At 38.9% G+C, this 72,089-nt stretch overlaps 2 protein-coding genes across 2 annotated transcripts; one reads left to right on the top strand and one right to left on the bottom strand.

Annotated features, from left to right (window-relative positions):
• The first annotated feature begins 18,301 nt into the window (after positions 1 to 18,301).
• LOC104226781 (peptidyl-prolyl cis-trans isomerase FKBP13, chloroplastic) lies at positions 18,302 to 22,947 on the top strand. The gene is made up of 5 exons (XM_009778842.2): positions 18,302 to 18,747; positions 20,725 to 20,817; positions 21,071 to 21,131; positions 21,211 to 21,279; positions 22,627 to 22,947. Exons 1-5 carry the CDS (start codon positions 18,373 to 18,375, stop codon positions 22,689 to 22,691), a joined length of 663 nt encoding a protein of 220 aa, XP_009777144.1. The 5' UTR covers positions 18,302 to 18,372; the 3' UTR covers positions 22,692 to 22,947.
• A 7,411-nt stretch (positions 22,948 to 30,358) lies between these two features.
• Positions 30,359 to 32,605, bottom strand: LOC104226780 (zinc finger protein CONSTANS-LIKE 3-like). The gene is made up of 2 exons (XM_009778841.2): positions 31,822 to 32,605; positions 30,359 to 30,934 (listed from the first exon to the last, which is right to left on the bottom strand). The coding sequence occupies exons 1-2, from the start codon at positions 32,509 to 32,511 to the stop codon at positions 30,614 to 30,616; spliced, it is 1,011 nt and encodes a 336-aa protein (XP_009777143.1). The 5' UTR covers positions 32,512 to 32,605; the 3' UTR covers positions 30,359 to 30,613.
• Positions 32,606 to 72,089: the final 39,484 nt, after the last annotated feature.

Genomic DNA, 72,089 nt, shown 5'->3' with positions numbered 1-72,089 from the left:
GGCTCTGTTTCTTCCGTCTCAACTCTGCTTGGGGATTTTGAGGTAATCAAACGTCACGATCAGTCAGGATTGGACTGACGCATCACTGAGGTCGGGTATGTTCTCCACCTCTTGCCAGACAGAGCCCTGTGAAACCGGTCCTGCCACCTTTTCTTTCTAGCATGTTTTGGGGCTTAGGGTTAAACCGAAAAGGAATCCAAAGAAAGGTAAACAAAGAGCGAGGAAATGAATTTTAAAAAAAAAAAGAAGCGTCCCTTTCGGGGAAAAGAAAGACTTATCTGAGGTGCATGCTGGCTTTAAATTGACATAACCTACTTTTTGGACTGGATGCCCGACTCTCACGAACCTACATTTTCTCACGAACCAAACGGATCTATGTTTCCAAACCAGGGAACCTTGCCAGAACATTCTGTGGTGAAATCCTCTTTTCGGCCGACAGCGCCCTTTGCGAGTTTTCGCTAGCCGACCTCTCTCATTTCTCTTCTTACCGTCGCCTTATAGTGCTCGTCATGAGTTTTCACTAACAAGACTCTCTCATTTTGATTTCTCTGCTCGCCATCGCCTTATGGTGCCTGTAGGTTTTCACCAATAAGACTCTCTCATTTTATTTCTCTCATCCTGACTGCGTCGGATCCGAGCAACTGCGTCCTTTGATTTTGAAGAAACTTTTGCCGATTGATCGGAAGGACTTGCAACAGGTTTGGGGTCAAAAGAACTTGGATCGAATTACAACTTTGGAACCGTCCAGGCGAGATTATCGCCGAATTATTATAATGTCTGCCCCAGTTTAACTTTTGGGGAAAAACTGGATTTTTGTTTTGGTGTGACTGAACCCCATAGAGAGGCTGCCTACGTATCCTTTCGGAATCAAGTCAAACGTAGTTCAGGAAACTTTCATTTTTTTTACTAGCACTTCCGGGTTCCAAAGAGGGTAATGAAAGAAAGGTAAACGGCTCAAAAGGATAGCCAAGGATTTGAGTGTTTAGGTAGCGGGAATGAAAGCCTTCGTCCTCTCAATTGTGCAAAAACATCGTCAGAGCAAGTTTAGACATAGTATCTTTTTACTGCATCCACATTCACGGCTGTGTCGAGATCTTTTCCTTCAATATCACCTAGATATAATGCTCCCCTGGGCAATATCTTCATGATGATGTATGGACCTTTCCAATTAGGAGAAAATTTTCCTTTCGCTTCCTGGTGATGTGGAAGAATGCGCCTTAACACCAGTTGACCTACTTCAAAATTCCTGGGTCGCACTTTCTTGTTGTAAGCACGGGCCATTCTTTGTTGGTACAACTGCCCGTGACAGACCGCAGCCATTCGCTTTTCATCGATCAGCGTTAACTGTTCCAAACGGGTTTTAACCCACTCACTGTCTTCAATTTCAGCTTCAACAATGATCCGGAGATAAGGGATTTCTACCTCTACCGGTATCACAGCCTCGGTCCTGTAAACCAACAAGTATGGGGTTGCCCCTACTGATATGCGTATTTTAGTGCGATATCCCAGCAGGGCGAAAGGTAATTGCTCATGCCATTGTCTGGAACTCTGGGTTGTCTTCCTCAAAATCTTCTTGATGTTTTTGTTTGCCGCTTCAACAGCGCCGTTGGCCTTTGGCCGATAAGGAGTGGAATTCCTATGCGTTATTTTGAACTGTTCGCACACATCCTCCATCAAATGACTATTCAGGTTTGCCGCATTATCTGTGATTATAGTTGCAGGAATACCGAAACGACAGATAAGATTTGAATGTACGAAATCCACCATGGCTTTCTTAGTGACCGATTTGAGAGTGACAGCCTCGGCCCATTTTGTGAAGTAGTCGATAGCGACCAATATGAATCTGTGCCCATTTGAAGCTTTGGGCTCAATCGGACCAATGACATCCACACCCCAGGCAACAAATGGCCAAGGTGCAAACATGGGATGCAGTTCTATGGGAGGTGCGTGAATTAGATCTCCATGCACCTGACACTGATGACATTTCCGGACGAAGCTGAAGCAATCTTTCTCCATAGTTATCCAATAATACCCGGCCCGAAGGATTTTCTTTTCCAAAACATACCCGTTCATATGAGGTCCACACACTCCTGCGTGTACTTCATGCATGATTCTGCCTGCTTCTTCGGCGTCAACACATCTTAATAAGCTGAGATCAGGGGTTCTTTTATACAATATCTCACCGCTCAAAAAGAATCCACTTGCCTGCCGCCTAATAGTTCTCTTCTGATCTCCAGTAGCATGTTCGGGGTATTCTTGTGTTTTCAAGAACCTCTTAACATCCTGGTACCATGGCTGGATACTTGGTCCTGCCTCGACGGCATTGCAGTAACCATGCCTTTCCTTGATTTGGATTTCCAAGGGATCGATGTGGGCGTTGCCTGGATAAGGTAACATTGAAGCTAAAGTGGCAAGTGCGTCGGCTAATTCATTGTGACATCGCGGGATATACCTAAACTCTACTGATCTGAACCGCTTGCTGAGATCCTCTACGTGCTGCCGAAAAGGAATAAGCTTGACATCTCGAGTTTCCCATTCACCCTGGGCCTGCCGGATAATCAAATCAGAATCCCCCATAATCAACAAATCCCCAACATCTTGATCGATCTCCATATTCATGCCCATGATGAAGGCTTCATATTCAGCTGTATTGTTCGTGCAAAAGAAACGAAGCCTAGCTGTAGCCGGATAATGTTGACCATCATGTGAGATCAAGATTGCCCCTATTCCTACACCTTTGGCATTTACGGCTCCATCAAAGAACATCTTCCAAACGTGAGTGTTTTCTGAGACCACTTCTATGGTATTTATTTCTTCATCTGGAAAATAAGTACTCAATGGCTGGTATTCCTCATCAACCGTATTTTCGGCCAAATGATCTGCTAATGCCTGGGCTTTCATTGCCGTGTGGGTGACATAGACTATGTCAAATTCAGTAAGCAAGATTTGCCACTTGGCCAGTCTTCCAGTAGGCATTGGTTTCTGAAATATATACTTCAAAGGATCCAGCCTGCTTATGAGGTAAGTAGTGTGAGCTTAGAGATAATGTCTCAATTTTTTAGCAACCCATGTCAAAGCACAACACGTTCTTTCCTGCAGAGTGTACTTGGCCTCGTAGCCGGTGAATTTCTTGCTCAAGTAGTAGATCGCCTGCTCCTTCTTTCCGGTTATGTCATGTTGCCCGAGGACGCAACCGAAAGAATTTTCCAAGACTGTTAGATACAAGAACAGGGGTCTCTCTGGCTCTGGCGGGACCAAAACTGGGGGATTTAAAAGATATTCTTTGATCTTGTCAAAAGCTTCTTGACACTCAACCGTCCATTTGATCGCTGCATCCTTCCTTAATAGCTTAAATATGGGCTCACATGTGCTAGTCAGCTGGGCAATGAATCGACTGATATAGTTTAACCTGCCCAACAGACTCATCACGTCTTTCTTCGTTCTTGGGGGAGGTAGATCTCTGATAGATTTTATCTTTGTTGGATCTAACTCTATACCTCTCCTGCTTACTATGAAACCCAAAAGCTTGCCTGATGGGACTCCGAAGGCGCATTTGGCCGGGTTCAGCTTCAAGTCGTACTATCTCAGTCTCTCGAAGAATTTCCTCAAGTCTTGGATATGATTGTCCCGAGTCCTGGATTTGACTATCACGTCGTCCACATACACCTCTATTTCTTGATGCATCATATCATGAAAAATGGCAGTCATGGCTCTCATGTAAGTTGCCCCAGCATTCTTCAGACCGAATGGCATAACCCGGTAACAGTAAGTGCCACATGGTGTAGTGAAGGCAGTCTTCTCGGCATCTTCCTCATCCATCAACACCTGATGATATCCAGCGTAACAATCTACGAAAGACTGGATCTCATGTTTGGCGTAATTATCAACAAGGATGTGGATGTTGGGCAATGGGAAATTGTCTTTGGGACTCGCCCTGTTTAAATCTCGATAATCCACACATACCCGAGTCTTCCCATCTTTTTTCGACACTGGAACTACATTCGCCAACCACGTGGTGTACTGGACTACCCGAATTACACCGGTTTTCAGCTTCTTGGTGATCTCTTCTTTAATTTTGTCACTGACATCAGTTTTGAACTTTCTTTGCTTTTGTTGAACTGGAGGACAATCAGGGTGAATTGGCAATTTATGAACCACTAGATCAACACCTAATCCCGGCATGTCATTGTATGACCAAGCAAACAGATCTTTAAATTCAAAAAGGAGTTGAATTATCGCGTCTCGCATTTTCTCGTCCGTGTGAATGCTTATTTTGGTTTCTCGGATTTCCTCAGGAGTTCCCAAATTAACCGGTTCGGTGTCATTCAGATTCGGCTTAGGTTTGTTCTCAAAGTGTTCCAATTCTCGATTTATTTCCTTAAAAGCCTCTTCTTCATCGTATTCCATTTCTTGGTTCATTATTTCGCAGCTAGACTGCATGTTTGGATCTGGGCATGAAGTCCGCAAGCATGTCATGTTATTTAAAACCGCATTATTAGAACTGAAAGAAAAAAAAAACAAAAAATAAAAAAAATCATAGAGAATAAATAAGATGAAAGATGAAATATTAATTTCATTTCATTGAATTTTGAAGATAATAGGGTTTACATCAGAATTTAAGGACAGGAAACTAAAAGGAAATCATTCGAGTTACACCCCAAAATAACTCGTGATGCAGAAAAGGTGGCAAGACTGGTCTACCAGGATTCCCGCTTGATCGGAAACGGAGTAGCCTTACTGTTTTGCAATTTGGCACCAGGCCCCATGTAGAGCACCTTAGCGGTGCTCGAGCCTTCTCCCGGCTGAACCATATGGGTTTCATACAGCATTTGCCTCATAACCCCACAGATTTCTTCAATTTCCTCGGTCGTGAAGGTCTCATCCTCTCTTTCTTCAATGTACTTGGGTCTGACGAATGTTCTGTAAAGATGCGGAATTGGCTGAGATAAAACCTAACCATTGCTCTTCCGTTGGTTTGCCCACATTACGTCAGCTTCTTCGGCGTAAAACCCAACACCGAAGAACTTTTCGGTGGCAGGTAAGGTGATAGGTTCGGTGATACCTTGCAATGATGCCCCGAGTCCCTTTCCCAGTTTATAACCATGCCTGATCATTTCCTTGGCAACCATAACTGACGCTTTTGAGAGAAAAGGTTGAGGGTAGGGGCTTCCTTCTTCGCATTGGTCTGCGACCACAACCTCGAAAACTTGATAGACTATGTGTTCACTACCCTCCTTAGCTTCGAGGCATGGAACCGACGGGTCTCGATAAATTGAATGCTCATCCTCTCCGTGGACTATAATCTCTTGATTTTCATATACAAATTTTACCATCTGGTGGAGAGTAGAAGGTATGGCTTCCGCCGCATGAATCCAAGGCCTTCCTAAAAGGAAATTGTAAGAAGTATCCATGTCTAGGACCTGAAAGGTCACCTCAAAATCCACAGGTCCAATAGTCAAAATCAAATCGATCTCGCCTAGGGTGTCCCTTTTGATGCCATCAAAAGCACGAACACATACGCTGTTGGGCCTGATTCTCCCTGTCTCGATCTCTATTCTTTGCAGAGTCGAAAGAGGACAGATATCTACTCCGGACCCGCCATCCAGCATGACCATCTTCACATAGTACCCTTCACATTTAACTGTTAGGTGGAGGGCCTTGTTGTGAGCAGCCCCTTCCGGGGGCAGATCATTTTTGCTGAAGGAAATCTGATTGATCATGAAGAATCTTTCTGCCATCCTCTCTAGCTGTTCCACGGTAGTTTCAATTGGGACGTAAGCTTCATTGAGGGTTTTGATCAACACTTTCTGATGCTCAGTTGAATTCATTAATAGAGATAACAACGAGACCTGAGCGGGAGACTTTCGGAGTTGGTCTCGTAGTCCGCAGTTTTTATTTTCCTGAAAAACTCTTCCGCTTCCTCGGCACTAACTGGTTTCTTAAGTGGGAAACGCCTCTTTGTAGAATAATTCAACTCATCAGGGTTGAGGTATTTCTCAGTTGGGTTAGTTTCATTTACTTCTCCCAGGATTTCTTTTCCTTTGTAGGTTACTACCGCCTTGTTATAATTCCACGGGACGGTAGTAGGATCTGTCATGGGCCTCTGCGGCGCGCGTCCAATAATCACGGGCTCATTCAGCCTTGGTGAAATTATTGGCCCCCGTTCCGCATGGGTCCCTTTGGGCACATACATTTTAGATCCTTTGTTCAGCTCAAACCTTCTTGGAGGGCTCAATGTCACTTGTCCTTTCTTTGGACCTCGGGGGACATAAAGGACGGCATCTTTCGAGGGTACTACCTCAGTTTTGGTTTCTACTATTTTTTCTGTGTTTTGAGGAGGGGATTTACTCTTCTTTTCCCCCTTTTCTTGCTTTGCATACGTCTTGGGCTTTTTCTCAATGTCGGCGATTGCAATGATGGCTTTCAAGACAGGATCAAACTCTTTATCTTCGCAGATCATCCCAATAATCGGTCCATTGTTGTGAGCCGGTAACGGGTTGTTGGTCACATTAGGAATGTCTTCGTCCTTTAACACTATCCGCTTTTGTTCTATGAGGTTTTCAACAACCCTTTTCAAAGTCCAACAGCTCTCAGTGTCATGCCCTTCCACTCCAGAATGATAGGCACACCGGGCACCAGGTTGGTAAGAGGGTGACTCTGGGTTTTGCCTATTTGGGGGTACGGGTTGTAACAAACCCATTTGGACCAGTTTAGGGAAAAGGTTGGAATATGACTCACCAATAGGTGTGAAGTCTGTTTTCCTGGGCGGCTCTCGAGTGCGGGCGTTGTAGGGGAGATTATTTTGTGGAGGTCGGGGATTATACTGAGCTTGGTGAGGAGGTTGATTTCTTGGAAATTGAGCTCGCTTTTGGTGAAATTGTTGTTGTGGCCTAATATATGGTTGTGCATTCATTACTGTGTAGGGCTGAAGGTTCATAGCATAGGCCACATCTTGATGGGGGTAGTAGTGTTGCGGGGCTCTTTTAGAGAAATGAAATCTGGACGGATGGGGTTTTCTTACACTCAAAGTTGCCATTGTTGCTTCTTCCTTCTTCTTTCGGTTTGCTCCTCCTCCAGACTCGCCTTGGATTGCTTGGGAGGTGGCCCTTATAGCAGACTGACTCAAGATTCGCCCTGTTTTCAACCCATTCTCCACCATTTCACCGATTTTGATGGCTTCAGCAAACGGCTTTCCCAATGCAGACATCATGTTTTGATAATAATCAGCCTTTTGGGCTTGATGGAAAACACTGACCATTTCTATTTTATCCATCGGAGGTTTGACTCTGGCCGCTTGTTCGCGCCATTTGACAGCATATTCTCGGAAGCTCTCCGAAGGCTTCTTCTGTAGATTCGACAATAAATTCCTGTCGGGGGCAATGTCGATGTTATATTGAAACTGCCTGGCAAAATCCCGAGCCAAGTCGTCCCAAATGTGCCAACGAGATACTTCCTGATCCGTATACCATTCAGAAGCAATGCCGATCAAAGTTTCTCCAAAGTAAGCCATAAGAAGCTCTTCTTTTCCGCCCGCTCCCCGCAACTGGTTGCAGTACCTTTTGAGGTAGGCTATGGGGTCCCCATGCCTGTCATATTTCTCAAACTTTGGGATTTTGAAACCCAAGGGCAGATGTACGTGCGGGAACATACACAGGTCAGCGTAAGATACGCTCTTTTGCCCGCTCAGACCCTGTATATTTTTGAGAGTTTGCTCCATGCTTCTCATTTTTCTGGTCATTTCCTCTTGTTCAGGTGTTTTCTCGGCTTTCTCCTGCCCTGCGATAAACTCGTACCGAGACGGCTGAGGGTAAGCATTGGTAGTGAACTGGCTAGGTTCCAATGGAAGAGGTGGTGCTTGAAATGTGAAGGATGATGAATCGAAGTTAGGCCTGGGTAAAACAGGTTGTGTCGTAGCTGAACAAGGTGGAGCAGTGAATATGTTTGAAGCCGCACCAGAAGCTAACACCTGGGGGCGAGACTCAGAAGGTGTTCTAGTAAAGTAGGCTGAGATGGTAGGAAATCCCAGTGGGGTATTTGGATAACTTGTGGGGATGTTGGAGGTCCCACTTGCCCTAGGAAAAAGCTCAGGGAATCCAGGGATCGCACTTGGTGGCTCTTTTCCATTGGCCCAAGCGTCCCATATTTTCATCATGCGGAGACGTAGAATTCTATTTTCCTTGACCGTTGCTGATTCAGAAGTTGGGATGGCTGAGATTGAACTTTCCTCCGAAATAGGAACCGTTGGCAGAGGAGCTTCTGAAGATATTTCGGCACTTCCTTTCGACCTTGTGAAGTATGTATGAACACTTACTCTTGATTTAGCGACGGGTGGCTGAACGCTTCCTTTTGATCTCGAGAAGTATGAATGTGAGGCCAGATTACCACAAAACCAAACCACTTTTCTAGGAACCTGGAACTTATCAGCAAACAAATGGTTAGTTTGAAACAAACAACAGACAGGTAATCTCACATTGGGGTGTGATGCACCTATACAGTTAGGTGGGTTTCTACATGCTTGCCACAAAGACATGCGTCATTCCGGCTTCTCTTTAGGCTTTTCTTTTATTTATCACCATTTTTCTTTCTTTGTTTTTTTTCTATTATTATTATTCGCAGTTAAAAATGTGACCGGATCCGATGAGGATTGCCTACGTATCACGATGCCGCGTGAATCAGATCATTACGTATTTCAAAACAGATGAGTGTAAAAGAAGCACACATTTATTATTGAAACAATCTATTACAACCAACATTTTGAAAAAGGGAAAATAACAAACCTTGAAAATAAGTACAGACTCAAACGGACTAATGCACCCTGATGCGAAAAGATGGACAGAAGATGCTAAGATACAGACTCGACCTATGAATGCATTAAGGTTTCGAAAATTGGTGCCCGCGGGGCATCGTTCGGCCTCGCCGCGGTCTTAGGTGTGAGATCCCTTTCAAGTTGTTCCAGCTCATGCATGGTCTGCTTGACATAAACCATCACTGTCGAAAGAACAGTAATGCTGGTCATGTTTCCACACCGTAGACACCTTCTGATGATGGCATGAGTAATGGTCCTAATCTTATCCCTGGTTTGCCTCTTTTCTATAAACAGGCGTTTTATCTGATCACTGCATGTTTTTAACGCTTGAGAATCCTGCATATACTGATTTTTCAGTTGTCGTACTTCTACCTCCATTTGGTCCAACAAGTCGTAACAGTGTCTGCTTTCAATTTGGAAATCCTCGGCCTGCTTAACTGCTTTAACCTCAAGTGCAGCCACTTTTCTCTTAATGTTGGCAACAGTTTTCTCGTGGTCATGTTTCAATTGATTCAAGTATCAGCGATGCTTATCTTCTCTCGTTCCCCACTGTACTTTGAGCTCTACCATGACGTTTTCAGACTCTTCTAAACCATCTCGCCATTCCCTGACTTCACTTCTCAGCCCTTTTATCAACTGCTCGTCTGAACGACTCCTTGGTTGTTTATCAAGAGCCATTCTCAATTTCTGGATTTGGGCCCTAAGTTCTTCATTTTCTTGGGCCAATCTATTCTTTTCACCTCGATCTGCAGCGACCTGCATACTATTATTGAATTTCAGACTTTCAACCTGTTGTTTCAACTCACCGATCTCTGCCCGATAACCTTTCGCCTTTGCTAACCAGTTCCATTGCTCCTGGGATGACTCAGCAAAATTTTTGAGATGAGGTCTTTTAGCTGGTCTCTCACAGGACATGTCACCTCTAAACCAAGCGTGATACCCCGGGGAAACTTCTCCTTTAGCCGTATCTAACACACAAGTGTTTGCCGTCAGATGTTGACACTCACTCCAGATCTGGCGAACTTCTTCTTCGGGGAACCGACCGTCCGGACTGATTTCAACCACTTGGGTACTCAAGTCTTCATCTTTTGGCACTACTTGATACCTCCCAAGTTGCCTCAAAACCCGATACGGTGCATAGGGTGGGATGCTTTTAAGTCCCATCAACAGAAAGTGGGGCCTGGTTGCCGGCATGTATATGATTTCCTCAATAGGCAGCCATCCGAGCGTCCACTGAATTTGGTTGGCAGTGAGAGTTCGGAAGAATGACGTCCAAGCTGTGACTCCCTCGGGCAGACTAACCCCTTTGATTCTTGTGTAAAATTCTCCAATACAAGTCTTCTCGGGCGAACCGTAACCCAAGAGCGGGAGCGGTGGCATAAATGATCGGTCATCCATATTTGCAACAATAGGTTACATCCTTCGAAAAAGTCGCCCCCGGCTCGGCAAGCAGTGAGAGCCCGGAAGATGTCAGCCATAATCATAGGCACCAGAGTACTCTTATCATGGGTGAGAAAGGTACTGACGACACCAACTACTTTTAGATCAATGTTTCCGTCTTTCCTTGGGAACACTATAAGACCTAAAAAAGCTATCATAAAAGCTACCAGCCTGTGTTCATCCCACTTTTGTCGGTTACCTCTACTGTATAGTTTGAAGTCTGGCTTATTGAACCCGCCCACGTGGCCGTATCTAGCATATATGAGGCGGAGACTGCAGAAACCTTTTACAAAATCTGGATGATGAAATGTTCGGGGTATTTTTAGGAAATCCAAAAATCGGTGTACAGTGACGGCCCTAGGTGCAATCAAGTATTTGAACCTTAGTGGAGCTTCATCACTTCCGATGTATCCCGCTATTTCTTCCAATTTCGGGGTGAGCTCAAAGTCTGAGAAATGAAATACATTGTGTGCCGAATCCCAGCAAGTGACCAACAATCTGATAACATCACCCCGAGGCTGGATGTCTAGTAAATCCGGGAGATCTTTCAGATACTTCTTTACTTTGTCTTGCCCTTCTTTGCCTAGGTCATTCCACCATAATCGCAACTCAAAAGGGATCTTGGTCATTATTTAAAAGGGTTTGTTTTGTATTGTGCTCATCCTGCACATTTATTAGGGTGGTTAAGAAAAAATGATTTGACTAAAAATGATTTGACTATATTTTAGAAAGAAAGATCCGATTTTCGAACACGGCCTTTCGGCACTTCGGGGATGAAGATTTTAAGGCTGTGAGGGTCAATCGATCAAAACTTTAAAAGATGATCGAAAGTGGTCGTTTATGCAAAGTCAGCCTTCCGCCGTCCCTTTCGGGAACATTCGGCTGTTTTTGACAACAACAGCATCACTTGATTTATTTATGACTCTTTTTTTCAGAATGGTGACCCGACATTGGGAACATGGCCTCGCAGACCCTCGGGGACGAGGATCCTAAGGCCATTGGGCGACTTGGTCAAAAATTTTAAAAAATGACCAAAAAATGGCTTTTTATGCAAAGTCAGCCTTCCGGCGTCCCTTTTTGGAACATTTGGCTATTCTTGACAAAACGGCATCACCCGACTCATAAATTAAAATTCTGACAGTTTGGCTATTTTTGAAAAAAGGGAGATTGGACCCGATGAGGTTTGCCTATGTATCTCACACCCTGTGAGAATCAAACCGGCGTAGTTCGGGCTTGATCAAGCGTAGAGTAAATAAACTAAACCCCTTCTGAATACAATCTTTTTTAGAAAGAAAAAAAAATATTTTTCTGGATTTTTATATATATTTTTTATTATTTTTGAAAAGAGATAAAGACTAAAGAAAAACTTTTTAGGGAAGTATTTGGACTATTAGTCTGAATTTATAAAAGAGACACTACAAAAGAAACAACATTTTTTTTGAATTTTTCCCTTTTTTACTTTTAAATAAATATATTTTTTTGATTTTGAAAGTGATTAAAGGAAAAAAAAATTATATGTTTTTTTTAATAATAAATCAAACTAAAAGACAAATTTTGTTTTCTTTTTTTAAAAAAAAAATTCCGGCGAGGTTTCGACACTACTTGGACATTGGTTTTATTTTTCCAAAAATAGGTAATTATCTCCCTACGCTGCTATTTTTCTTTCCTTTTTTTGAAATTTTTTCTTTTTTAGAAATCGGTCAGCATGCAGATCTGAAGCAAATAAATGCGCCAAACAAACGGGATGCAGCAGGATGGTCTTTTCATTTCAGGTTGCCTGTCCTAGACGGACCCAACCCCTGTGTTAAGTCCCCTATGTCAAATGCAACATGATGCAAATAAGCGTTCCTACTAGGGATCCGGCATGAGGTTTCGTTATACTAGGTTTATAACCTGGGCATATGTTCTAGACTGTGTACCCGAGCGGACAACTCGAGTCGAGGAGGGGGCAACTTACCGGGAACCAACAGGCCATCCGGCTTCGTAACTTGTCCGAGCCTCTTTTTTATTTCAGGGTATTGACACTAACAGAATAGGGAGTCTCAACCAGTAAGCACATCCCCGGAGGTGAAGAGAGAAGGGTTTCGGCACAGTTTATATACAGTTCAGATAATATCAAAGCGGTAAAAGACAACATTTAGCACGTTATGCCAAAACATGTAATAAAGATCAGATAATAAAGCCAAATATAACAATTATTCTAAGCTCGAATTCTTGAACCCTGAACCAGTGGTTCTGGGTTACTAGTCCCCAGTAGAGTCGCCAGAGCTGTCACACCTCCTTTTTGCGCGCCCGCCCCGAAGGGTTAAATGCGCGAGGGGAGTTTTTCCAATTTAAGTGACAATATTCGAAATGAGATTATTTATTTAATTCAGAGTCGCCACTTGGGAAAGGTTTGGCTTTTGGTGTCCCAAGTCACCGGTTTATCTTGAATCCCAAATCGAGGAAAATATTCGACTTTCCAAATGAAGTCTGCGAACAAGAAATTCTAAGTAAGGAATTCTGTTGACCCGAGGGAAGGTGTTAGGCACCCCCCGAATCCCGTGGTTCTAGCAAGGTCGCTTAAATTGTTATAATGGCTAAATATCTAATTTTAATACATGTTATGACTTATGTGCTTTCATTAAGTTTAGACCGCTTTTATTATTATTATTTTTTATGGAATTGCAACGTCGTGGAAATGTATCTCGAACCACGTCACAATCAATGCACCCGTGGTTGTTAATACACTCCGACTCCATTGAAATTTGGATTTGGGTCACATAAATGCGCACCCGAATTTAAGAAAGTAATTATTATTAAAACGCGCCTAAAGAGACTATCACGTTATTATTTTTGGGGAGGGTCATGAAATTCGCTAAATGACCCATCCCGGATTCTAAGTATTTAATATATACATTTATGAGGGCCCCGCAGTTTGTGCATCTCATTTGGCGAGGCTCGTCTCATTTTATGAAACGGGCAAACCTACAATGACTACATCTTTATTATGTTCGTCTCTAAGAAATGGAAGAAAGAAAATACATTCTAATTGAATTGCATGCTTGGCCAACTCCGGATTCTTGTTTGATTATCTGATTAGTTGTTTATGAGGCGGGAATTGTTTCGTACCTTATTTCATGGGTGAACATGTTGTTAATTTGCTAAAGGAGATTGCATGCAAGATTAATAAAAATGCTAAACTTACACTAAATGTTCTTCAAGTTTGAATTTAAACTAACTTATTTGGGCTTGATTAATGGAATCAACTACTTATTAGAAGATACTACTAATTGGATTCGAAAATGCCTAATGGAATCCGGACGTGACAGAGTTAAATTAAATGATTAAAAGCTATATTGCGTTTGTCCAGGTTAGTAGCAATCTAACTTATACATACAGAATATAACTAAAAATGAAGTCTAGTTATCGATATACCAACTACTAGTGCATTCCACGAATTACATAATTGCATCATACGTACAACTAAACAAGCTAAACCATTGTAAACCACAATAATTAAACAAACTAAGTTTTCAATTAGGTACGAAACTACCTGCTGTATTTTCCTATTGAGTTACAACCTAAAGATTTGCACAAATCTACTAACACTTTATAAGACTATAGGTACAACACCAAATGACTGAAAAATTCTTCGCGTCTTTCATTTCATACTCATTGTTACTGTTACATCAGTGTGAGATTCAAAATGTGTACCTGGATGCTGAAATGAAAAGAAGAAGAAGAAGAAAAAGGTAGAGAAGTCAGCAGCAGTAGCAAAGGATAGCAACAACAAACAACAAATGCAGCAGCAGTGGCACCCCCAGACAGAATAAACTAGTAGTAGCTCAATGAAACAGTACCCAGTGTCCAAGTAAAAGACTCAACAAAGCCCCAGTTGAGACCCAGGAAACTCTGATGTTAATCAACATGTAATAGATGAATCGGACACAATAATAGAACACAGTTTCTGATTTTCAGACACTCAAAGGAAAGAAACCCAAGATTCGAATAGAACAAAGCAGTTGATGCTGGTTTCAAACAGAAAAAGTGAATCAAGGTAGAATTTTCAGCTTCTTCTTTTGTTCTCAAATCTCTTTTGGTCCCAAACCCCTTTTTCTTTTCAGTTTTTCTCTTTTCTTTCTTTCTGAACTCTCCATTGTCTGATTGATGTCCTCCCCCCTTAACTAATGGAAACCCTTCTGTTTTTATAGCCTCTATCAGCCCATTCAAACAGCCTGTTTAACAAACTGAACCCCCTCTCATGTTCTCCTCCTGCTTTTCCACTCAAAAGATTAAAATAAAAGTATTCCCCATGAGATTCCCCTGACAGACCCTTTCTTTACTGCTAAAGTGGCCTGTCCCTTATTCTAATTAGCAAATATTGGCAGCCTGAATATGCCCTGATAGCACATGCTGTCAAATTTGCTCTAATTCAATAAAGAAACTATAATGCGCATGCTGCCCAAGAGTGCACATGCCATCAATTCAGACTCAACCCTGAACTGCAGCTATAACTCAATCCTTAAATGACTCTTGGTTAAACTAATCAGACCATGAGCAGTTAAAATCAATTCTTAGCTAACTCAAACAATGGCTTAGTAAAATTAAAAAGCATTAGTCAGATTACTGTCATCCCAAGCTGAAACTAATTGACGACATACGTCGAATCGACTACGCGAATTACAACACATACAATCAATAGCTAATGATCAGAATCGAACAGTATTGAACAGGGGGTTCAGATTGCACTGTCAAAACAAGAATGACCCTGGGAACTAATTAATCGATCTAAATTCATTTCAATCGATTCACTATCAAACACATACACTCATCAATGAATAGCAAAAGGGATTCGACCAAATAAAGGGTCCGGGCAAGATGGACAGAACAGTCGACACAAAAATTCAAAATAAATCAACTAAACATTTGGACATATGAACAGACATTTAACTATAACAAAACAACAAAATGAACTGACAAGGAAAAGAAAAGCAGAAATACCTTAAAGGTTTGAAAAAATCAGAAGACCCTGTCTCAGATTTCGAATCAAAACTTCTTTTGGGGTTGAACAGACTTTAATCGCTTCGATTAAGGTCCATTAGACCCTAATCTTCTCGTTCAAATGGACAAAAACTCGGACTCAGGACTTCTAGGGTTCCTAGGGCGGATTTGGGATTCAGGTTTTCCTGGTTGGATTCGGACCAAACCAAGCCTGGTTTGGTCACGAGGGAGGTCAGGGGAGTACCTGGCATGGATTTGGGGGGGTTTGGTGTAGGTCGAGGTTTGGTTCGAATCTTCAAATGAAGATTCGAGAATCTAGGGATTGATTCGAACTAAACGGTTGGTGGATTTGGATTCAGGGTGGTTGAGTGGTCTTAGGGTGTTAAAATGGTGGCCGGCGACGTTGATGCCGCCGGGTTTCAAACGGGAGGGGACTAAGGCGGCTAGGGTTTCGTGGGGTTTGGGTCTGGTGAGGGAGACGACTCAAGGGAGGGGGTGTTCGGATGGGGGCGTGGGGTAAGGTTTTGGGCTTATATAGTTAGTGAGTAATTAGATCCTGGCCGTTGGATGAAGTGAGATTGAGGGCCAGGATCGTTTAACTAATGAGGAACGGTGTCGTTCCAACTGAACGGGGTTGGGTTGGTTCGGGGTTGAACGGGTCGGGTTTAAACAATGGGTATGGATATGGGATCTTGGCCGTTGATCATTCTGAGATCAACGGCCCAGATCAAATATGATTGGAACGACGTCGTTTGGGTGCCCCCGAGGCCAACCAAACTGGACCGGGCAAAGGCAATGTTTTTGGGCCTGATTTTGGGTCCAATTTAGTGGCCCAATTCCGATTTTAAACTCATTTCTTCTTTCTTCTTTTTATTTTGATTTAAATGAAATTCCTAACTAAAAAATGTAAAATCAAAAAATACAAAAATCACACAAATATTAATTAATATTCAAACAACAACTATCACTCATATTAAACATATATTATTGTATTTTGTTTTGACAAAACCAAACAAATCACAGACAAAACTACAGCTAACTGCCAAAACTGCCACGTAAAATTCAAAAAATTGTACAACAAAACCATTTGTTTTATTTTTTGATTTCTTTTGAAGTAATTTCCGTGAAGCAAAAATCACGTGCTCACAGGGGGCACGACGCCTGCCCTCGAGAATATCGGGGCCATGACCCCAAGATCGGTCCAAACCCTAGAAAACTTCAGAGAGCACTATCGGGCAATCGAACATGATTAACGGAAGGCCGTAATATCTGTGACCAGTCGGGTATCACAATGTGGATATCGACACGTACCGGCGGGAATCCAGTGATTAGTTAAACGACAGATTTTTACCTTTTATGGAATTATACCTAGAGTAGCACTCCCCTACTATATAAAGGGGGTCTGACTATTCATTAAAAATATTGTAATATGTGTACCAAAGCAATATACTATTATTTTTCTGTTATTCAAAGCTCTTACGTTGTCGATCAGTATTTCGTTAATATAAGCCCGGGATCGAAGACGGATACCTCATTGAGGTTGCCCTCGAGTCTAGAATCATCCCCCTTATTTTCAAGCGGTTTGATAATTTATTACATCTATTATTTGTTTATTCTAGCAATCTTTACCGTTTGTATTGAATAAATCCATGTATCCTTAAACTTACTTACAAATTTAATTGTTATCCATTTTTTTAGGGTAAACAGATATCTCGGGATTTCCCATCTCTTCAGTGATTCCTAGACGAACTAATCGCGGAGGTCCTGTCACAAGTTCCTCCATAAGCATTTCAGTATCTATCTCAAAGCTGACAATCACTTCCTTAACTTGCTTTAATGAACTTATAATGTTCTTTCTCACGGTGGAAGTAGGAATAATGGAAGAAGGAAAGTGGAGAAAATTCTGAGGTTTTTCCTTTTCCTTAACACTAAATTCCACCAAACATTGGCAAGTGTCAACGTTTAGAATTGAAAATCAAACCAAACTAATCCGTTTGGTTTGGCTTGTTTTAAGTGCTTTTAAGCCAAAATTGCTTTTGAGTCATTTTGTAGTGTTTGGATAAAGTAAAAAAGTACTTTTAAGCACTTGTTTTTAGGTTAAAATAACAAAAACAAACCAAAAGCCAAAAGTTAGGATTCCTAACTTTTGACTTAAAAACTATTTTGGCTTAAAAGTCACTTAAAACAAGTCCATCCAAACGAGCTCTAAGCTTAAATACTTTTCAATTCTTAGATGATTTGGTTCAATCTTTTTGTTTTTATGAGTACCTTAATGGACAAAATGAGTTAATTCAAACAAACAAAATGAGTTACTTATTCAAACAAGGAAAAGACGAAATAGAAAAAGAAAAACAAGAAAACGCAAAAGGAATTAGTGATGTAAGTGGAGTCTCTCACATAATAGCTTTGGCTTTCATTCCAATTTTGCTTTACTTTAGCCTAACGTTTTAATTTATGTGACAATATTTGATTAATATATAATTAAAAATAAATTAAAATTTTAAATTTGTGATATAAAATAAATCACATATATTTATATGATTATTAATTATTTTATTAAAAGTAAAATAAAATTTTTAGAGTTAATAGCATTTTTTATCCCTCAACTGTGGTAAATTCTATTTTGGTCCTTGTGATAACTAACCAAGTGTATTAAAACCTCTAAGTTAACTAAAACTTGTGTTTTTGTGCGTTTAGGTAAGAAATATGTTATATATACTATCAATAAAACTATATTAGACACAAATATTTAGTAACAATATAAATCTAATTAAACTGTGCAATGGCTGATAATTCAGTAAATTTATGAATAGTTGCAAGTAGAAGGATTAAAAATGAACCAAAATTTAATTAGTTAAAGGTTCAATGTGCTTAATCAAATATCACAATGATTAAAATAGAGTTTATCAGTAATTGGGGACCAAAAGTGCTGTTATACCTAAATTATTTCTAAATATAAAAGGTGTTGTTTTACTGAACAAATTAAAAATGCAATGTGTCACATTAAATGAATGAGATAATTAAAAAAAAAATAGAAAAGGGGAGACAAATATCAAACAGATAGAGACTACAAAACTTGGCTAAAACCCACGCACCTGTGCATAGCTTCTCTTATCCGTTCAAAAACTCTGTAGTCAGTGGAAATGAATTCAGTTCCCTTTTCCATTGGAACATACATTCCTACAAAGCACAATAACACACTCAAATCTCCATTACTCTGTAACAAAAATTCTCAAACAAACGACTCAATTTCACTATCTTCATCTGTGAATAAACTCAAAGAGAAAAGTCAATTGCCTACTTTATTCAAAAGGAGAGAAGCTCTTAGTACACTTGGGTTGAGTATTGCTGCAACTGTTCTTGAGGCACTTTTGCAGCCACAGTCAAATATTGAAGCATTTGCTGAAGAAGAAGCTACAGCTACTGGATGTGAATTTACAGTTACTCCTTCTGGTCTTGCTTACTGTGATAAAGTTGTGGGTTATGGCCCTGAAGCTGTTAAAGGGCAGTTAATTAAGGTTTTTCTCTTTAAACTTCTATTTGATTTCATTATTTGCTTTTAATTTGTATCTTATAGTTATTAGATTAGAGCCAAAAAAAAGTTACTCACACCTAGTGTTTATTTCCAACTAAGTTAATTTAACTAAAAGGTGCATTGACCACAAATTGATGCGTTAATTAACCAAGTACTTGCATTAAGAAGCAATTTGTGTTTGGTTAATTAATCTGAAAAGCACTTTTGAGCAACAGTTAGTGTTTGGTCAAACTTTTAAAAAATATTTCTAATAGCCTGTTTGGCCAAACTTTTTTGGGTCAAAAGTGTTTTTTTCAGTCAAAAGTGTTTTTTTTTAAAAATTGAGGTGTTTGGCCAAGCATTTTTGAGAAAAATATACTTAGAACCAGTTTTAAAAGCTCGGTCAAACACTAATTACTGCTCAAAAGTGTTTTTCAAATTAATTAGCCAAACACAAACTGGTTATCACCAAAAGCACTTTTCAAAATAAGTTAATTTTAGAAGCTTGGCCAAACAGGCTATTAAACGCATTTTTCTCAAAAATGCTTTTGGGGAGAAGTTGCTTTTTTCTACACTGCTTCTACTTCTCCTCAAAAGCACGTTTTTTCTTCCAAAAGTGTGGCCAAATACTTTAACTTTGAAAAAAAATACTTTTTTTTTTTAACTTTTAGGTTTGGAAAAGCTTGGCCAATCAGGCTATAAAAAAGTGCTTTTGTTTCCTCTCTTTTCTTAAAGCAAGTACCAAGAGTTGCTGCAATTTGCTATATTACTTGAAAAAAAGTATGGTTAGGTATTATGCATCAACAGGGACGGAGCTAGATTATTAGATAGTTTTTGTTTAGACCTTGTACTTGCATTAGAAAATTCATTAAATATGTATAACTATTTAATTGCTAACCCAGAAACCAAGACGAGCTACAAGTTCGATGGTATGTTCAGAATCCATAAACTTCAAATTCTGACTTCGTCTCTGTGTATCAAAGGGGTGTCTTCAACTGAAGCATTTAATTTGAACTGAAATACCATTCGGATCATTGATGGGAGTGGAAGGGGGATAGCTAGAAAGAGAAAGTTGAGGTATAAGTTTCTATATAATTGTAAATGTGACAAGGGAAAGATTTGACGTGTAGAACTTCCAAAAATGGAATAGAATTAGTAAAATTGGATAAAAAACTTTTAGTTAGGAGATGATGAAAAGTTTTGCAAGTCATACAGGATTACTAAGTTTATGTGATTTCTCATACTCTCTTTATGCATTAAATATATATCCTTATTCTCAGTTAAGAGTTATTGAAAGCCAGAGTTCCAAAATTTGTCCTAAGAATCTATTTATGATTTATTTCAGGATTTTCCCTCTTTTGGTGTAAATAGTAGAGGTACATATATAAGAAGAAAAAAGGGTTTCTTAACTCATATTTGATCCTAGGTTTGACAATGGCCATTGACATGAGAACTTCAATAACCTAGGCCCTTAATGCAAGCTCGTTAAATTGTGCATATCATCTCATTTAAGACTTAAAATGCTAGATAAGAGATAGCTTTATGTAGTTATATCAGCTTTCAACATCGGGAAGATTGATTCCTGAAGTTGTTCCCACAAATTTGGTTCAATGGTAAGAGTGTAGTATGTGATACGTAGGTTAGGCTCACATCACGAGTTTGAGCCTTGTTGCGAACAAAAGCCTGCTATTTAAGTGAAGGTTAGACGGCTGGTCCAGTATTCATAGAGCTCCGAACCTTGGGTCAACTAGCCTTTAGTGATTTCTCGGTCATCAAGAAAAAGATTGAACCCAAAATTAAGTTATACTAGCTTTATAAGGGTAATTGAGGGTGAAAGTTGAAACCTGAAATGAATTTAATGGTTTTGGAAGATGTTCTCCGTTTATCTGGGGAGACTAGACATCTCAGCTCTCACCTAATTTTTCTTCTGGGCTATAATGAGTTGTATCAGATTACTGATATGTTATATTATGTTATGCAGGCACATTATGTGGGCAAACTGGAAAATGGGAACGTCTTCGATAGCAGCTACAACCGTGGAAAGCCTCTTACATTTCGTGTTGGTGTTGGCGAGGTTTGTTATTTTTCTATAGCAGTACTATCAGCTCTGGGAAATTTCTTCACCGTTTACTTTTCCCCTTATGAAAAAACAAAATGGCGTAGAAATTTCCATCAGCTCTAGGTGCAATCTTGTAGCCTGATACAACAAGATGAACAAGCCACAAGCTTCAGTAAAATATGAAGTGAAACTTTTCTCTACTATGTGAAATTTACAATGTCTAATAATAGATGATAGACTCATTTTTGCTGCTTATTTCCTCTTATAGGTTATTAAAGGTTGGGATCAGGGAATTTTAGGAGGTGATGGTTTTCCCCCAATGCTAACTGGTAGGAGCACATTTCATAGTTCAAATTCTATTATACTTTGAAATTAAAAGTAAATACTATCTCATCACTCAAATTTCAGGAGGAAAGCGTAAACTGAAGATTCCTCCAGAACTTGGATATGGAATGAGAGGAGCTGGCTGCAGAGGAGGTAAGCAAACATATCGAACAATACCAGTTGCATACTCCCGGGGCCGGCCTAAGGGCCAAGCAAGTAAAGCACTTGCTTAGGGCCCCTTATTTGTAGGGGCCCCAAAATTTTCTACAGTTAATGTATTTTGTCCCTTTTTTTAATAATATAAAGTATTTGAAAAGAAAAAAAATGCAAGTTTCAAGGAAAAGAGGCCGTTGGAGAACAATTGGAAAAAGGAATATATTTTTGCGATGAAAATTTTTAGAAGATAATGTACCCAGCCTAACTCTTAAACCGTTATCACAAACGCGTTGGGAAAGTCGCATTGAAAGTATTAAAGCAATACGATTTCAAACTCCACAAATAAAAAATGCTTTATTGAAATTAGTAGAGGCTAGTGAGTATCCTAAAACTAAAAGTGAAGCTAGTTGTTTAGCAACTTGTGAGCTTGAAAATTTTGAATTTTTACTAGGTATGACTATTTGGTATGATATACTATTTGCAGTTAATTCAGTTAGCAAACATTTACAATCAAAAGATATGCATATTGATGTTGGCATAGATTAACTTAGTGGTTTGATTTCTTTTTAAAAAAAATATAGAGAAGAAGGATTTGCAACTACCATGATTTCTGCTAAGGAAATTGCCTCAGCGGAAAGAAGTTTTTCAAAATTAAAACTAATAAAATCTTACTTAAGATCAATAATGTCTCAAGAGAGATTAAATGGATTAGCTATATTATCAATTGAAAAAGAATTATTAGAAGAAACCGATTATAAACAAATTATTAATAATTTTGCATCTCAAAAAGCTAGAAAAATAAATTTCAAATAAAATTATGAGTTTTCTTCTGCAACAAAAATTTAAGGGCCCCTCAATGAAGTTCGGCTTTAGGCCACAAATATCATTGAGCCGCCCCTGCATGCTCCCCTTGTCCCATTTTATGTGACGGCGTTTTGACTTTGCATGGAGTTCAAGAAACAAAGGATAGACATTTAGCACATAAGTTAAATTATCCATAGTACTAAAATTGTTCTCCATGTTCTTTCATATTATCTCTCCTCGTAAAAAAAAAGTGAACTGTTATATTAAGCTGAACATAGCTAGCTAGTCATTTCATCAAGGGTAAAATGAGAATGATAAGATTATAGAGTTTTCAAATATATATATATATATATTTTTGGTTTCCCACCCGGTGTCCGGTACCCGCATTGGAGCCCGACTATATCCGGAGTTTTCAAATATATATAAATGCGATAGTTTTTCTTGGGACAGACTAAAAAGGAAAAGCGTACCGCATAAAATGAGATGGATGGAGTTTTGGTAGGTTTAAATTTGCCTAACTACCTCGTATTGGTGGTTTAGGTACATGCATTATTCCTCCAAATTCAGTTCTATTGTTCGATGTGGAGTTCGTTGGCAAGGCTTAGGTTTCAGCAACAGAAGTATATATATAGTTTGTTAAAAGGAGCTATATTCATAAAATGATTCTTATTTGCAGCCAATTTGTGAGGGACAATTGTTAGATTAATTAGTTCATAAGAGGGTAAGCATTTTTGTAATTTGCAATGGAAAAAATACTGTCTGTTAATACTTGAGATCATCTCAGGAATTACAGAATGCATACCATATGGTGTTTGTGAATTCAATTTTACATTTACTAAAGCGATTATTTTGAAGTCTCCATTTTTGTAGTGCTTTTGATGTTTTAGTTTCCTCTAGCTGTTGCCTTACATATTAAAAGGGATTTTTGTCCTTTTTTCTTGAGCCGAGGGTCTATCGCAAACAGCTTCTCTAACTCTCTAGGTAGGGGTAAGGTCTGCTACACACTACAGTCCCCATATCTCACTCGTGGGATTATACAGGGTATGTTGTTGTTGTTGGATTTTTGTCCTTTTTACTAAGCAAGAACTTAGAAATTAGGCAAGAATAAAGAAACAGAAAGTTTTCACACTACTAATTATACTCCAGAATACTCGAACTAGAAAGGTCATAGATCATACTAAGTTGAAATTTAAATGTATAACTCATTCCACTTGCCTACTAACTTGAAACTCAGACTACTATGATTTACTTTCCTAAATTATAAAGTTGCAAATTGAAATACAGTATAACATCAGAACTGACATGTGATCATATTTTATCTCAACCATTACAATTATATAATTTTTGACCTAATTTTGAAATGTTACTCTACAATGAACCTCTTCTTTTTTTTCGTGAAGTAATTTTCGAGGGAAAGGCGAATATGGAGAGTCTCGGATACTTACTGTAAGTAGAAGAAAGGAAAAACTCTTCTAACGGACGATAGTAGGTTAGTTATCATTCACACCAGATTACCAACAACTAATGTTTATCTCACGACTCAATTTTCCCTTCGTTGGGTTTCGTGACGGCACCTAGTCTTAAGGACTAGGTAAGTCTAATATTTACAGAAGAACAACAATAATGAATAACATCTTAAAATTCTACTGGAATGAATCCTTTATACAATGAACATATCCCCAAAGCCCGGTAGTATAAGTCATAAGTTCTACAGAGTTAGCTACCACTTATAAATATAACTGTTTGGAAAAGAATGAAAACAATTGAATACAAGTAAGGAGGTGACTCCGAAGCCTGCGAACGCAGCAGCATGTTTACCTTGTGTCTCCTCAGCAATGATCCGCACAGCTACTAACGATCGATACTTGGATCTGCACAATAAAAATGTACAGAAGAGTGGCATGAGCACACCACAGCGGTGCCCAGTAAGTATCAAGACTAACCTCGATGGAGTAGTGACGAGGAACAGTCAAGACACCTACCGATCCAATAAACTGTACAAATATAAGCATAAGAACAACAGAACATGATGTATATATAAAGACTACACGAAATGGCTAACAATACTTCAATCACAATAAGGGAAGAAAACAACAAGTAACAACAGAAATACCAAAATAATGACATAGAAGAGCGAGCGAAATCACAAACCCAAATCCTAAATCACAAATACAGTAAAGGTAAGCCATAACCCAGGCCCTACGACAGTGTTCACATCAGGTCTTAGCCAACAAACTCCACGAAATATCGAATCTCGGACAAATTGCAACTCACGGGTCCCAATACCTGAACCCTAATACTTGGCATCCTGTGCCCTCATCACATCTCATGGTTACGCTGACAACTCACTTGCTAACTAGAGCTACTCTCGCATATGTGACAAGTAAACGAGGGTGTACATCTATACTCAGCAATATCAGAAGAACTTCATATCCAATGGGAGTGTTCGACTACATGTATGCTTGTGCAAATGCTCTAACATAGTTTTTACAAGCTAATAAGCATAAGGAAAAGAACGGACAACACGTAAGATGTTTCTCACAACTTCCACGAGATAAAACTCATACATTTAAGCGTACCACAACACAATATCTCACAGCAAGCGGGTCCCAATACCTGAAGCCTAATACTTGGCATCCTGTGCCGTCATCACACCTCATGGTTACGCTGACAACTCACTTGCTAGCTAGAGCTACTCTCGTATATGTGACAAGTAAACGAGGGTGTACATCTGTACTCAGCAATATCAGAAGAACTTCATATCCAATGGGAGTGTTCGACTACGTGTATGCTTGTGCAAGTGCTCTAACATAGTTTCTACCAGCTAATAAGCATAAGGAAAAGAACGGACAACACGTAAGATGTTTCTCACAACTTCCACGAGATAAAACTCATACAGGTAAGCGTACCACAACACAATATCTAACAGTAAGAATGCCCCAGGCCATCACAAATCATCACAATCAATCCCTGACATAGCCCACTTTGTCTCGCCATGTGTGCAATAATAATATAGTGATTTCCCCCTTTGTTTCGCCATACGTGCATCATAATGTTCCCACCTTGTCTCGCCATATGCACAACCCACATTTAAGCATATATACATATCCTTCCTTGTCACGCCGCATGTGCAATATATCAATAGTAGCAATAGCATGGCAGAAACCTCGTGCAACCCCACAACAACAACCGCACGGCAGAAACCTCGTGCACCACCACAACAAGTACAATAGCAACAATTACAATATATACAAGAACACGACAAGTAAATCAACTCAAGAACTTTCGATCACAAGGAGACGGTAAAACTAGCTCACAAGGAATAACCACAATAGAGAGTACTAAGCGTAATAAGAACAACTCAACAAGGGAAAAAAATAATATGAACCAACGATCCCACAATATGTAGTTCAACAACAAGGAAGCTAACACAGATAAAATAATTTCAAATAAGGAATTGTCAACTAAATATAGGATATCTAAACTTCTTTTAAGGTTGGGCAAATTACGAAGAATATACAAAAATTTCAATTAAGGATGAGCAGCGGGAAGATAATCACAACCTTAATTAAGACTAAACAATTACAGGAGAGATAATAATGATTTCCAATAAAGACAAGCAGTTATGAAAGATAGCATGACAATAGAAGAGGTAAAAATCTTCAATTAAGCAAAGTAAGAGTCAAATAGGCAATAAGAATGAATCATAAAACAATTAATTCAAATTAAAGCGTGAAGAGGTGAAACTAGTAAATGAAAAACTCAATCACATCAAGAATAACTTCATACTCAGTGAATATAAGGGCCTAAGAATTCTAAAAGGCCAACTTTCCACAAATAATTCCGAATACGCACTTGTCACCTCGCGTACACGGACTACAATCAACATAGAAGACTCAAATTTTAAGGGGAAGTCCCCAGTCCCCACAAGGTTAGGCAAGATACTTGCTTCAAAGACGACAAATCGATACTCAAAAATGCACTTCTCAGGTGAAAAGACCTCCGGCTCAAATCTAACCAAATTAACTTCAAAGCACAAACAAAACGCATAAGAAACTATTTCGGATCATAAAGTCTCAATCTTTAACAAAATCCAAAAAATCGGTCCAAACGTCGACCCTAGGACCCACACCTCGGAACCCAATAAATTTTACAAAAACCGAATACCCATTCCGATACGAGTTCAACCATATAAAATTTATCAAATTCCGATACTATTTGGTCCCTCAAATCACGATTTTTCATTTTAGAAATTTTCTTCAAAAACCAACTCTTTCCCCAACCCAAAACACAATTTAAATGATAAAAAATGGATAAAATCATGGAATATGTTTGATTCTAGGTGAAGAAAACTTATCCAATCGATTTGTGTGAAAACCCCTCAAAGAATCGCTCAAAACCGAGCTCCACAAGTCAAGTCATGATGAAAATGGTGTAACCCTCGATTTTGGAATATATTCTGCCCGCCCAGATATTTGTTCATCGCGAACGTGGAGGGAGAAAAAAAATGAAGCCTGCCCAGGTTGCTCATCGCGAACGCGACAATGCGTCCGCGAACGCAACAATACGTCCGCGAACGCGAAGAAGGAAAGTCTGATGGCCCAAAGACTGCTCTTCGCGAACGCGTGAAATAATACGCGAACACGAAGGGTGGGATGACATAACTACGCGAACGCGATGAAGGAAGAGACAGAGCTTCGCAAATGCGAAGAAGGAAAATTGAGGTGACCAACAGAGACACTTCGCGAACGCGGAAGGGGCTTCGTGGACGCGAAAGAGGATATCAGACACCAGAAAACAACAGTTCAAAAACAAGGAAAAATGACTCGTAGCCCACCCGGAACACACCCGAGGCCCCCAGGACCCCGTCTAAACACACAAACAAGTCATATAACCTAACACGGACTCGCTCGAGGTCTCAAATCATATCAAACAACGCTGAAACGACGAATCACACCATGAATTGAACTTAGGAACTTTCAAACCTTCAAACTTCCAAAACACGCGCCGAAACCTATCAAATCAATCGGAATGACGCCAAATTTTGCAGACAAGTCCAAAATGACATAACGGAGCTGCTCCAACTCTCGGAATTGCATTCCGACCCCGATATCACAAAAGTCAACCATGGGTCAAACTTCTCCATTTTCCAAACTTCAACTTTTTCCAACTTTCACCGAAACGCCTCAAATTATTCTATGGACCTCCAAATCCGAATCCGAATACACGCCTACGTCCAAAATCACCATACGAAGCTGTTGAGATCACCCACAACCCATTTCGGGGCCGTTTACTCAAAAGTCCAATTCCGATCAAATTCGCACCGTTTAAGTTTCCAAAACAAGAATCCTTCTTTCAATTCGACTCTGAATCCCCCGGTAACTGAATTCAACCATGCACGCAAGTCGATACACATAATACGAAGTTGCTCCAGACCTTACGCCGCTAAACGAAGCTTAAATTCTCAAAATGACCAGACGAGTCATTACAGTTTATCATGATATTTACCTGTAATTACCTAATAAGATACTTCTTTGTGTAAATAATTTATTATTACATGTTCAATGTATACAACTTAACTAAACTCACAATGTTTTTCCCTTTCAATGCTTTTTGATCTTTCATCTACTTCATCTGCTTACCCACATTACATGGGCAAAATGAGGGTACAATTTGAATAGCGAGGATACATACAATTGAGTTTGTTAGGACATTGAATTTTAGTTATCATATGGTTAAATTGAAAAATGAGGGTACAATCTGGTTATATAATTTGGTTACACGAAATTGCACGGTTGACTTGTAATCTTATAAAATTTTCTATTCGTTGTGATATCAGTAATCAGACTCACAGATCAAAGGCTACGAACACAACTCAACAACAACAACGAGAAGAACGACCTAGTGAAATCCTACGAGTGAGGTCTAGGAAAGGTAGTGTGTACGCAGACCTTACCCCTACTCCGAGGGGGTAAAGAGGCTATTCCGAATAGACCCTCGGCTCAAGAAGACGAAAAGACGACGAAAAGAGATAATAGATCAGTACCATCAATAAAAACCATAGAAAACACAATTGCATCACAAGAACCGGAAAATAGATGAAAAGCAAAACAATAACTAGTAGATAAATCCCGACACTAAGAGAGACGAAAGAGTGGTGTGAACTCAACATTAACCACTAGAAGTCTAAGAGTAAATTCTAACAGGCTAGCCAGACACTGGAGCACCGTAGAGATATGCACAACTACCCCCTATCATACAACTTTAATACTTGACCTCCATAATTTTCTGTCTAGGGCCATATCCTCGGTAATCTGAAGCCACACCACTTGAAAATAATTTTCAAATATAATTTTCACTTCAAATTTTGTTTCACGTTTTTTCGAAATTTCACAATTCTTATGGAAAAGCTCACTTAAACAATTAGAATTTAGAACTTATCTACCAACAAGAATAAAATATACACCATCTTATAGTAGTTCTCACTCTACTTGGTAGGTTTAATATATGAGAAAATCTATTCCACCAATAAGCTTTCAGATTTTGATATTAAAGTTGGACCCATGTTTTGATTATTATACTTTATTTTCCTCTCACTTTGTTTTCTTCTTTTTAGTGTGTAGTTTGTTGATATGGACTAATTCAGTAGGTAAACCGTGTGAGGGTGCGACTTCTAACATCATCATGATGTTGACTAAAGTGAATTTTCTGTCCACAACAAATAAAAGAGAAATGAAAAACAATTAAGTAAAAGAAAAGTAGTATTTTCCTAATTATTGTGTCTAAGGAAAATGTAAAAACACCATTAAAAGTCATAAAATGTTATTTTAGCATCTGAAACATTTTCACCATTTGAGAATTAGAATGTGAAGAGAACAAAAGAGGAGGAGATCTATGGTAAGTAATTTTTTTTAAATCCAAACGGCCTAAATCTACTGTCTTTTCTGAGAGAATAATCTTTTGTGTATACTTACAATTTGAATAGAAAAAAATACACATATAAAGATCTTGTGTTAATTTACATATCTCATGTGTTATTTTTTTACCGATCTCACAAAAAATATCATATAACTAAAATATCATATATAATGGATTACAAAATCAACTCTCCGCTATTTTCCTTCATATTTGATCGATACATTAATTTCCCTAAGGCTACTCTTCTGGTACATTCTAAATTTAGGTGCCTTACCGTTTTCCCAGCATTGAATGCAGAGAGTATTCAAACTGCAGACATTGGCATTGATTGTGCTGATTTTATTTTGTATATTTATTTTTTGCGTCAATAATCACAAAATTTACAACAATAACAACAAATTTATTGCATTCTCACAAGTAGAGTCTGGGGAATATATTGTAGAGATAGACATTATTCCTATCTTTATGAAGGTAGAGAAGTTGTTTACGATAGACTCTCGGCTAAAGAAACACTAAACAAGAAGCGACCAACAGTAGCAACACAGGAAAAACAAAGATACTATGTGTACCAAAGATCTAAAAATGAGAAATAGAAGAATACTACTAACAATACTGGTAAGAATGACACAATATGGAATAACAAAGGTCAAGGAATACAAAAATATAAGAATAATACTAATACTACGGGTACGATTAACTCTCGACCACCTATCAACCTATAATCTTAATTTTCGACATCCACACCTACCTATCGAGGGTCATGTCCTCGGTAAGCTGAAGCAATGACATATCATGCCTAATCACCTCTACCCAATTCTTTTTTGGCCTACCTCTGCCCTTCCTCAGACCCGCCATGGTCAATCTCTCACACCTCTTAACCGGGCATCAATATCTCTCCTCATCACGTGCACGAACCATCTCAGCCTCGATTCTCGCAAATTATCTTCCACAGGGGCCACTCTCAGCTTGTCCCTAATAACTTCATTCCTAATCTTATCTTTCCTGGTATGCCCACACATCCACCTCAACATCATCATTTCGACTACTCTGATCTTTTGGACATGGAATTTCTTGACTGACCAACAGTCAGCACCATACAACATAGTCGATCGAACTACCACTCTATAGAACTTGCCCCTTAAGTCTTGGTGGTACATTCTTATCACACAAAACACCAGATGCGAGTTTCCATTTGATCCACAAAATTTAAAATACTAATTTTTACATCATTTGAAAACGATTTAGTTCGACAAAATTAATCATCATCAGTAATAGATTAGTCTAACATGGTAAATCAACTAACTTATTGCTGATTAATTTACAAAATCTTCCATCTGCAAACATAAGCAAAAGATTAAAGTAAAATAAAAGGTTTTTCATACCATGATTAGTAATTCCGTGGAGCTAAATTTTCTTCCAAAAAAGAAAAGCTCATTACATTACAAAACACAAAAAAGATAGAAAGGGAAATTCTACCATTCAGACATAAAATCACAACAAAATTAATATGTACACATAATTACGATCCTCCTTAGCCAAAACAACATGAAAAGCACAATATTTTTTTTTCATTTTCTTTTCAGTTAAAACTAGTATTGCTACATAATTATTAAAACGACGGAACGACGCCGTATGAAGCGTCGGACGAGGCGATGAGGGAGTCTACTTCGTTCTCTGTACGTTTGGCAAATCTTCCTTTGATTCTGGGTCGAGTTTCAGCATACGCCTTTCTAGAAGCATATCGTATCGTCTTCTCGAACTTTCTGTTCTTCCTTTTCTCTCTGTACCTTAAGACTCTTGCTTCTCTGTCTAAGTTTGAAAGTGGATTTGGTAGGCCACCAGTGGAGGAGTTTCTCACAAATGTGTTTGATACATCTGCCATTGTGTTATGGTCAGGCACAACTCCTACTTCCATAGATGATGAAGAGACCTGTTAAGATTGCCATGACATTTATGTGAGAAACAAGAAGTTCGTTTAACTTTCATACACTGACAGTGACAATAATATTAAAGAAAGGACCATGTATAAAATTTAACTACAAACATTTTCTTAACTTTCTGTGAATTTTGCTTCTCTTATGATTTTTGCTACTTCGGTTAGTTTAGTGATTGGTACCATCTAAGAGTATTAGTCCTGTCAATCGGTGACAAACAAAAAGAGGAGTTGGACTAAGATACAAGCAGGGGCGGAGGTAGCATATAAGCTACCGATTCGGCAAAACCTAGCTAGTAACTTTTAGCTTGGACCTTATATATGTGTTAATAAATCTACTGAATATATACAAATGTTAATTTCCAAACCAATAACTTAAATAGTCAGTGCATTTAGTGTCATTTTGAACCCATAAACGTCAAATCCTCCGGCAAGCCTTGCAGAATTGCGACAAACTAATTCACTCGTAGAGTGCATTATATAGTAGTTTTGTAGTTAAGATTTCACCTCTTCTTTTCTTTAATAAAGCCAAATATACTGATCACACCAAACATAGATTCTTACTAAATAGGGCGGTAGAGTTAAAGTCTCACTACTAGCTTTTAGTCTTGATTAAGTACTTAGCTGTCACAAATGAATGTTACACTAAACCATTAGTATTTAGTCATTTCATTAAAGCTATCCGCCATTTTTTCAGGACTCTACAGTATTATGTTGTGTGTTACTTTCCTTTGAGTATTAGTTTTGAAATCATTTTTACCCAAGTTTCCAATTAATATTTTTCATAAATAGTATGTGATGGTATTTTATGTAATTTAATTGGGTAAAATATCTAGAGTACAGTACTGTATAGAATTAAGGTGAAAAGGAGAAGAAAGACATACACTTTGGCTAATGGATTGAGAACTGAAGTTGTACATGAAAGGTTTAGATCCAGATAAGTCCATTTCATAAGTCGGGTATCCATTAACAACTGGACCTTGCAAATGGATCTCGTTTTTGTTCTGTACATGAGGCACAACACAATCATCCTTATATTCCTGAACATGAAGTTGAATATCAGTACACGATTTCTGATCCGTTATCATATCCATTTCCGCATACGGATCCACATCGCTAAATAAATACTCGGTCGATTTATACTCAATTCCTTGCGCATTATTGTTCGGCGTTTGTAGTAGCCACGACTCCGCCTCCACTTCTTCCTCGGTCTCGGGATGCGGAGGATTAATTTCGTCTGCACCACGAGACTTGGCGGAGGCAGAGTCGTAGAAGGGCACTATAGGGAACCGCTCGTGGCGCCGAGCTAGAGGGTTCGCCGAGTGAATATCCTGGTCGCAAGTGACGCAGAGTGCAGCGGCGTCCGCCTTGCACGTGACGCTCGCCGGCGCGTGCTCACACACTTCGCATACCCACACGCGCGCGTGCCTCGACGCGAGCTTATTCGCCGCGTGAATTTTGGAGTCGCAGGATAAGCACAGGAACGCCATGTCTGCCTTGCAGAACACCGTCGCCGCCGTCGCTTTGCACGAGTCGCACCGCTTCGCCGTCGCACTCCAGCTCTCCGCCACCATTGTTGTTGGTTAGTTGCTTGATACTTTTTCTCTCTCTAAAAAACTTTCTCTCACTGAAATTGCAATAATGGAAACTCGTTTTAGCTTTGTGACTGTTTAGTTGCTTTATTCAGACGAAGTTATCTAAAAAGGGACAGAGGAAATCTGAGATGTGACGAATGAGCGGATGACAAGTGGACTGGTCTTAGCCAAATAAGTTGGAATTAATTAATGTTAGAAAAAGATGAAGTTGTCGTTTATGATAAGATAGGTTGTCATTTTGAGAAAGGTGGACCACTACGTAGAAAAGAGCCGTGTGCGATTTCAACTTTTAAGCAAAGGTGTTGGTGGGGTAGCTAAGGACATGTTTGGCATTTTATAATGTTAGGGGTGGGTAGTTGTTTAACTCAAATCATAATAGTATTTGCTACGTTTAGTACAACAACAACGGTCCAGTGTAATGTCATTAGTGGAGTTTAGGGAGCAGACCTTAACTCTATTCTGAGGGATAGAGAAGTTGTTTTCAGGAGACCCCGAGAAGGTAACAAGAGACGATATATTAATACTATCAATAGAATCATAATAAAATAACAGCAATATAAATAAAACACGAAATAGATGGAAAGTACTCAATAACCAGTAGGTAATATTTGCTACGTTTAGTGACTATTAAAACGAAAATATGTATATATTTATAATATAAGGATAACACAAAATGTGTGCGAACACATTTGTCACTTACGATTGTTATAAATATTGAAAGATACGGTAATAAAAGTATTACATGAGCATGTGCCTGGCAGGGGTGAACCTTCCCAAAAACAGGTGTTTGGGGCCCATTTTTGATACACTTAATAGGCTATATAGAAGTTTAAGAAATTGAAAAAAATTTGATTTCTTTCTTTAACAAATATATAGAAGAAGGATTTGCAATTGTTATGATTTCTACTAAAGAAATTATATTTGAAATGATCAAGCCCGAATTTCGTAAGAAACGTGTGATATATAGGAAAAAAATAATTGATGAGAATGTTGAAAATTAAATCTCAACATCTCTCAAAGAGTCTTTTAAGAGTGGATTACTTTTTATACATAGTAAACAAAACTATTTTTTCACTTCAAAATAAATTTGAACAATTCGAAGCATATGAAAATAATTTTGATTTTCTATTTAGCGGTAAAAAACTGAGATCACTAGATGATGGAAATTTAAAAAAAAAATTGTCGTAATATTGAATGTTTCTTAAACCATAATAATCAATCCGATATTGATTGTTTATATTTATTTTCTGAATTAAAAGTGTTAAAGAAAAATATAAAAGATAACAATTTAATTGATATACTCTATCAACTATGAAGATTTGATTCTTTTTCAAATGCCTATATTTCTTATAGAATAATATTAATAACTCATGTTACCATTGTTTCAGGGATTTAAAAGTAAAATTGATAAAATCTTGTCTAAGACCAATAATATCTCATCAGGGGTTAAATGAAGTTTTTTTACCATTGTTCCAGGGAAAGAAGTTTTTCCAAAAGTAAAATTGATAAAATCTTGTCTAAGACCAATAATATCTCATGAGGGGTTAAATGGATTGACTATATTGTAAATTGAGAAAGACTTATTAGGAGAAATTGATTATAAGAAAATCATTAATAGCTTTGCATATAAAAAAAACTAAGAAAATAGATTTTAAATAAAAATAATAATTGTTTTCTAAAAAATATAAGGCCCCTTATAAAGTTTATGTCACAAAATTCGTTGGGCCCCCTAGTTCTTAGATACCCAAAATTAATTATGTCAATTTGCTAGACATATATATCAAATCAAACTCACAGTAGTTGATTTTTGCCTTTTGGTACTTCATTTTTTTCTAATTACAATGATTATTACATGTATGTCAACGTGAAGTTTTCTATTATTATACTGAAATTAAACTTTTTGTACTACCTATCACATGGTTGAGCTAATCAATTTAATGTCTACATATGGTCCGACATAAGACTTAAGCGTGATATTCTGAGGTGGAGTCTGAATTTAAAGATTATGAGTTTACAATTTTAATTCTTTTAAGTTATTGTGTTTTAAATTTATAATTTATATATATTTAATAAATTTCTTAAGACAATTATAGAACTTGAACGAACGTTATTGATTTTGCTAAATACATAACTCACATGCTAGCTTCGCCCTTGATGATATTATACATTCCATTTTTCTTTTGAAAATAAAATTACGTAAAAGAAAAAGACATTTAGTTTTCCCACCTTATATATAACTGAATTATTAATTTTAATATCTCACTGAAATTCATTGTTGAACCCAATTAATTTTTTTTGGATGTGTAAGAACATAGATAATTTCACTAATTATCTACTCCAAATAAAAAATCGTTATGAACTTGCCCAAATCCAATGAATAAACCCAATTGCTACGTATGGAATAATGTAAAGTTAGGTAGCCAAACTTTAGGCAAGAAAAGGGGAAAAAAGAAAGAAGAGAGAAATAGAAACAATAATTGAAATATAAGAATTGGTCTTTGCAAAAAATGATAGTTATACAAAAAAAAGTGTGATTTTGAAATTTGAACAATAAAACTCCAAAGGTATCCACAATCATCAAAATAAGAATAATCTTTAACAACTTTATTTTTTTGGTGACCTTAACACATTAGCAGGCCGTATACAGAATTTTCCGTAAACGGTATCGATATTATAAAAGGAAAACAAAATTATTAGTATCACATCTTTAGGTAATAGATAGCCTTGACCCATTGGTCAAATATTGTTTTAAGAAACAAGTTGTGGGTTCGATGCTACATAACGACAATTTTTAGCCACAAATGTCATATTTGCCAAAAACATGTTTAGTGTGAAGTTCGAACCTGCAACCTCGGCCAACAAAATCATGCGCCGAACTAACGCTCCAAGCGACTCTTGACGTTAAGGGTTGTCATTTTCTTTCTATGTATAAGTATATGCACAATAAAGTTCACATTTGTTGATTCTCCTAAGAAAGTCTCCATATATTTATACATTATTTCTGCGTCTGTGTCATTATAAGTTTTTATAAAGTCCGCCACTACTATTTCTTTCCATAGGTCTTACCGAGTTCCACATTTGTGGGTCATGAGCTGTTATAATTAGTATTTTACCCTTACTTCCTCCTTCTTGTAACCTTATAGGTGGGTATATATATATGTGTGTGTGTGTATATTAAAATTGTCCGACGAAGCGGTGTCACGTGATACCCCTTAGTTTAGTTCAAGGTGGGTCTGTCCCTGCACATTAGTACCCATGTATCTTCCCGGAGACAGAGACAGAATTTAATGTTTATGGGTTCTAAACTTGATATTGAACCCATAGCTAGTCATAGTTATTAGAATCACAATTAAATATCTATATATATTTAGTGGATTATCTAATACAAATCAGAGTCTAAAAAAGTTACTGGATTTGTCCAAACATATAACTGATACTCTCCCTCTGCCTCTGTCTTCCCCTGTGTGAGATTCTCGGTATCACTTGCGAGTTTGCGTTATATTAACCTCTTCCAAACAAACTAAAAATATAATTTTAAATAATTTTATGCTGATTACATAGACAGACCCTTAAACTTGTCCCTTTTTCACCTAGACACTTAAACTCAGCTCATGACATATTAAACACTCAATCTCTATTTGAATCGAGTCTATTAGGCACAATAGCTGACATGGAACAAAAGGTGAATCTCACCTATTTTGATCGCATGCACGTTAAAAAAAGAGAGCTAAAATGCTCTTCTTCTTAGGGGTGGGCATTCGGTCGGTTCGGTTTGGTTTGAAGAAATTCGGTTCGGTTAATCGGTTTTCGGTTTTGTAAAAGTAGTAACTGAAACCGAACTAAAATAAGTTCGGTTCAGTTCGGTTTTTCTAATTTCAGTTCGGTTATTTCGGTTCGGTATTCGGTTTGAATATTATCATATCGGACTCCTTCTATGTAATAATACGACCGGTGAATTTGTTGATTTTTCTCAAAACTTCGAAATTGTTGGAAATATTGTGTTTATAGAAAAAAATAGATTAAACTTTGCACACTATTATGGATTATAAAATTCAAACATAGTGTAAATTACAACTCTGTGTGAAATTCTCCCGGTATCTATCACATATGCTATGGAAGTTTTAATAGAGGGAAAGTCTTTAAGATTAGAAAGTTGATAGACTTACTTAATTGGGTTGATTCTTTGATAGATTAGACCTAATAGTATTAATTTATTACCTATGGGCTTAGCCTATATATAACTTAAATAACATATATACTAATAATTCGGTTTTTCGGTTAACCGAATTAAAAAACTTAATAACCGAAAACCGAACCGAAAAACTGAAATTTTAAAATTTTAAACCGAAACCGACCGAACAAACCGAATAACCGAAACCGAAATAAAAAAAAATTCAGTTCGGTCGGTTTTTTCGGTTCCGACCGAAATATGCCCACCCCTACTTCTTCTTTCACATTAAAGCTGTATACAGGTAAAATCAGGGCTATTGAGCACCCTGATTCAGTGAGGCAAATAAAGCCTAGACATGACTATATGGGATCGGAGTCGAAGTGGGAAACTTCTCATACTAAGGCTCGAACAGAGTGCTCGTCACCGGGCCCTATAAGACAACAACCCTGAATCTGGTACGAGCCCCATGACCTCGGAAAGCTCTACAAATAGTTGCACACGACTAACAGAAGGCCGTGGCGTCCGCACCCAAACTTATATTACGGCGCAGATCTCGGCCCGTATCGGCAGCGGATCAGTGATCAACAAAAAAGAAGATTTTTACCTTTCTTAGAATTGTACTAAGGGTGAAACTCTCCTACTATATAAAGGGGATGAATTTTATTTAATACAAGAACGGTAACACGCATATCAAGACAATACAAACTAATTTCTCTGCTTTCTAGTTATAGAAAGGTTCTTATTTTGATCATAACTCTTCATATACATTTGACTCTGAACCGAGGGTAGAACAACTGTTAAGCTTAGATTCGAGCCTAGATCCAACGTCACAACTGGTTTGGTTATTTATTTCCTTTTTAGTTCTCTTATTTAACATTCTTGACCATTTGTGTTAAATCAATCTACATATCTTTAAAATCCGTTATAAATTTAATTGTTATCCATTTTAAAGGTAAACTGTTTGGCGCCCACCATGGGGATAAGAATAATAGTGGTGGTTTGATACAAATTTCCATAACACGCTCTATTTTATACTTGTTCTTTAAGATTTTAATTTCAGTTCAGCTTAAAAATGCTAAACTCTCAGTCTGCTCATTGAATGTCGATGTTGAATCTAGCCACCATGGCAAAAACAGCAATATGGTGCCTAGCAATAAGGTGCCTGTTGTCGCACCTCCTTTTTCTGCCGCGCCCGCGGGGCGCGTGGGGAGTTTTCTCCAATTGAAGGACAGTCGAAACGGGATTTGTTTATTTGTTTTAGAGTCGCCACCTGGGAATTTTAAGGCGTCCCAAGTCACCAATTATAATCCCTGAATCGAGGAGAATATGACTCTGTTTATTATTCTGCGAACCAGAAATCCTGAGTAAGGAATTCTGTTAATTCGGAAGAAGGTGTTAGGCATTTCCGAATTCCGTGGTTCTAGCACGGTCGCTTAACTGTTTTTATTATTGGCTTAATTATCTTGATTTTTATTAAATACTTTTATTTACATGATTTTTCTACCGCTTTTACTTATTGTGGTTAAGAACCCTTCTTTGAATCGAATTACGCGTACGTATATTCGTGTTATAAATTTAAAAAATGCGGAATTGCGTCACGCGTACGTGTACACAATAACTTCGGATAATATATTTATTGAGCAATCATTTTTCGAAATTGTGTCGAATCAAGAATATTTGTTTTTCTGAATAGTGAACCGTACATCTCGGTTTTTTTATGAAATTGATTTAACGCCTTTGGGAAAAATCCTTTTATTAAATATTCGTTCGAAATTGCGCGTACGCATAATCCAAATTTTTACTTTTTAAAAATATAATCAGGGTACGCGAACGTATCCCTAATCGCGCGACATATTTGTAATGATATTATGGAATTTCCACATATAACATGTTTATCCAAGACTATTCAAGTTCAAAGAACAGAATAAAAACATGATTAGTACTATTTTTAAACATATATGACATATATATATATATGCCAAAGAATAAATTGCATATGAAACTGAAAATAAATGATTCATAAAGGAAGGAAATATTTTCCGAGAATTTTCATTATTTATTTAATGCAAATTCTACTTCTAATTATCATTGATATGAAGTGTGGCAATTTATGCTTATACATCTTTTTTCATTCTTATATGCTTGCTTTTAATCTAATAGGCCTAATTACTTGGTTAATTTATTTTAAGAAGGTAGATAGGCATTCGAGTTTATAAGAAAGGAATTATTATACAAGCCAATTCAATAAAATTACCTTATATGCAACTTAGTTATATGTTGTAAACCTTCATAATATTTTAAACATCGTAACAAGCTATACCATGTCACCTTTCACCAAAGTTTATACACACATCTATTATCTTATCGACATCATCATCTTAACCTTATGTAACAAAAAATATCACTACTATAGTTATCTTGGCCCTTCTAACATCACTTCTTACTTAACCAACAACAAAATTTAAATAATGACCAACATTCATACCATATTCCCTACTTCGACAATTTAATATGATTAAACTAATGAGATAATGAGCTAATGTTATTACAAATCTTTAAAGTAGTTTCAAAGTAAGATAATTAGCTCATAGCTATCAAATCGAATTCACTACTAATTAACTAACATAAAATAAAAACGAAATTTAAATTGATGAACTTGGACCAATAAAAACAGAATTTCAATTCAATCTCCATTTATCCACCATATTGAATCTCTTTCCAACATAGAATTTAAAAGGATATATATATACCTGAAAATGAAGGTAGAAGAAGTAAGTTTCAGCAGTTGCAGCAGTAACAAATTCAGTAGAATATACTGATAACACAGTAAAATCTGAACAAGAATAGGATTCGAAGAGCCCAGATGCACAGTAAAGTACTTTTAAGAAACACTTCGGATTTTAACTGAACAGTGGAACCAAGTAAGGTTGAACAGATTCAACAAAAGAAACAATATTTCAGATTTCAATATCTTTTCAGTTTCAAATTTCCATTTTTTTTTTGATTTTTCTGTTTTCTGCTGCTGTATATCTGTGTGTGTGTATGACTGTTCTTTTTGTTCCTTTTCTGTTTCTTCTTCCTCTCCTAAATTCTCTCAAACTAAACTTCTTCTGAAAACTGATTTCCCTCCCTCTCAAAAATGATTAAAACTCTCCTTCTGTCTGAAACTCCCTCTCAATTTTCCTAAAATTTCTTCAAAAAGGAACTCTTAAACTTTCTTCCAGTTTTTCTGAAAATTCCTCAAAGACTCTCCTAAATTCTGTCCTCCTTAACTGTCTGTCCAGCTCCTGTATTTATACAGGGCTGGTCCTAGGAAATTTAAGTGCTTCTTGGACCCCCTTCTTCTTTTTTAAAAATAGAAAATCCCATTATGTAAAACCTTTTCCCTGATTTTCAGCAGCCCATTATCCCTTGTTCCCCATTAGTATCATTAACTAATAGCCACTAACATTACATTATAATATACTAGCACTAACACCCTGTTTTTTACTGTTTCATTCCCAGAAGTGCCCCTGAAATCTTGATGTTATTACTGAAAAATCAGAACCTATAGCAAAACAGATTCTAAAATCTGTACAAACTTAGTTATCTCCCTGATTTACAGCTAAAACCAATCCTATTAACCTCCTAACACAATTGCATTTGACCAACTTTTGCAAACTTGAATTCAAACTGGACATTACAGCAATATTATACTGAATTCAGAACTATCATCATAACAACATTACTGAAGTTATCATAACAATTCAGACTGGATTTAACATTGAACCAAAATCAGACACATACAGGATCATTGCCAATACTGACAATGCCCTTGACACTTTAATGTTCAGACAACATATATACAACACTTATTGACAGATTCATATAAACCAGGATGATTTAACTGATGATTATCTACAATATCTGTCAACAAACAGTACATATGATAGAAAACAGGTTGTTTCAATCAGTATTATTATGAATGAAAATTCATAATATAACTAATCGACGAACTAAATCGAGTCGATTACACACATTGTAACTAAGCACAATCAATCAGAAACAATTCACATTTAAAATTAGGTAGATGAGTAGGAGACAGTATGATAATAACAGGTTGAAAAATTATACAGACTAAAACAAACACAAAAATACATATATAATACACAATATAAATAGAAAAAATACCTTTGAATCTTCAATTTTATTCCGACTCGAACTCAACTTGGATTTCGGATTTATGTTTGAAATCAAACTGACCTTAGTCGAAGTATTTTCCATTGAAAATACTTCGGCTAAGGTCGATTAAACCTCAATCTTCATTTAATATGCACAGAATCCGGAAGTTTTGTACTTTTAGGGTTCTTAAAAAACTCGATTTGGGATTTAACCATTTCTGGTCAGATTCGAGAATAACCAAACATGACACAATGGTGAGGGTAGCCTAGGGGTCATTTGGTGTTAGTTTGAAACGGATCTGAGTTCGTCCTTGTTTGGTCCGAATCTTCAAAAGAAGATTCGAGCAGTTCCGAACTGATTCGAACCAAACAACCAACAGATCCATACTCAGGATGACTAGGGGAAGCTATGGTGTTAACTATGTGCGGTTTGGTTTAGATCAGGTTTTCAGGCCAACCTTCGATTTAAGATTCGAAGAGTTGGGGCCTGATTCGAAGGAAACTAAGGTTGGATTCGTGTAGGGGAGGTTCAGGAGGTCCTAGGGTGTTAAGTTGGTGACCGGCGGCGTTGATGCCGCCGGGTTTCAGGCGAAGGAATCCTAGGGCGGCTAGGGTTAGGAGTGGGGGTTTGGGAAGATGATGAACAGGAGAGGATGGGGGGGGTGTTTAGTTAGGGGCCGGGGTAAAGGTTTGGGATTTATATAGGGGTGGGGTGGATTGATATCGTCCGTCCGATCAAGCAAGATGAAGGGCCAGGATTATTTCATTAATCCAAACGACATCGTTCGGTTTGAAGTTGGGGTCGGACTGAATCGGGTTAATGGACCGGGTAAGGGTCTTGGGTTAGGGTGGTGAAATCTTGGCCGTTGGTTGGATTTGATCGAACGGCCCTTGATAAGGGGTGATCAAACGACGTCGTTTGATTCTGCTTGAATTGGACCGGACATGGGGCTGTTGGGATTGGGCTGTGAAGGGAATTAATTTGGTTGGGCCTGGATTTAAATCCAGGTCCGATTTTTATGTATATGTATTTTTATTTTATTTTTTTTCATTTTTCTAATTTAAATTTCTAATTGTAATTATAAAACAATTTTACCTTTACAAAAATATATTAATTACTCTATAACAATTATTTAACACATAGACAAAAACATCAATCACACAGTGAAACATTTAAAATAAACCAATGCATATTTTTGTGAATTTATTTTAAATTATCTCTTAAATGCATAATTAAATCCTATATTCATGCAAATATGTATTTTATTTTATTTTTGTTTAATTATGACAAAACAAACATTTTACAGACATAAACAAATTTTTAACATCACGTAAATTCAGAAATTACACAGTAAAAGAAATTTATTTTGATTTATTTTGGAGTAGTTTTTCGTAAGGCAAAAATCACGTGCTCACAGCTGCCCCTCTTTGTGCGGAAACTCGAAGAGTTTTCGTACAAAGATAAAGTGAGCGGACACGAGCGATTTTTGCCCGTTCGAATACTCCGTGGGAAGCATTTTTAGAAAGATTTGACCGAACCTCTGCTTCAAAGGTTTCCTACATATCCTTGGCTATAAAGGAATCATGTCAATGTAGTTCGGTAATTTGGGTAGCTGGGACTACCGCGGGACTGTGATGTTACTGCTGCTTCGTGCTGCTTTTACTGCTTGCTGACCTCCTTATTACACCTTACTTTAAAGGAAATACAAAAATTTAAACTAGATTATGGTACAGGAATTGTAAAAAATCTTATCTAGATCATGCCCTTGTGTTTCTTGTTGTCTTGATATCTTGGTGACTCTCGGGCATTTTGGCTTATTCTGTATTCCTTTTTGGAACTCTTGTTGTTTCTTGCTGGGGATTCTGTTGGACTCCTCTGTTTTATTGATTCTAAGTGGACTCCTTTTTCATATGAGCGGGCTTTTGATTTCAACATTTCGATTTTATTCCCTCGTTCTTCAGATGGGTGCCTTGACTGCTTCTTTTCTTTCTTCATCCTTATTCTCCAGGTGGACGCCTGATTTCTTTCAATTTTCATCCTTATTCTCCAGGTGAACGCCTGACTTCTTTCAATTTTCATCCTTATTCTCCAGGTGGACGCCTGATTTCTTCAATTTCTTTATCCTCATTCTCCAGGTGGACGCCTGACTTCTTCTTTTTCTCATCCTCATTCTCCAGGTGGACGCCTGACTTATTTCTTTTTCTCATCCTCATTCTCCAGGTGGACGCCTGACTTCTTTCTTTTTCTCATCCTCATTCTCCAGGTGGACGCCTGACTTCTTCTTTTCTCATCCTCATTCTCCAGGTGGACGCCTGACTTCTTTCTTTTTCTTCGGCCTCATTCTCCAGGTGGACGCCTGACTTCTTCTTTTCCTTATCCTCATTCTCCAGGTGGACGCCTGACTTCTTCTTTTCTTTGTCCTCATTCTCCAGGTGGACGCCTGATTTCTTCAATTCTTTTGTCCTCATTCTCCAGGTGGACGCCTGATTTCTTCTTTTCCTTATCCTCATTCTCCAGGTGGACGCCTGACTTCTTCTTTTCCTTATCCTCATTCTCCAGGTGGACGCCTGATTTCTTCTTTTTCTCATCCTCATTCTCCAGGTGGACGCCTGACTTCTTCTTTTCTTTCATCCTCATTCTCCAGGTGGACGCCTGACTTCTTCTTTTCTTTGTCCTCATTCTCCAGGTGGACACCTGACTTCTTTAATTTTTCATCCTCATTCTCCAGGTGGACGCCTGACTTCTTTAATTCTTTATCGGGTATTTCCTGACACAAATATTGTTTTTGCCCCTGTTTTAAATCAAAGAAAACTTCGTTAGTTTAAAGCAGGGTGGTTGTGGTATTCTTGCAGGTGGTGATGTTTCTCTTCGCCTCTCTTTTTCCTTGGGATGATTGAAAAGACTGTTTTGTCTTTGTAATTGAGCCTTGACTATAGGATTCCCCTCTGTGTCTTTTTCCTTCAAACCCTTTTAACTGTAATCATATGTCCCTTCTGACTTTGCTGATCCACTTTTGATTTCACCTTTCTTACACCCATATCCTTTATCTTCCACTTTTTGTGGCCGTATTTTGCATCATGTAACCTTGAATCTTGGTAGTATACCTTGACATTCCTTCTTATTTGTTTGGAATAAAACTTATTTCAAAGCTTTTAGAAAAGTAAGATTATTAGTGACGAAACACGTTGATTTCGACAATTATAGAATAAAAAGAAAAATCCAATTTTGGATGACTGTTGGAGCAAGAATGAAAACTTATCTGATTGGAGTTACTGGCACCAATGATCAGGGTATGCATTTCGGATTAATCAACCCAGTCTTTTAATCAATCTCCTCTCAATTGTCTTATTTTCGTTTTCCCCCAAAATTTCCATAATCCAACTTCATTTTTCATTTCACAGGCCTGTTGGGCTTGTAACGTCTCAAAGAGTTTTCACCGATAAACCTTCCTCATTTGTTCATTTCTCACTTTCTTTTCGCCTTATGGTGCCTACAAAGGTTTTCACCAATAAGACTCTCTCATTTTTACTTTTCTCTCAACTTCCGTCGCCTTATGGTGCCCGTGCGGGTTTTCACCTATAAGACTCTCTCATTTTTACTTTCTTTTTCTTGTTTGTACCAGAGTATTACGAACCATCTTCATTTGCTTGACTCAACATTTTTCTAAGATTGGTCGAAAGGTCTTTCTGGTATGGGGTTATAAATGGAAAAGCTAAACAATTTTGGTATGTGTTTAAAATTACAACTCTTGGAATCTTTTCTTATTTCCAATACAATTCTTGCCCCAGTTCCTTGATTGGGGTCGCTTAATGTTTCTTTTTGTGCACATTTTATGTATGTTGTGCACCCTATGACCGAACCGTGAGGCGCCTACGTATCCTTCTTTGAGGAATCAGGTCGAACGTAGTTCACTACATAATAGTGAAGATTATGATTTTTTTTTATTTTTTATTTTTTATTTTATTGATTCCACGAGAGGGTAGGAAAGAAACAAGTATGGCTCAAAGGGGAAGCAAATGGTATAGTGTTTGGATAGCAGAATAAATTGCCTTTGTCATTTCAATCTTCGAAATAGTGCTAAATACAAACATTCAAAAAGTTATGCATAATATCTCTTTACCGCGTCAGAATTGATCGCCATATCTATGCATTTGCCTTCAATATCTGTTAAACATAGTGCACCATTCGATAATACTCTGGTCACAATGAATGGTCCTTGCCAATTCGGAGCAAATTTGCCTTTTGCTTCGACCTGATGTGGAAGAATGCGTTTCAGCACATGCTGACCTACTTCAAACTTCCGGGGACGCACCTTTTTGTTGTATGCTCTTTCTATTCTTCTTTGATATAATTGACCATGACATACTGCGGTCAATCGTTTTTCGTCAATCAAGTTCAACTGTTCTAAACGGGTTTTGACCCATTCATCATCATCAATCTTTGCTTCGGCAATGATCCGAAGGGAAGGAATCTCAATTTCTGCAGGAATTACTGCTTCGGTGCCGTATACCAACAAATAAGGAGTTGCTCCTACTGAAGTGCGAACAGTAGTGCGGTATCCCAATAATGCAAAGGGTAATTTTTCATGCCATTGTTTTGAACCTTCTACCATTTTCCGCAGTATCTTCTTTATGTTTTTGTTGGCTGCTTCTACTGCTCCATTCGCCTTGGGCCGATATGGGGTAGAGTTACGATGTGTAATCTTAAACTGTTGACATACTTCTTTCATTAAGTTGCTGTTAAGATTAGCACCGTTATCTGTGATGATCACCTTCGGGATTCCGAATCGACATATGATATTTGAGTGGACAAAATCGACCACAGCTTTCTTGGTCACTGATTTGAATGTCTTGGCCTCAACCCATTTGGTAAAATAATCAATAGCTACCAGAATGAATCTGTGTCCATTGGATGCTGCCGGCTCAATTGGTCCAATCACATCCATGCCCCAAGCAACGAAAGGCCATGGTGCCGACATTGTGTGCAACTCGGATGGTGGAGAATGAATCAAATCTCCGTGTATTTGGCATTGATGACACTTGCGCACAAAATTGATACAATCTCTCTCCATGGTAAGCCAATAGTAACCAGCTCGGAGGATTTTCTTTGCCAACACATATCCACTCATGTGGGGTCCGCAAACTCCTGAATGTACTTCAGACATGACAATTGTAGCTTGTCTGGCATCTATGCATCTTAATAATCCAAGATCTGGTGTTCTTTTATATAAAACTCCTCCGCTTAAGAAGAATCCATTTGCTAATCGCCTAATGGTCCTCTTTTGATCTCCTGTGGCTTGTGCGGGATATATACCCATCCTGATATACTCCTTGATGTCGTGGAACCATGGTTCACCATCAAATTCTTCTTCAACCATATTGCAATAAGCGTGCTGATCGTGGACTTGAATATGTATTGGATCTACATAAGCTTTGTCCGGATGGTGCAACATTGATGCCAGGGTAGCCAATGCATCGGCCACCTCATTATGGATTCTTGGAATATGTTGGAATTCCACTGATTGAAACCGCTGACAAAGATCATGTAGACATTGCCGGTATGGGATGAGCTTTAAGTCTCGGGTCTCCCATTCTCCTTGAATTTGATGTACCAAAAGATCCGAATCTCCCATGACTAAGATTTCTCGGATACCCATGTCTGCAGCTAGCCTTAACCCCAAAATGCAAGCTTCATATTCAGCCATATTATTGGTGCAATAAAATCGTAATTGAGCCGTAACAGGATAGTGATGCCCTGTTTCAGAAATGATCACAGCTCCTATCCCAACTCCTTTCATGTTAGCGGCTCCATCAAAGAAAAGTTTCCAGCCAGGCTTTTCAATTTGCTCCACCTCGTCGATATGCATTGTTTCTTCATCAGGAAAATAAGTCTTCAACGGCTCATATTCCTCATCGACCGGGTTTTCGGCTAAATGATCGGCCAGTGCTTGAGCCTTCATTGCAGTTCGAGTCACATAGATGATGTCGAATTCTGTGAGCAATATCTGCCACTTTGCAAGTCTTCCCGTTGGCATAGGCTTTTGAAAAATGTATTTCAATGGATCCAACCGAGAAATGAGGTAAGTAGTATAGGATGACAAATAGTGTTTCAATTTTTGAGCTACCCATGTTAGGGCGCAACATGTCTTTTCCAGATGAGTATACTTAACCTCATAAGCTGTGAACTTCTTGCTAAGGTAGTAGATGGCCTGTTCTTTTCTGCCAGTGAGGTCATGCTGCCCCAATACACAACCAAATGAATTTTCCAAAACCGTTAAGTAAAGAATCAAAGGTCTTCCTGGCTCTGGCGGGACTAACACGGGTGGTTTCGACAAGTACTCTTTTATCTTATCAAACGCTTCTTGACACTCATCAGTCCATTTGACTGCAGCATCCTTTTTCAACAATTTGAAAATTGGCTCACAGGTTGTTGTGAGCTGAGCAATAAACCTGCTGATGTAATTTAACCTTCCCAACAAACTCATTACTTCAGTTTTGTTTCTTGGGGGTGGCAGTTCTTGGATGGCTTTGATCTTTGATGGGTCTAGCTCGATGCCTCGTCGACTGACTATGAATCCCAGCAACTTTCCGGATGGAACTCCAAATGCACACTTGGCAGGGTTAAGCTTGAGGTTGTACCTGCGAAGTCTTAAGAAGAACTTCCTCAAATCCCCAACGTGGTTGGCCTGATGTTTTGATTTTATGATCACATCGTCCACGTATACCTCAATCTCCTTGTGTATCATATCATGAAACACTGTGGTCATTGCTCTCATATAGGTTGCTCCGGCGTTCTTTAAACCGAATGGCATTACCCGGTAGCAATAAGTTCCCCATGGTGTGATGAATGCCGTCTTTTCTGCATCTTCTTCATCCATTAGAATTTGATGATACCCGGCATAACAATCCACGAAAGACCCTATATCATGCTTGGCACAATTGTCGATCAAAATATGGATATTGGGTAATGGGAAATTATCCTTTGGACTTGCTTTGTTGAGATTGCGATAGTCGACGCATACTCTAATTTTGCCATCTTTCTTTGGCACAGGAACGACATTAGCCAACCAAACAGGATATCGAGTAACTCGAATGACCTTTGCTTCCAATTGTTTGGTGATTTCTTCCTTAATTCTCATACTCATATCAGGCTTGAATTTTCTCAGCCTCTGCTTGACAGGAGGCACCGTTGGATCGGTGGGCAATTTGTGGACCACTAAATCAGTGCTCAAGCCCGGCATGTCGTCATACGACCATGCAAAAACATCTTTGAATTCTATGAGTGCTTTAATTAACTCTTCTCGGATCTTTGGTTCGAGATGGACACTTATTTTAGTTTCCCGGACATTACTCGTGTCCCCTATATTGACGTCCTCGGTATCACTCAAGTTAGGTTTGATTTTTTCCTCAAAGTGAATTAACTCTTTACTAATCTCTTCAAAAACCTCATCTTCATCATATTCTGATTCATAATCACAATATATTTCTTGAATTAATATTTCGGAACCAGATTGATTTTTAAGACTGGGCTGAGGATTCCTCATGCATGCCATATCACTAGAGCCATCGTAAAAGGAACTGTACAAGAAAAGAAGAAAAAGAAAAGAAAGCTATTAGGAATGATAATAAAAAGGAAACTGCTTTTTATTGGATGATGAAAGATAACAAGGTTTTGCACACTTCAAACCAACTGTAAGATAAACTTTGGGATTACAACCTTGAAATAACCCAAACAAACTGAAAGAAAATCAAAATAAACTACCAAGACTCCTTTCGAATTGGGAGAGGAGTGGCTTTCCAATTATTGAGCTTTGTTTCTGGCCCAACGAATTGAACTTCTGCGTTGCTACACCCTTCTCCGCTTTCCAACATATTCACATCACTAAACAATTTCTCGAACCTTTCAATTAATTCCTCCTCAGGATTGACCCGGGATTTAGGAATTGTTGTTATCGGGCGATTTTTAGCACCGGTCTTGACAAAAGACTTTGACAGATGTGGGACTGGTTTTGGAAGAACCCATGCTTGGTGTTTCAGCTTCCTAGCCCTTATCACGTCATTGGCAGTGGGTATGAACCCCAAACCGAATGTTCCCCAGTTCTCGGGGAGAGATACTGGTTGTATAATTCCTTGCAAAGATAAACCCAGACCTTTGCCGGGTATAAAGCCATTCTTTAACATTTCATAAGCTACCATGACTGATGCAGAGGATATCTTTGGATTTGGAAGGTATTTCCCCTCTGGAATTTTCTCTATCGACACCGTGTCGGACACTTGGTACACCCATGGTCCTTGGTCAATTTCTGCTCCCTCGACTGGTACAATGGCGCTGTTGTGAGCATTTAAACTTTCTTCTCCATGCACGACTATTTCTTGATGGTCCCATTCAAACTTGACAGCCTGATGTAGTGTTGACGGGACTGCTTTAGCAGCATGGATCCATGGTCGACCCAATAACAAGTTGTAAGAAACAGATATGTCCAACACTTGGAATTCCATTGTGAATTCAACTGGCCCTATAGTTAGCTCCAACACTATGTCGCCAAATGAATCTCTGCTTCCCCCGTCAAATCCTCGTACGCAGATGCTATTTTTCTGGATCCTCTCCTCTTTAATTTTTAATTTGTTTAAAGTGGAAAGAGGGCATATGTTTGCACTGGACCCATTGTCGACCAATACCCGGGTTACTACGGAGTTTTCACATTTCACGGTGAGGTAAAGAGCTCTGTTGTGCTCGGTACCCTCCACAGGTAATTCATCATCAGCAAATGTAATCCTGTTTGTCTCAAAGATTCTGTTGGCTATTTTGCCCAAATGATTTACAGAGATCTTTTCAGGAACATGAGCTTCATTCAGGATTTTCATCAACGCCAGACGGTGTTCCTCTGAATGGATCAGTAATGACAACAATGAAATTTGAGCGGGGGTCTTCTTTAATTGATCCACAACAGAATAATCATGGAGCTTCATTTTTCTTAAAAACTCCTCCGCCTCTTCTTCCGTCACAGCTTTCTTTGTTGGCATTGGATTGTTTTTAGTTTTTCTCAGCTCTTCGGGAGTAAAACATCTTCCCGAACGAGTCAAGCCTTGTACCTCACACACTTCTTCCTTGATTTCTTTGCCCTTGTACATTACGGTCACCCGTTCATAGTTCCATGGGATGGCTTTGTTGTTGATGATTGGCAGCTGGATTACAGGTGCAATAATAACCCGATCTGTACGTGCTCCTTCCACGAATACAACGGGTTTGTTAGCAACCCCTGGTACTATCACCTTTGTCCTCTCTTGTTTTGCGGCAACTTTGTTCGATGATCCCTCATCGACTATCATAGACGGTTCACCACCATTCTTGTTATGCTTAGACACCGGCTTCTCCTCCATTAACTGCTTATCTGGCTTGGTTTCATGAGACTTGATCATCATGACAGTTTGTGACGGCTTCTTTGTCTCCCCATCAGCTTGTATGATTTCTATCATATTAGCCTCTTGATGGGCTGGCATTGGATTTCTATTGATATTTGGAGCTTCGGGGGTTTGAACCTCGATTTTATTAGTATCAATCAGCTCTTGTATTGCATTTTTCAAATGCCAACATTTCTCCGTATCATGGCCTGGTGCACCGGAGCAATATTCACAGCTAATGGTGTAATCCAGATTCTTTGGTGGAGGATTGGGTAGCTTGGATTGTATTGGTCTCAACATGTCTAACTGTCTCAGCCTGTGGAACAGACTAGTGTAAGACTCTCCCAATGGAGTGTAAGTTTTCTTTTTCTGTTCCCTTTCTCCCCTGAATGCTGGTCTAGGCCTGAAACCTGGTCCGGGATAAGCTCGGGGGTAGGTATTTGGTGTGACAGGAGCACGCCAATTGGTGTGAACAGGTGGCTGATTGTATGCTTGAGCGTGGTTAATGGCGAAATGAGGCTCTGAAGGGTGATAGTAATGTTGGGATGAATCATGGTGGTAAGCTGATTGGCGAGGTCGTTGCTGATTATAGTAAAGCGGTGAACCCCTGGGTCCCGGCCAAATTCCTGAATCAACTACGGTTGCTTCCTCCCTTTTCTTTCTTCCGATTCCTCCTACCCCGCCTTGAATAGCTTGAGTAGTTGCCTTAATTGCTGAATAGCTCATGATTTTATTTGTCTTGAGGCCTTCTTCCACCATACCTCCCATCTTCACTACCTCGTTGAATGATTTTCCAACCGCTGAAACCAAGTGGGCATAGTAAGTTGGTTCCAAGGCTTGGAGGAAGTAGTCTACCATTTCGCTCTCCTTCATAGGAGGATCCACTCTTGCTGCCTGTTCTCTCCACCGAAAACCATACTCTCTGAAACTTTCATTGTGTTTCTTCTCAAATTTGGTCAAAGATAATCGATCTGGGATGATTTCCAGATTGTATTGGAAATGGTATGCGAATGCCTGTGCCAGGTCATCCCAGGTGTACCATCTTCCATGGTCTTGGCGTGTATACCACTCCAAAGCTGATCCGCTTAGACTTTGACTGAAGTAAGCCATCAATAATTCATCCTTTCCCCCAGCTCCTCGCATCTTGCTACAGAAACCCCTTAAGTGGGCTACTGGGTCGCCGTGCCCGCTGTATAGGTCAAATTTGGGCATCTTGAAGCCAAATGGCAATTGTACATTAGGGAATAAGCATAAATCTTTGTAGGCTACACTGACTTGCCCACCTAATCCCCGCATGTCTCGGAACGACTGTTCTAGACTTTTGACCTTCCTGAACATCTCTTCTTGTTCAGCATTTTTGGCTGGCTTGTCAATTTCGGTTGGGAGATCAAACCGAGGAGCAGGTGAATTGATTTCGGAGGCTTTGAAGGTGGGCTCCGGGGGGTAATATTGGTTGTCTTGGGCCTGAAATGTAGGCTCACTAGGAGATTTGTGAAATGTAGCAGGGGGAGGTGCTACAAAAACAGGAGTCATAGGTGGAGGAAGGTACGGAACTGGTTTTGGAGGTGGAGACTGTGGTGTCTGAGAGGTGGTGCCTCGGTAGTGCTGATAAATGGGGAAACTTGGGGATAATTCAGTGGTGATATTATCCTGAGTTTGGATCATTGATGGAGCAGGGTTATTTGGGTAAGATGGGGGTAACTGTCCTGTAGACCAAGCTTGGTACATTTCAGCCATTTGCTGCTTGAGCTTAAGCATTTCTTCTTTCATTTTCCCGACATCCATCTCTTCTATCTCCATACCTGTGTCAACATCTGGGATAGACATACTTTCGGGTATTGGTCCTTTTGATCTTGTATGATAGTGATAATATGCCAGTATACTCTTTAGAGAAACTAACTGGTTGAATTCTGAAAATGGACAAACTTGTTAGTTTTGAGAGTTTAACACATATATAATCACACGTTGAGATGCAATGCTCCTAGACAAATAATCCCTTTCTATTATGCATTCGCTCGGTTGCTTGTATCGTCCCAGCTTTATTGAAATTGAAAAATTGTCATTCGCTTTTATTTACTATAGATATCTTTATCGTGGTGGTCGAATCGTATCATGTCAAATATGAATTAGACCTTGCGTAGTTCGGACCAAAGTCAATCATGTTTATTTATTACACAAAGATGGAATTACATTTGAAAACTTTAAGAAAATAGCTTGAAACACACACACTTAAATCAAAATAAAAGATACAATTCATAACATCTCACAAAATGCCCCACTTTCCACTTTTGTTCTCTAATATTGGATTATCTGCTCAATGTGGGGCTTGACCTGGATGGCCTCCCAGCGTACGATACATCCTTTCCAACTCCATTGCTAGATGACGAGCAAAAGTGGGCGCATGCTCTGTAAACCTTTCATAATCCATTCCTTGGCAGTTTACATAACTTTGAGATGTGAAGACTGCCAAGTCGTGGATTTGTGCCCTGAAACCTTGGAGACGTTGGTCTTGGTCTTGCAATTGCTGCTGACGAGTGGTGGCTATGTCTCTGACACGGTTTTCACGATCTAAAGCTGATTCTAATAGAGCTCGGAGTCTGGCCTGCTCTAATCTTGCTTGCGATCTTTCCCTGTCGAGGTCTGCTTGTTGGTATTCTCTGTTGCATCTTCTTGCCTCTTCTAGTTGTGCACGAAGCTGGTCTTCTGATCGCATCCAATAGTCTTTTTCCTTCTTGAATTGAGCCTTGTCTTTTTCGGATTGCCTATCTTGGCGTTTCCTTGTTAGATCTGGCTTCTTCGTTTAATTGTTGGATCCTTTCTTTTGCTTTGCTCAATGCCCTTTCGTTTTCCGCAAGAATGGAATCATAATCTTGCATTTTTTCGAAGAGATTGGCGATGATTTTTTGATCCTTCCAGCTTCTCTTTGGCGTTTCAGAGACTCTTTTCATTTTTAGGAATCGAGCATGAAGATTTTCATTCTCACAAGCTAGACTCTTTTTCTCGCCTTTGGCTTCTTGTTCTTGCAAATCTTTCTCCAAACTGAGGCTTCTTAGATTTTCTTTTAGGGCATGGATAGTGGCTTTGTACCCTTTTTCTTTTTCTCCCCAGATTAACCGTTCTTGGATTTTATCATTGAAGTTTTGAACATGGGGTCTTTTTGTTGGCCTTTTTAGCTCAGGTTCTGGTACATCATCCACGCGAGACCGCTTTTCGAACCACCTCGCATATCCAGGATTTATCTCACCCTTGGTAGTGTCTAGGACTTGAGTATCACTTTTCAAGTATCGGCACCCATTCCACATTTGCTGAAGTGAAGCTTCGGGAATAGTGGCTTCTGGGTGTAACTCGATTACTTGCATACTCAAATCTTCCTCATCAGGAACTATTTGATATCTCCCTAGTTGCCTTAGGACTCTTAGTGGTGCATACGGCTGAATGCTTCTCAATCCCAATAGTAGTAGATAACTATTTGAGGTTGACATATGTATTACTTCTCTCATCGGGAGCCATCCCAGAGTCCATTCAATTTGATTTGCCGTTAAAGCCTTTAGATGAGATACCCATGCTTCTATCCCTTCTGGAGCTTGATAATTTTTTGTTCTTTCCTCATAGCTCTCGATGCAATTAGCTTTGTTCGACCCATACTGTATGATCTTGGGTTGTTGTTGGAGATGTTCAATCACCCACATTTGCAACAAAATTTTGCATCCTTCGAAAACTTTCGCTCCTGATTTGCATAAAGTCAAAGCCCGATAAATATCTGATAGAATGATGGGGACAAGGGTGTGATTTTCTTTAGTGGTGAGGATTTGCACAACTTTTGCGGTGCGAATATCAATTGTTCGCTCTTTATTTGGGAAGACCATGACTCCTAGAAAAGCCACCATGAAAGCAAATCGACGGTGTATCTGCCAAATGTCTTTGTTTTGCTTATTAGTAAGGCCTTTCTCATGAATTTCGAACCCATCTGACTTTCCAAATCTGGAATACAAAAAATTGAAGGAACAACATCCATTGATGACATTGCTTTTCCTGATTTGACTGCTGATGTTCAGAAGACCGAAGAATCGATGTATTGAAGGAGCCTTTGTGAATATCAAGCTTTGATTTCTTAAACTTCCGTCAAAACCAACATAGCCAGCTATCTCCTCTAATGTAGGAGTAAGCTCGAAGTCAGAGAAACGAAAAACATTGTGAACAGGATCCCAGAACGTTACTAATGCCGTAATCAGATCATCCCGAGGCTCAACTTTCATAATGTCCGTAAGATTTCCCAAATGCTTGACGACCCATTTTTGACCGTCTTCGCCTAAATCATACCACCACATTTGAAGCTGACATAGAAATTCCTCCGTACTTGTGGATGAGGGGCTTTGTGTGTTGCTCATTTTGTATCTGAAATTTAATTTTAATAAAGTCAAAATTTATATTTTAAATCATTTTCGAAATTTTTTCTTTTATTTAAAAAAAAAAATTTAAAACTATATTTTTTCGAAATTTTTAAAGCAACCCATTTATTCCTTGCTTCTCACCATGATTTTATTTAAGCTGGTCAACAAGCATGTTCGAGGCGAATGAATGCACAAATAACAAGTAGGATGCATCATGATGGTCTTTTAATTTTTGGTTCACCTGTCCTAGACAGACCCAACCCCTGTGTTGAGTCTCCAAGGCCAAATGCATATGATGCAAATATTCGTTCCTACTAGGGATCCGGTACATGGCTGAGTTATTCTAAGTGTAAAACCTTAGGTTGATTGTTCTAAACCTGGCTTACCCAAACGGACAGTTTGAGCCGAAGCGGGGGTAATGTACCGGGAGCACGAAAGTCTGCCCGGCCTAGTTACTTGTCCCAACTCCGTCTTATTTGGTATGACTTTAACAGAAAGGTGGGTCACGCGCACGTGTACACCATAAATTCAGAAGACTCAGAAAGAAGGGGGTTTCGTAGCAGTTGTATATATTCACAATTCAAATAATATTAAAGCGGTAAAAAAAACATTTAGCATATTAGCATATAAACAGTTGAAAATTATATAGTAAGTAAAGCCAATAAAAACAGATATTTTAAGCTCGAATTCTTTAAACCCTGAACCAATGGTTCTGGGTTACGGCAACACTCAATTCCCCAGCAGAGTCGCCAGAGCTGTCGCACCTCCTTTTTCTGCCGCGCCCGCGGGGCGCGTGGGGAGTTTTCTCCAATTGAAGGACAGTCGAAACGGGATTTGTTTATTTGTTTTAGAGTCGCCACCTGGGAATTTTAAGGCGTCCCAAGTCACCAATTATAATCCCTGAATCGAGGAGAATATGACTCTGTTTATTATTCTGCGAACCAGAAATCCTGAGTAAGGAATTCTGTTAATTCGGAAGAAGGTGTTAGGCATTTCCGAATTCCGTGGTTCTAGCACGGTCGCTTAACTGTTTTTATTATTGGCTTAATTATCTTGATTTTTATTAAATACTTTTATTTACATGATTTTTCTACCGCTTTTACTTATTGTGGTTAAGAACCCTTCTTTGAATCGAATTACGCGTACGTATATTCGTGTTATAAATTTAAAAAATGCGGAATTGCGTCACGCGTACGTGTACACAATAACTTCGGATAATATATTTATTGAGCAATCATTTTTCGAAATTGTGTCGAATCAAGAATATTTGTTTTTCTGAATAGTGAACCGTACATCTCGGTTTTTTTATGAAATTGATTTAACGCCTTTGGGAAAAATCCTTTTATTAAATATTCGTTCGAAATTGCGCGTACGCATAATCCGAATTTTTTCTTTTTAAAAATATAATCAGGGTACGCGAACGTATCCCTAATCGCGCGACATATTTGTAATGATATTATGGAATTTCCACATATAACATGTTTATCCAAGACTATTCAAATTCAAAGAACAGAATAAAAATATGATTAATACTATTTTTAAACAAATATGACATATATATATATATATATGCCAAAGAATAAATTGCATATGAAACTGAAAATAAATGATTCATAAAGGAAGGAAATATTTTCCGAGAATTTTCATTATTTACTTAATGCAAATTCTACTTCTAATTATCATTGATATGAAGTGTGGCAATTTATGCTTATACATCTCTTTTCATTCTTATATGCTTGCTTTTAATCTAATAGGCCTAATTACTTGGTTAATTTATTTTAAGAAGGTAGATAGGCATTCGAGTTTATAAGAAAGGAATTATTATACAAGCCAATTCAATAAAATTACCTTATATGCAACTTAGTTATATGTTGTAAACCTTCATAATATTTTAAACATCGTAACAAGCTATACCATGTCACCTTTCACCAAAGTTTATACACACATCTATTATCTTATCGACATCATCATCTTAACCTTATGTAACAAAAAATATCACTACTATAGTTATCTTGGCCCTTCTAACATCACTTCTTACTTAACCAACAACAAAATTTAAATAATGACCAACATTCATACCATATTCCCTACTTCGACAATTTAATATGATTAAACTAATGAGATAATGAGCTAATGTTATTACAAATCTTTAAAGTAGTTTCAAAGTAAGATAATTAGCTCATAGCTATCAAATCGAATTCACTACTAATTAACTAACATAAAATAAAAACGAAATTTAAATTGATGAACTTGGACCAATAAAAACAGAATTTCAATTCAATCTCCATTTATCCACCATATTGAATCTCTTTCCAACATAGAATTTAAAAGGATATATATATACCTGAAAATGAAGGTAGAAGAAGTAAGTTTCAGCAGTTGCAGCAGTAACAAATTCAGTAGAATATACTGATAACACAGTAAAATCTGAACAAGAATAGGATTCGAAGAGCCCAGATGCACAGTAAAGTACTTTTAAGAAACACTTCGGATTTTAACTGAACAGTGGAACCAAGTAAGGTTGAACAGATTCAACAAAAGAAACAATATTTCAGATTTTAATATCTTTTCAGTTTCAAATTTCCATTTTTTTTTTGATTTTTCTGTTTTCTGCTGCTGTATATCTGTGTGTGTGTATGACTGTTCTTTTTGTTCCTTTTCTGTTTCTTCTTCCTCTCCTAAATTCTCTCAAACTAAACTTCTTCTGAAAACTGATTTCCCTCCCTCTCAAAAATGATTAAAACTCTCCTTCTGTCTGAAACTCCCTCTTAATTTTCCTAAAATTTCTTCAAAAAGGAACTCTTAAACTTTCTTCCAGTTTTTCTGAAAATTCCTCAAAGACTCTCCTAAATTCTGTCCTCCTTAACTGTCTGTCCAGCTCCTGTATTTATACAGGGCTGGTCCTAGGCAATTTAAGTGCTTCTTGGACCCCCTTCTTCTTTTTTAAAAACAGAAAATCCCATTATGTAAAACCTTTTCCCTGATTTTCAGCAGCCCATTATCCCTTGTTCCCCATTAGTATTATTAACTAATAGCCACTAACATTACATTATAATATACTAGCACTAACACCCTGTTTTTTACTGTTTCATTCCCAGAAGTGCCCCTGAAATCTTGATGTTATTACTGAAAAATCAGAACCTATAGCAAAACAGATTCTAAAATCTGTACAAACTTAGTTATCTCCCTGATTTACAGCTAAAACCAATCCTATTAACCTCCTAACACAATTGCATTTGACCAACTTTTGCAAACTTGAATTCAAACTGGACATTACAACAATATTATACTGAATTCAGAACTATCATCATAACAACATTACTGAAGTTATCATAACAATTCAGACTGGATTTAACATTGAACCAAAATCAGACACATACAGGATCATTGCCAATACTGACAATGCCCTTGACACTTTAATGTTCAGACAACATATATACAACACTTATTGACAGATTCATATAAACCAGGATGATTTAACTGATGATTATCTACAATATCTGTCAACAAACAGTACATATGATAGAAAACAGGTTGTTTCAATCAGTATTATTATGAATGAAAATTCATAATATAACTAATCGACGAACTAAATCGAGTCGATTACACACATTGTAACTAAGCACAATCAATCAGAAACAATTCACATTTAAAATTAGGTAGACGAGTAGGAGACAGTATGATAATAACAGGTTGAAAAATTATACAGACTAAAACAAACACAAAAATACATATATAATACACAATATAAATAGAAAAAATACCTTTGAATCTTCAATTTTATTCCGACTCGAACTCAACTTGGATTTCGGATTTTTGTTTGAAATCAAACTGACCTTAGTCGAAGTATTTTCCATTGAAAATACTTCGGCTAAGGTCGATTAAACCTCAATCTTCATTTAATATGCACAGAATCCGGAAGTTTTGTACTTTTAGGGTTCTTAAAAAACTCGATTTGGGATTTAACCATTTCTGGTCAGATTCGAGAATAACCAAACATGACACAATGGTGAGGGTAGCCTAGGGGTCATTTGGTGTTAGTTTGAAACGGATCTGAGTTCGTCCTTGTTTGGTCCGAATCTTCAAAAGAAGATTCGAGCAGTTCCGAACTGATTCGAACCAAACAACCAACAGATCCATACTCAGGATGACTAGGGGAAGCTATGGTGTTAACTATGTGCGGTTTGGTTTAGATCAGGTTTTCAGGCCAACCTTCGATTTAAGATTCGAAGAGTTGGGGCCTGATTCGAAGGAAACTAAGGTTGGATTCGTGTAGGGGAGGTTCAGGAGGTCCTAGGGTGTTAAGTTGGTGACCGGCGGCGTTGATGCCGCCGGGTTTCAGGCGAAGGAATCCTAGGGAGGCTAGGGTTAGGAGTGGGGGTTTGGGAAGATGATGAACAGGAGAGGATGGGGGGGTGTTTAGTTAGGGGCCGGGGTAAAGGTTTGGGATTTATATAGGGGTAGGGTGGATTGATATCGTCCGTCCGATCAAGCAAGATGAAGGGCCAGGATTATTTCATTAATCCAAACGACGTCGTTCGGTTTAAAGTTGGGGTCGGACTGAATCGGGTTAATGGATCGGGTAAGGGTCTTGGGTTAGGGTGGTGAAATCTTGGCCGTTGGTTGGATTTGATCGAACGGCCCTTGATAAGGGGTGATCAAACGACGTCGTTTGATTCTGCTTGAATTGGACCGGACATGGGGCTGTTGGGATTGGGCTGTGAAGGGAATTAATTTGGTTGGGCCTGGATTTAAATCCAGGTCCGATTTTTATGTATATGTATTTTTATTTTATTTTTTTTCATTTTTCTAATTTAAATTTCTAATTGTAATTATAAAACAATTTTACCTTTACAAAAATATATTAATTACTCTATAACAATTATTTAACACATAGACAAAAACATCAATCACACAGTGAAACATTTAAAATAAACCAATGCATATTTTTGTGAATTTATTTTAAATTATCTCTTAAATGCATAATTAAATCCTATATTCATGCAAATATGTATTTTATTTTATTTTTGTTTAATTATGACAAAGCAAACATTTTACGGACATAAACAAATTTTTAACATCACGCAAATTCAGAAATTACACAGTAAAAGAAATTTATTTTGATTTATTTTGGAGTAGTTTTTCGTAAGGCAAAAATCACGTGCTCACACCTGTTGCTGATCCCAACGGAGCCCCAGTTGCAAACCCAGTCGATGCTAACTCGCATGTGGCCATCGACGCCAACCTGCATGCCGACCCTGAGAATTGTGTTTGTGGAGGAGCCCGACCAACGACTCGAGGGGATTCGAAGGTGAAGGCGATGGGGTCAGTCTACGAGTGATCTTCGAAATGTTATAGGCCCAACATGCGGCGATTGCATAGCTGCAAAATCAAAGTCGTGCCCCCAGCAGGGTTGAGCCCGAACCATCCCAGGAAAATACTAGAAGAAATAAGCAGGCCACCAAAAGCCCGGGTGAAACTAAGACCGGTGTTTGCTCCAAAGTAATGAAAATGCTTGAAGCATTAAGCAAACTGGTATAGTCAGGTGAAAAGAAAATTAAAGCAAATGACAAGAAGGTAGATATTTATAATTCTCGGGGTGATCAAATCCCAGGAGCGCCTCCGATATTGAAAGGCCTGGACTCCAAAAAATTTGTCCAAAAGCCTTTTCCTCCGAGCGCGACACCGAAGCCAATCTCGAAGAAGTTTCGAATGCCCGATATTCTGAAATATAATGGAACCACGGATCCAAATGAGCATGTGAACTCCTACACGTGCGCTATCAAAGGTAACTACTTGGAAGACGATGAAATCGAGTCAGTATTATTAAAAAGGTTCGGAGAAACTCTATCAAAAGGAGCAATGATATAGTACCACAACTTGCTCCCAAATTCCATTGATTCGTTTGCTATGCTTGCGGATGCTTTTGTAAAGGCTCGTGCCGGGGCCATCAAAGTCGAGACCAAAAAATTGGATATTTTCAAGGTTAAGTAAAGGGACAATGAAATACTCAGGGAATTTGTATCAAGGTTTTGATTAGAACAAATGGACTTGCCTCTAGTTGTGGATGATTGAGTCGTTCAGGCATTCATTCAGGGGCTTCACCCCCGAAGCTCCTTGTCTTTACAACATCTAAAACAAAATTTGATAGATTAACCGACAGTAACTTGGGCTGACATCCACAATAGGTACCAGTAAAAAATCAGAGTCGAGGATGACCAACTCGAAGCCCCTTCTGAGTCCGTTTATTCCATCAAAACCGACGATAGGCCTAAGAGAGTCTTCGACCACGAATCAAGGCCGGTCCAAGATCAGTACCAACCATATAGTGCAGATCGAAGAGGAAATAGGTCTAGGCACAACTCTACAAAGAACAAAAAGAGAAGCGATTGAGGGCCCAATAAACGAGGCATGATGAGAAAAATTAGTTTCGATAGGCCGCTCGGGAAGGAAGCTCCAAGATTGTCAGAGTATAACTTCAACGTTGATGCAGCCAACATCATAGCGACCATTGCATGCATCAAGGAGACCAGGTGGCCTCGACCACTACAGTCCGACCCTACGCAGAAAGATCCTAACCTAATGTATAAGTATCATGGCACTCATGGCCGTAGGACCGAGGACCGCCGACAAGTAAGAGAAAAAGTTGCCCGGTTGTTCAATAACGGGCATCTCCAAGAATTTTTGAGTGATCAAGCCAAAAATCACTTTACGAACAGGGACTCTAACAAACAAATGGAACAAGAAGAACCTCAGTATGTCATTAACATGATCATTGGAGGGGCCGATGTCCTTCAAGGGCCGATGACAAAACGTACTAAAGTATCTATCACGAGGGAGAAACACACTCGAGATTATATCCAGAGGGAACCATTTCATTCAACGATGAGGATGTCTAAGGCATCGTACAAACTCATAATGATGCACTCGCAATATCTGTGCTTATCAATAAATCTCGAGTTAAGCGTGTGTTGATTGATCTAAGTAGCTCGGCCAACATCATCAGATCGAGAGTCGTAGAGCAGTTAGGGTTACAAGACCAAATAATACTAGCAGTCCGGGTGTTGAACGAATTTAACATGGCATACGAAACCACTAAAAGGGAGATAACCCTATCGATGAACACCGTTGGGACCATCCAGGAAACAAAGTTTGATGTGATTGAAGGGAATATGAGATATAACGCTCTATTCGGAAGACCATAGGTTCACAACATGAGGGCGGTACCCTCGACCTTGCACCAGGCATTGAAGTTCCCTTCACCAGGAGGGATCAAGACAGTATATAGAGAGTAGCCGGCTGCAAAGGAGATGTTCACAGTCGATGAAGTACTCCCGATACCCATCATTTTGACATTAAAGAATGCAGAGCCGACAAGAAAGTCGAAGTTAAATAGCAATCACCGATGCCGATGTTGGTCCTGGTCGAATCGAAGGAACGAAAAGTCGATGGAGGATGATTACGGATTTCCGAGTTCATTCATAGCTCTTAATAATACCGACGCCACCAAATAAATGATTGAAGAGTTGGAGCAAGTCATATTGATCGAGCACCTGCCGGATCGAAAGGTATACCTGGGCACGAGGTTAGCCCCCGAGCTCAGAAAAAATTCATTAATTTTCTTAAAGCTAACGTAGATTGTTTTTCTTGGTCCCATCTTGACATGAAAGGGATCCCACCAGAGGTAACCACTCATATGCTAAGTTTGGACCCAAAGTTCCACCCGGTTAAATAGAAAAGAAGACCTCAATCCAAGGTCAAGCATGTATTCATCAAAGATGAGGTATCTAAACTCCTTAAAATAGGTTCCCTTCAGGAAGTTAAGTACCGGACAGGTTAGTTAACGTAGTAGTAGTGCCTAAAAAATAAATAAGCTAAACATGTGTGTAGATTACAAATAATTGAAAAAGGCATGCCCTAAGGATTCCTTTCCTTTTCCTAACATCGATTGGATGATCGACACGATGGCCGGCACGTTGTAGTGGACAACGTCAAGACCGTTTAGAGGTTGACCGGGCGTATAGCCACCCTGGGTCGGTTTATATCAAGGTCATCAGATAAAAGCCAACGGTTCTACTCACTTTTGAATAAGAAGAATAAATTTTCCTGGACTCCGGAGTGCCAACAAGCTTTGGAAGAACTCAAACGGTATCTTTCAAGTCCGCCCCTGCTCCACACTTCGAAGGCGGATGGGTAACTGTACCTTTAATTGGTGGTATCCAAGGTGACGTTAAGTGGAGTCTTAGTTCGGGAAGAGGAAGGTACTCAATTTCCTATTTACTATGTCAATAGAACTCTAGGTGAGGCCGAAACAAAGTGTTCCACCTGGAAAAATTGGCACTCGCTTTGCTAAGCACCTCCAGAAATTTAAAACCATACTTTAAGTGCTACCTATATATGTCGTAACCTTTTAACCACTAAGGAACATCATGCACAAATCCGAGCTCTCAGGCCTGTTGGTCAAATGAGCCATAAAAATTAGCGGGTACGATATCGAGTATCGACCTCAAACATCAAACCACAAATTTTGGCAGACTTCGTGGCCGACTTTACGCCAGTCTTGATACCTGAAGTCGAAAGGGAATTGTTTTTAACCTCAAGGACTACCTTGGGAGTTTGGACCCTCTTTTACGGATGGTTCTTCTAACTTAAAGGGGTCCAGGCTTGGCATCGTGTTGAAGCCGCCTACAGGAAACATAGTTAGGCAGTCTGTTAAAACTGTGAAATTGACTAACAATGAGGCTGAGTATGAGGCTATAATTGCATGTCTCGAATTGTCTAAAACCTTTGGGGCCGAGGTAATTGAAGCAAAATGCGATTTCCTCCTCGTGGTAAATCAAGTCTATGGGACGTTCGAAGTAAAAGAAGAGCGAATGCGAAGGTATCTAGACAAGTTACAGGAAATGCTGCATCCATTCAAGGAATGGACCCTACAACATGTGGCCCGAGATCAAAACAGTGAGGTCGATACTCTGGCTAACTTGGGGTCCTCAGTTGATGATGAGTTGAGCTCAGGGAAAGAAGTACAACTCATGAAATTGGTGATAGAATAAGGTCACGCCGAAGTAAATTCCACAAGTTTAACTTTGGATTGGAGGAAGAAGTACATAGATTACTTGAAGACTGGGAAATTGCATTCAGATCCTAAAAATCGAGAGCTCTGCGTACGAAGGCTGCCGGGTTTAGTTTGTCTGAAGGGACTCTGTTAAGAAGAACATTCGATCGCCTACAGGCCATATGCTTGTGGCCAGGAGATACCGAATACACCTTGAGAGAAGTTCACGAAGGCACTTGCGGGAACCATTTTGGGGCGGAATCTTTGGTTCAGAAATTAATCAGGGCCAACTATTACTGGATCGAAATAGAGAAATATGTTAAGGACTTTGTACGAAGATGCGATGCCTGCCAAAGACACGCACCGATGATTCACCAACCGGGAGAACTACTTCATTCAGCCTTGTCCCCATGGTCGTTCATGAAATGGGGAATGGACATCGTTAGACCCCTGCCATGGGCACCCGGTAAGTCATAATTCATACTTTTGATGGCTGATTATTTTTCCAAATGGGATGAAGCTCAAGTGTTCGAGAAGGTTCGGCAAAAAGGTTATTGAATTCATCTGGGACCACATAATATGTCGATTCGGCATACTCTTCGAAATCGTTTGCGAGTCAATAAGTTATTTAAGGATCACAAGATCAAGAAAATACTATTTACACCTTACTACCTTAGTGCGAACGGACATGCAAAATCAACAAACAAAACCATACTTCAAAACCTGAAGAAGTGGTTTACTGATGCCAAAGGAAAATGGAAGGAAATCCTACCCGAAGTCTTGTGGGCGTACCGTACGACCTCAAAGTCTAGTACCACGCCACCCTATTTTCACTGGTGTACGGTACCGAAGCTTTAATACCGGTCCAAGTGGGAAAATCGAGCCTTAGGTTCCAATATGCAACCAAAGAATCAAACGGTGAGGCCATGATAACAAGCATGGAACTATTGGTTGAAAGGCGTGAGGTCGCCCTAGTCCAGTTGGTTACCCAGAAACAGCGGATAGAAATATACTATAACCGAAGATCCAACCTCCGACACTTCAAGATCGGGGAATTTGTGTTGACGAAAGTAACATTACACACTTGGGACCCGAACGAGGAGAAGCTGGGACCAAATTGGGAAGGACCATATCAAGTCGTCGGATTAGAAACAAAGGCTCATACAAACTCGAAGTAGGAAATGGTGTGCAACGACCATACAACTGGAACGTAATGCACTTAAAGAGGTATTACTACTAAGGTACAATCTCAATTACTCTTTAATAATATTATGAATCAGACTAATACTTGCAGGCGACGACCAAGGGAGAATGTGACTATTAGGTCTAAAAGCACGCATTGCACCCTTTTTCCCTTGAACCGGTTTTGTCCCAAAATGGGTTTTCTCGGCAAGGTTTTTAATGAGGCAACAGTAAATCGTGTTAACTTAGATTCAAAGGTCGGCCTCAAATAGGAGTCAATAGGCGCATCAACAGTATCCGAGCCCTCTCAAGCTCGACCTCGGATACTGGGGGCTGTCACCCTTGGTTTAAGGTTCTTAGCAAGGAGAAGGACACCTCGTACTTGAGTAGATAAGGCTCGGTGGTTAGGATACATTATAAGGGCCAAACGGTCATAAGAACTGTGGCCACATAACCCACCTTAGCCATGATACAAATTTTTATCATGTACTTCAAACATTGAAATGAAAGAAAGCTCTGCCTTGCTATTATGCATTTTCTTGCCTCTTAAAACCCAGATACTAAGAGCCCACGGGCTACCCCTATTTGGGGACCATGGAGCCTAAGGGCTACCCTTACTCGGGGAATATTATCCGAAAAAATCTCGGATAAAATTGGCTACTATATCTTGGGAGCACCAAACCTATTAGGCAGTGCCCCAACACAAAAGGATACGACCATCTAAAAAATGGCTCGGAGACGTCCGAAGCTCGTAATCAAAAGTAAAGCCTTTATAAAAATTCAAAGGTTACCCTCGGAAAAAGCATTGTCTAAAATCACTTAAGAATCTTTAAAAAACATCAAGTCACACCGATTTTTTAATGCCTCGAGCAAACAAAGTTGCATCGGAATCAGGATCTGTTCGAACTTCCAAAAAAATGGACGCCCTATAACTACATTGGATTCTATGTTAAAGTATTAGAAACATTGCAAGAATAGAAATTATTAAAAGAAGCTAAAAAAGTAAAGACTCGTAATTGCTAGAAAGGGAAAATTTTATATATATTTCGGAATATACTTACAAAAGCCCAATAAAAACAGCCTCAAAATAAACAAAATATGTATATAATACAAAAACAAAAAAGTATTAAGGCATCTATGCCTAATCTTCACCACGGCCCGACTTGTCACCTGAGCTGTTGGAACCCTCCAAGCCATCAGAACCTTCAGAGCCTTCGGCACCTTCACGCTCGTAATGCCTCTTCGCCTCGGCCTCGATTTTTTTGTTTTGGTTTTCTCGATTGCAGCCGACAGGACAAAACCTCGGACATGGATCTCCTCGAGAGTCTCTCTCGGGATAGCCGCTTCATATATTCAACCTTTGCCTTCAGGCGGGCTTCGGCTGCCTCCACATCAGCCTAGTATTCGGCCACCATTTTATTGGCATCGACAGAGGTTGCATCTAACTTGGACTTCACTGCCTCATATTCTCTACCGAGGGCGTCCCGTTCTATGACAATTGATCTCAGCTGTGCTCAGAGATCGTCACTCAATTGAGATCTTTTGTCAGCTTTCTCCTTCGCCACTCGGAGTTAGATCTCCACCGATGCCAACTTCACCTTGGTAGTTTCCTTCTCCGAATCCAGCAGGTCCATTGCTTTTCCACCCATCGGCCATGGCTTGGACCTCGTTCATCTCAATTTAGAGTTGGTCAATCTAGTCGATCTTCTATTGGACCTGCGAGGTTTTATCATTAGCCACCACGACTAGCTCCTCTTTTATAACTTCAAAGACCTTTGACTTTTCGACCAGGTCGGCATGTTCCCGTCTGAGGGTCGAAGCTTCCTTCTGATCCCTATCTAGCTCGGCTTGAAGGTCCTTGATGGACTCGTATTCTTGCTCACTGAGGAGCTTGTACATATCCTTCTTTCGAGCCTACTCCTTGAATTCAAACTCAAGCTGATTGATCTCGGAGCGATACTAGAGGAAGCTCTTATGGTGAAGTACCGAGGCTTGCAAAACAATGAAAATAATAAGAGAAATCAAAGCCTAAGTAAAATTCAAGAGGGAGTAGTGATGCTTTACCCAGTTCAGTGCCTGTTGTGCTTCATTGAAGAGACACGAAGCACACACCTCGTTCATCTTTGCCTGGTCCTCCTCGGTTACCAGGCATCAGAGGTAGTTGGCTATGCCCACGGGGGAAGATAGAACCCGAGTATCCTCTGGAACAGTAAGAATAACCGATCTCTTGCGACCGGGGTCCACACTCGGTGTGGGAAACTGATTAACTAATTTTGGGCTCAAACTCGGTCCACCGCTTTCCGAAGGCACGTACTTAGGCTCTTTTCATTCACAAAAAACAAATATACAAATGGAAATCCAGCACACAAAGGTTTATAGAATACCTCATGAACACTCAGCAATAAAGAAAGAAAAATGTATTCCTAGCTTCAGGAATAAAAGAAGAAAAATGCATACCCAGCTTCAGGAAGAAGAATTTTCAGTTTATCGCAGTTTTTAAATTTTCGTTTTACTTTTTCAATTATTGAAGAATTTTTTGTTATTCTGTTTGGGGCTAGTTATGTGAGGTCATTGGTTTATTCCAAACTAATACTCTTAATTCTATTATAATAGACCCATAAGCTTTTTTCTTAGTTAGCTTTTAGATATTCAGAATAGATTCGGTGTTGTTCATCGAGTAAAAAAAATAAGATTTTGTCCAGAAATATATAAAATTTGGCTATAACAGAGAAATGAGATCAGAGAGGATGATCCCAGATGTGGTCTAACAGAGGAAGATCTTAAAAGAAAAAGAAGCTCGTGTGGGGAAGAATGCCAACAAAGAGGGAGAAAAAGGTATTGTAAACTAGCAGAAGAAAGCCATAAATTAATTAAGATTTAAGACCAACTAATTTTCTATGGAAGAAGAAGATGTATATTGTTTTTTATTTTAATGCTCAAAAGCTAAAAAGATACATATGTTCATTTTTCACTGGCTTATAATCACATCACCCAAGAGTAATAGTTTGTTTGGCCAAGCTTCTAAAAAAATTGTTATTTTTTCAAAGTTAAAGTGTTTGACCAAGCTTTTAGAAGAAAAAAAAAAGTTCTTTTGAGTTTTGGAGAAGCAGAAAAAAGCAGCTTCTCTTTAGAAGATTTTTTGAGAAAAATACACTTAGAAGCAATTTTTAAAAGCTTGGCCAAATACTAATTGGTGCTCAAAAGAATTTTTCAACTTAATTAGTCAAACATAAACTATTTTCTTCAAAAGTACTATTGAAAAATGCACTTTTGAGAAAAAAATACTGGAGATGTCTAGACATCTCACCCCCCTCCCCCACGCGAGTATACGTGATAACTAATCCAAATTTAGTTTTGCTAAAATAATTTCTTCATTTTTTGAGATTACCAGAAAAATGTCCAAATACATGCTTACCAGAATATATCCAAATTCATTCTCTTTGAATTGAATTTTGTAACGTCCAATTTATTATTTTTTAATAGTCGTACTTTAGTTTTTGTGACAGCTATAGTTAATTTTTTGTAATTGCTCCATTTTAATTTCTATAACAATTACAGATTAATTTTTTAATCTGCAATAGTCCAATAGCTTTGCCTATAAAATGCAGTCTTCTTTATGAATTATCTTACACGAAAAACACATTCATCTTCTCTTCTTCGTCAACCGATTTCTGGAAAATTATATTGTGTAAATTCTAAACTTTCAACCATGAGTGCACGTGTTTGGAGATGACGTGAAACCTTGGGGAGCGACCAGTCTTAACGATTTGCGCCCAGTCGGGCCGAAATCACTTTTAAGGCAGTGGCTTGCCACAACACAGTATTTTTCGATAAGTTGTTCTTGTTTCCTTCTTGTTCTTGATCAATATTATATACTAATTTTTCTTATTAGTTTAAAGCGAGTTTCACATATAATATTGATTGATTAATACAATTAACAAACCTCATGTTGATGTTGTTGCCGATTTACCATTATTTAACAAACCTCATCCTGATGTTGTTGCTGATACTTCTAATATTGCTGCTACTGTTGCTGATAATTCATCTGGAACCACATAATATGTCGATTTGGCATACTCTCCAAAATTGTTTGCGAGTCAATAAGTTCTTTAAGGTTCACAAGATCAAGAAAATACTATTAACACCTTACTACCTTAGTGGTAACGGACATGCGAAATCAAAAAAAAAACCATAGTTCAAAACCTGAAGAAGAGGTTAACCGATGCCAAAGAAAAATGGAAGGAGATCATGCCCGAAGTCTTGTAGGCGTACCGTACGACCTCGAAGTCTAGCACCCGGACCACCCTATTTTCACTAGTATACGGTGCCGAAGCCTTAATACTAGTAGAAGTGGGAGAATCGAGCCATAGGTTCCAATATGCGACCAAAGAATCAAACGGCGAGGCCATGATAACGAGCATGGAACTATTGGATGAAAGGTGTGAGGTCGCCCTAGTCCGGTTGGCCACCTAGAAATAGCGGATAGAAAGATATTATAACCGAAGATCCAACCTCCGACACTTCAAGATCGGGGACTTGGTATTGACGAAAGTAATATTACACACTTGGGACCCAAACAAGGAGAAACTGGTACCAAATTGGGAAGGACCATATCAAGTCATCAGATTACCAACAAAGGCTCATACAAACTCGAAGTAGGAAACAATGTGCAACTACCGAACAACTGGAATGTAATGCACTTAAAGCGGTACTACTACTATGGTACAATCTCAATTACTCTTTAATAATATTACGAATTAGGCTAACACTTGCAGGCGGCGACCAAGGGAGAATGTGACTATTAGGTCTAAAAGCACGCATTGCACCCTTTTTCCCTTGAACCGGGTTTGTCCTAAAATGGATTTTCTCGTCAAGGTTTTTAACGAGGCAACAGTAAATCGTGTTAACTTAGATTCGAAGGCCGGCCTCAAATAGGAGTCAATAAGCGCATCAACAGTATCCGAGCCCTCTCAAGCTCGGCCTCGGATATTGGGGGCTGTCACCCTCGGGTTAAGGTTCTTAGCAAGGAGAAGGACACCTCATATTTGAGTAGCTAAGGCTTGGTTGTTAGGATACATTGTAAGGGCCAAACGGTCATAAGAATTGTGGCCACATAACCCACCTTAGCCATATACAAATTTTTATCATGTGCTTCACACATTGAAATGAAAGAAAGCTCTGCCTTGCTATTATGCATTTTCTTCCCTCTTAAAACCCGGATCCTAAGAGCCCACAGTCTACCCCTATTCGGGGACCATCGAGCCTAAGGGCTACCCTCGGGGACTATCATCCGAAAAAAGTTCGGATAAAATGGGCTACTATATCCTGGGAGCACCAAACCTATTAGGCGGTGCCCAAACACAAAAGGCTACGACCACCCAAAAAATGGCTCGGAGACGTCCGAAACTCGTAATCAAAAGTAAGGCCTTTATAAAAATTCAAAGGTTACCGCGACAAAAGCATTGTCTGAAATTACTTAAGAATCTTTAAAAAACATCTAGTCACACCGATTTTTAAATGCCTTGAGCAAACAAAGTTGCATCGAAATCAGGATCTGTTCGAACTTCCGAAAAAACAGACGCCCTATAACTACATTGGATTCTATGTTAAGGCATTAGAAACATTGCAAGAATATAAATTATTAAAAGAAGCTAAAAAGTAAATACTCGTAATTGCAGAAAGGGAGAATTTTATATATGTTTCAGAATATACTTACAAAAGCCTAATAAAAACAACCTCAAAACAAACAAAATATGTATATAATATAAAAAAAGTACTAAGGCATCTATGCCTAATCTTCACCACGGCCCGACTCGTCGCCTGAGCTGTTGGAACCTTCTGAGCCATCGGAATCTTCAGAGCCTTCGGAACCTTGAGGCTCGTAAAGCCTCTTCACCTCGGCTTCGGTTTTTTTGGCTTCCTCGATTTCAGCCGACAGGACAAAACCTCGGGCATGGATCTCCTCGAGAGTATCTCTAGGGATAGCCGCTTCATATATTCAACCTTTGCCTTTAGGCGGGCTTCGGCTGCCTCCACATCAGCCTAGTATTGGGCCACCATTTCATTGGCATCGACAGAGGTTGTATCCAACTTTGACTTCACTGCCTCATATTCTCTACTGAGGGCATCCCGCTTTATGACAGCTGATCTCAGCTGTGCTCAGAGATCGTCACTCAATTGAGATATTTTGTCAGCTTTCTCCTTCGCCACTCAGAGTTGGAACTCCACTGATGTCAGCTTCACCTTGGTAGTTTCCTTCTCTGAACCCAGCAGGTCCATTTCTTTTCCACCCATTGGCCATGGCTTGGACCTTGTTCATATCGATTTAGAGTTGGTCGATCTAGTCGATCTTATATTGGACCTGCGAGGTTTTGTCATTATCCACCACGACTAGCTCCTCTTTTATAACTTCAAAGACCTTTGCCTTTTCGACCAGGTCGGCATGTTCCCATCTCAGGGTCGAAGCTTCCTTCTGATCCCTATCTAGCTCAGCCTGAAGGTCCTTGATGGCCTCGTATTCTTGCTCATTGAGGAGCTTGTACATATCCTTCTTTCGAGCCTACTCCTTGAATTCGAACTCGAGTTGATTGATCTCGGAGCGATACTAGATGAAGCTCTCATGGTGAAGTACCGAGGCTTGCAAAACAATGAAAATAGTGAGAGATATCAAAGCCTAAGTAAAATTCAAGAGGGAGTAGTGCTGCTTTACCTGGTTCAGCGCCTGTTGTGCCTCATTGAAGAGACACGGAGCACACACCTCGTTCATCTTTGCCTAGTCCTCCTCGGTAACCAGACATCAGAGGTAGTTGGCTATGCCCACAGGGGAATATAGGACACGAGTATCCTCTGGGACAGTAAGAATAACCGATCTCTTGCGACCGGGGTCCACACTCGGTGTGGGAAACTGATTAACTAATTTTGGGCTCAAACTCGGTCCACCGCTTTCCGAAGGCACGTACTTAGGCTCCTTTCATTCACAAAAAACAAATATACAAATAGAAATCCAGCATACAAAGGTTTATAGAATACCTCATGAACACTTAGCAATAAAAAAAGAAAAATGCATTCCTAGCTTCAGGAAGAAGAGAAGAAAAGTGCATACCCAGATTCAGGAAGAAGAATTTTCAGTTTATCGCATTTTTTAAATTTTCGTTTTACTTTTACAATTATTGAAGAATTTTTTGTTATTCTGTTTG

This window comes from Nicotiana sylvestris, chromosome 12 (assembly GCF_000393655.2).
Source record: "Nicotiana sylvestris chromosome 12, ASM39365v2, whole genome shotgun sequence".
NCBI classification, from domain to species: Eukaryota; Viridiplantae; Streptophyta; class Magnoliopsida; order Solanales; family Solanaceae; genus Nicotiana; species Nicotiana sylvestris.
The sequence above is the reverse complement of the archived record's forward strand: the minus strand, read 5'-3'. Positions and strand labels throughout refer to the sequence as shown.

Coding starts and splice junctions, on each gene's coding strand:
- LOC104226780 (XM_009778841.2), bottom strand. CDS start 32,511: ATGGTGGCGGAGAGCTGGAGTGCGACGGCGAAGCGGTGCGACTCGTGC. Junction 30,935..31,821: donor CTCAATCCATTAGCCAAAGT/GTATGTCTTTCT, acceptor CAATCTTAACAG/GTCTCTTCATCATCTATGGA.
- LOC104226781 (XM_009778842.2), top strand. CDS start 18,373: ATGAATTCAGTTCCCTTTTCCATTGGAACATACATTCCTACAAAGCAC. Junction 20,818..21,070: donor TTCGTGTTGGTGTTGGCGAG/GTTTGTTATTTT, acceptor TTCCTCTTATAG/GTTATTAAAGGTTGGGATCA. Junction 21,280..22,626: donor AGGAGCTGGCTGCAGAGGAG/GTAAGCAAACAT, acceptor TTGGTGGTTTAG/GTACATGCATTATTCCTCCA.